We start from the raw sequence: 70,320 nt of genomic DNA on the forward strand, positions 1-70,320 counted from the left end.
AAAGATATGAGTGGTTAAGCTATGCGATATGAAATGGACGAGCGACCAATAAAACAACATGTGTTATGGGGTTGAATGCGTTTTGCTATTCACAAAATAAAACAAAAACAGTCATGCAAATATCTGTTTTAACACAGCACAGCAAAATCAGTTGCACCATTCAATCCCGCTCGTCCAGACGGGGAGAATTCAATCACATTTATTCGATGCGACGTTTCTTATGGGATTTAATGAGCGACAACATTTTGACCCCAAACCGGGAGGATTCTGGGATGTTTGTGGTTTTTTTGTAATAACTCTGGAAGGAAACGTCGCAGACCCATCAAGGTGGTACTCGTACTGCTCGCCTCATCGAGTGGAATCCAAAGATATGAGTGCTTAAGCTATGGGATATGAAATAGACGAGCGACCAATAAAACAACATGAATTATGGGGTTGAATGCTTTTTGCTATTCACAAAATAAAACCAAAGCAGTAATGCAAATATCTGATTTAACACAGCACAGCAAAATCAGTTGCACCATTCAATTCTGCTCGTCCAGACGGGGAGAATTCAATCACATTTTTTCGATGCGACGTTTCTTATGGGATTGAATGAGCGACAACATTTTGACCCCAAACCGAGAGGATTCTGGGATATTTGTGGTTTTTTGTAACAACTCTGGAAGGAAACGTCGCAGACCCATCAAGGTGGTACTCGTACTGCTCGCCTCACAGAGTGGAATCCAAAGATATGAGTGCTTAAGCTATGGGATATGAAATGGACGAGCGACCAATAAAACAACATGTATTATGGGGTTGAATGCTTTTTGCTATTCACAAAATAAAACCAAAGCAGTAATGCAAATATCTGATTTAACACAGCACAGCAAAATCAGTTGCACCATTCAATTCTGCTCGTCCAGACGGGGAGAATTCAATCACATTTTTTCGATGCGACGTTTCTTATGGGATTGAATGAGCGACAACATTTTGACCCCAAACCGAGAGGATTCTGGGATGTTTGTGTTTTTTTGGTAACAACTCTGGAAGGAAACGTCGCAGACCCATCAAGGTGGTACTCGTACTGCTCGCCTCATCGAGTGGAATCCAAAGATATGAGTGGTTAAGCTATGCGATATGAAATGGACGAGCGACCAATAAAACAACATGTATTATGGGGTTGAATGCGTTTTGCTATTCACAAAATAAAACAAAAGCAGTCATGCAAATATCTGTTTTAACACAGCACAGCAAAATCAGTTGCACCATTCAATCCCGCTCGTCCAGACGGGGAGAATTCAATCACATTTATTCGATGCGACGTTTCTTATGGGATTTAATGAGCGACAACATTTTGACCCCAAACCGGGAGGATTCTGGGATGTTTGTGGTTTTTTTGTAATAACTCTGGAAGGAAACGTCGCAGACCCATCAAGGTGGTACTCGTACTGCTCGCCTCATCGAGTGGAATCCAAAGATATGAGTGCTTAAGCTATGGGATATGAAATGGACGAGCGACCAATAAAACAACATGTATTATGGGGTTGAATGCTTTTTGCTATTCACAAAATAAAACCAAAGCAGTAATGCAAATATCTGATTTAACACAGCACAGCAAAATCAGTTGCACCATTCAATTCTGCTCGTCCAGACGGGGAGAATTCAATCACATTTTTTCGATGCGACGTTTCTTATGGGATTGAATGAGCGACAACATTTTGACCCCAAACCGAGAGGATTCTGGGATGTTTGTGGTTTTTTGGAAACAACTCTGGAAGGAAACGTCGCAGACCCATCAAGGTGGTACTCGTACTGCTCGCCTCATCGAGTGGAATCCAAAGATATGAGTGCTTAAGCTATGGGATATGAAATGGACGAGCGACCAATAAAACAACATGTATTATGGGGTTGAATGCTTTTTGCTATTCACAAAATAAAACCAAAGCAGTAATGCAAATATCTGATTTAACACAGCACAGCAAAATCAGTTGCACCATTCAATTCTGCTCGTCCAGACGGGGAGAATTCAATCACATTTTTTCGATGCGACGTTTCTTATGGGATTGAATGAGCGACAACATTTTGACCCCAAACCGAGAGGATTCTGGGATGTTTGTGGTTTTTTGGTAACAACTCTGGAAGGAAACGTCGCAGACCCATCAAGGTGGTACTCGTACTGCTCGCCTCATCGAGTGGAATCCAAAGATATGAGTGGTTAAGCTATGCGATATGAAATGGACGAGCGACCAATAAAACAACATGTATTATGGGGTTGAATGCGTTTTGCTATTCACAAAATAAAACAAAAGCAGTCATGCAAATATCTGTTTTAACACAGCACAGCAAAATCAGTTGCACCATTCAATCCCGCTCGTCCAGACGGGGATAATTTAATCACATTTATTCGATGCGACGTTTCTTATGGGATTTAATGAGCGACAACATTTTGACCCCAAACCGGGAGGATTCTGGGATGTTTGTGGTTTTTTTGTAATAACTCTGGAAGGAAACGTCGCAGACCCATCAAGGTGGTACTCGTACTGCTCGCCTCATCGAGTGGAATCCAAAGATATGAGTGCTTAAGCTATGGGATATGAAATGGACGAGCGACCAATAAAACAACATGTATTATGGGGTTGAATGCTTTTTGCTATTCACAAAATAAAACCAAAGCAGTAATGCAAATATCTGATTTAACACAGCACAGCAAAATCAGTTGCACCATTCAATTCTGCTCGTCCAGACGGGGAGAATTCAATCACATTTTTTCGATGCGACGTTTCTTATGGGATTGAATGAGCGACAACATTTTGACCCCAAACCGAGAGGATTCTGGGATGTTTGTGGTTTTTTTGTAATAACTCTGGAAGGAAACGTCGCAGACCCATCAAGGTGGTACTCGTACTGCTCGCCTCATCGAGAGGAATCCAAAGATATGAGTGGTTAAGCTATGGGATATGAAATGGACGAGCGATCAATAAAACAACTTTTATTATGGGGTTGAATGCTTTTTGCTATTCACAAAATAAAACCAAAGCAGTAATGCAAATATCTGATTTAACACAGCACAGCAAAATCAGTTGCACCATTCAATTCTGCTCGTCCAGACGGGGAGAATTCAATCACATTTTTTCGATGCGACGTTTCTTATGGGATTGAATGAGCGACAACATTTTGACCCCAAACCGAGAGGATTCTGGGATGTTTGTGGTTTTTTTGTAATAACTCTGGAAGGAAACGTCGCAGACCCATCAAGGTGGTACTCATACTGCTCGCCTCATCGAGAGGAATCCAAAGATATGAGTGGTTAAGCTATGGGATATGAAATGGACGAGCGATCAATAAAACAACTTTTATTATGGGGTTGAATGCTTTTTGCTATTCACAAAATAAAACAAATGCAGTCATGCAAATATCTGTTTTAACACAGCACAGCAAAAATCAGTTACACCATTCAATTCCGCTCGTCCAGACGGGGAGAATTCAATCACATTTATTCGATGCGATGTTTCTTATGGGATTTAATGAGCGACAACATTTTAACCCCAAACCGAGAGGATTCTGGGATGTTTGTGGTGTTTTTGTAATAACTCTGGAAGGAAACGTCGCAGACCCATCAAGGTGGTACTCGTACTGCTCGACTCATCGAGAGGAATCCAAAGATATGAGTGCTTAAGCTATGGGATATGAAATGGACGAGCGACCAATAAAACAACATGTTTTATGGGGTTGAATGCTTTTTGCTATTCACAAAATAAAACCAAAGCAGTAATGCAAATATCTGATTTAACACAGCACAGCAAAATCAGTTGCACCATTCAATTCTGCTCGTCCAGACGGGGAGAATTCAATCACATTTTTTCGATGCGACGTTTCTTATGGGATTGAATGAGCGACAACATTTTGACCCCAAACCGAGAGGATTTTGGGATGTTTGTGGTTTTTTGGTAACAACTCTGGAAGGAAACGTCGCAGAACCATCAAGGTGGTACTCATACTGCTCGCCTCATCGAGTGGAATCCAAAGATATGAGTGGTTAAGCTATGGGATATGAAATGGACGAGCGACCAATAAAACAACATGTATTATGGGGTTGAATGCGTTTTCCTATTCACAAAATAAAACAAAAGCAGTCATGCAAATATCTGTTTTAACACAGCACAGCAAAATCAGTTGCACCATTCAATCCCGCTCATCCAGACGGGGAGAATTCAATCATATTTATTCGATGCGACGTTTCTTATGGGATTTAATGAGCGACAACATTTTGACCCCAAACCGAGAGGATTCTGGGATGTTTGTGGTTTTTTTGTAATAACTCTGGAAGGAAACGTCGCAGACCCATCAAGGTGGTACTCGTACTGCTCTCCTCATCGAGAGGAATCCAAAGATATGAGTGCTTAAGCTATGGGATATGAAATGGACGAGCGACCAATAAAACAACATGTATTATGGGGTTGAATGCTTTTTGCTATTCACAAAATAAAACCAAAGCAGTAATGCAAATATCTGATTTAACACAGCACAGCAAAATCAGTTTCACCATTCAATTCTGCTCGTCCAGACGGGGAGAATTCAATCACATTTTTTCGATGCGACGTTTCTAATGGGATTGAATGAGCGACAACATTTTGACCCCAAACCGAGAGGATTCTGGGATGTTTGTGGTTTTTTGGTAACAACTCTGGAAGGAAACGTCGCAGACCCATCAAGGTGGTACTCGTACTGCTCGCCTCATCGAGTGGAATCCAAAGATATGAGTGGTTAAGCTATGCGATATGAAATGGACGAGCGACCAATAAAACAACATGTATTATGGGGTTGAATGCGTTTTGCTATTCACAAAATAAAACAAAAGCAGTCATGCAAATATCTGTTTTAACACAGCACAGCAAAATCAGTTGCACCATTCAATCCCGCTCGTCCAGACGGGGAGAATTCAATCACATTTATTCGATGCGACGTTTCTTATGGGATTTAATGAGCGACAACATTTTGACCCCAAACCGGGAGGATTCTGGGATGTTTGTGGTTTTTTTGTAATAACTCTGGAAGGAAACGTCGCAGACCCATCAAGGTGGTACTCGTACTGCTCGCCTCATCGAGTGGAATCCAAAGATATGAGTGCTTAAGCTATGGGATATGAAATGGACGAGCGACCAATAAAACAACATGTATTATGGGGTTGAGTGCTTTTTGCTATTCACAAAATAAAACCAAAGCAGTAATGCAAATATCTGATTTAACACAGCACAGCAAAATCAGTTGCACCATTCAATTCTGCTCGTCCAGACGGGGAGAATTCAATCACATTTTTTCGATGCGACGTTTCTTATGGGATTGAATGAGCGACAACATTTTGACCCCAAACCGAGAGGATTCTGGGATGTTTGTGGTTTTTTGGTAACAACTCTGGAAGGAAACGTCGCAGACCCATCAAGGTGGTACTCGTACTGCTCGCCTCATCGAGTGGAATCCAAAGATATGAGTGGTTAAGCTATGCGATATGAAATGGACGAGCGACCAATAAAACAACATGTATTATGGGGTTGAATGCGTTTTGCTATTCACAAAATAAAACAAAAGCAGTCATGCAAATATCTGTTTTAACACAGCACAGCAAAATCAGTTGCACCATTCAATCCCGCTCGTCCAGACGGGGAGAATTCAATCACATTTATTCGATGCGACGTTTCTTATGGGATTTAATGAGCGACAACATTTTGACCCCAAACCGGGAGGATTCTGGGGTGTTTGTGTTTTTTTTGTAATAACTCTGGAAGGAAACGTCGCAGACCCATCAAGGTGGTACTCGTACTGCTCGCCTCATCGAGTGGAATCCAAAGATATGAGTGCTTAAGCTATGGGATATGAAATGGACGAGCGACCAATAAAACAACATGTATTATGGGGTTGAATGCTTTTTGCTATTCACAAAATAAAACCAAAGCAGTAATGCAAATATCTGATTTAACACAGCACAGCAAAATCAGTTGCACCATTCAATTCTGCTCGTCCAGACGGGGAGAATTCAATCACATTTTTTCGATGCGACGTTTCTTATGGGATTGAATGAGCGACAACATTTTGACCCCAAACCGAGAGGATTCTGGGATGTTTGTGGTTTTTTGGTAACAACTCTGGAAGGAAACGTCGCAGACCCATCAAGGTGGTACTCGTACTGCTCGCCTCATCGAGTGGAATCCAAAGATATGAGTGGTTAAGCTATGCGATATGAAATGGACGAGCGACCAATAAAACAACATGTATTATGGGGTTGAATGCGTTTTGCTATTCACAAAATAAAACAAAAGCAGTCATGCAAATATCTGTTTTAACACAGCACAGCAAAATCAGTTGCACCATTCAATCCCGCTCGTCCAGACGGGGAGAATTCAATCACATTTATTCGATGCGACGTTTCTTATGGGATTTAATGAGCGACAACATTTTGACCCCAACCGAGAGGATTCTGGGATGTTGTGTTTTTTTTGTAATAACTCTGGAAGGAAACGTCGCAGACCCATCAAGGTGGTACTCGTACTGCTCGCCTCATCGAGTGGAATCCAAAGATATGAGTGGTTAAGCTATGCGATATGAAATGGACGAGCGACCAATAAAACAACATGTATTATGGGGTTGAATGTGTTTTGCTATTCACAAAATAAAACAAAAGCAGTCATGCAAATATCTGCTTTAACACAGCACAGCAAAATCAGTTGCACCATTCAATCCCGCTCGTCCAGACGGGGAGAATTCAATCACATTTATTCGATGCGACGTTTCTTATGGGATTTAATGAGCGACAACATTTTGACCCCAAACCGAGAGGATTCTGGGATGTTTGTGGTTTTTTTGTAATAACTCTGGAAGGAAACGTCGCAGACCCATCAAGGTGGTACTAGTACTGCTCGCCTCATCGAGAGGAATCCAAAGATATGAGTGCTTAAGCTATGGGATATGAAATGGACGAGCGACCAATAAAACAACTTTTATTATGGGGTTGAATGCTTTTTGCTATTCACAAAATAAAACCAAAGCAGTAATGCAAATATCTGATTTAACACAGCACAGCAAAATCAGTTGCACCATTCAATTCTGCTCGTCCAGCCGGGGAGAATTCAATCACATTTTTTCGATGCGACGTTTCTTATGGGATTTAATGAACGACAACATTTTGACCCCAACCGAGAGGATTCTGGGATGTTTGTGTTTTTTTTGTAATAACTCTGGAAGGAAACGTCGCAGACCCATCAAGGTGATACTCTTACTGCTCGCCTCATCGAGTGGAATCCAAAGATATGAGTGGTTAAGCTATGCGATATGAAATGGACGAGCGACCAATAAAACAACATGTATTATGGGGTTGAATGTGTTTTGCTATTCACAAAATAAAACAAAAGCAGTCATGCAAATATCTGCTTTAACACAGCACAGCAAAATCAGTTGCACCATTCAATCCCGCTCGTCCAGACGGGGAGAATTCAATCACATTTATTCGATGCGACGTTTCTTATGGGATTTAATGAGCGACAACATTTTGACCCCAAACCGAGAGGATTCTGGGATGTTTGTGGTTTTTTTGTAATAACTCTGGAAGGAAACGTCGCAGACCCATCAAGGTGGTACTCGTACTGCTCGCCTCATCGAGAGGAATCCAAAGATATGAGTGCTTAAGCTATGGGATATGAAATGGACGAGCGACCAATAAAACAACTTTTATTATGGGGTTGAATGCTTTTTGCTATTCACAAAATAAAACAAATGCAGTCATGCAAATATCTGTTTTAACACAGCACAGCAAAAATCAGTTACACCATTCAATTCCGCTCGTCCAGACGGGGAGAATTCAATCACATTTATTCGATGCGACGTTTCTTATGGGATTGAATGAGCGACAACATTTTGACCCCAAACCGAGAGGATTCTGGGATGTTTGTGGTGTTTTTGTAATAACTCTGGAAGGAAACGTCGCAGACCCATCAAGATGGTACTCGTACTGCTCGCCTCATCGAGAGGAATCCAAAGATATGAGTGGTTAAGCTATGGGATATGAAATGGACGAGCGACCAATAAAACAACTTTTATTATGGGGTTGAATGCTTTTTGCTATTCACAAAATAAAACAAATGCAGTCATGCAAATATCTGTTTTAACACAGCACAGCAAAAATCAGTTACACCATTCAATTCCGCTCGTCCAGACGGGGAGAATTCAATCACATTTATTCGATGCGACGTTTCTTATGGGATTGAATGAGCGACAACATTTTGACCCCAAACCGAGAGGATTCTGGGATGTTTGTGGTGTTTTTGTAATAACTCTGGAAGGAAACGTCGCAGACCCATCAAGGTGGTACTCGTACTGCTCGCCTCATCGAGAGGAATCCAAAGATATGAGTGGTTAAGCTATGGGATATGAAATGGACGAGCGACCAATAAAACAACTTTCATTATGGGGTTGAATGCTTTTTGCTATTCACAAAATAAAACAAATGCATTCATGCAAATATCTGTTTTAACACAGCACAGCAAAAATCAGTTACACCGTTCAATTCCGCTCGTCCAGACGGGGAGAATTCAATCACATTTTTTCGATGCGACGTTTCTTATGGGATTTAATGAACGACAACATTTTGACCCCAACCGAGAGGATTCTGGGATGTTTGTGGTGTTTTTGTAATAACTCTGGAAGGAAACGTCGCAGACCCATCAAGGTGGTACTCGTACTGCTCGCCTCATCGAGTGGAATCCAAAGATATGAGTAGTTAAGCTATGCGATATGAAATGGACGAGCGTCCAATAAAACAACATGTATTATGGGGTTGAATGTGTTTTGCTATTCACAAAATAAAACAAAAGCAGTCATGCAAATATCTGCTTTAACACAGCACAGCAAAATCAGTTGCACCATTCAATCCCGCTCGTCCAGACGGGGAGAATTCAATCACATTTATTCGATGCGACGTTTCTTATGGGATTTAATGAGCGACAACATTTTGACCCCAAACCGAGAGGATTCTGGGATGTTTGTGGTTTTTTTGTAATAACTCTGGAAGGAAACGTCGCAGACCCATCAAGGTGGTACTCGTACTGCTCGCCTCATCGAGAGGAATCCAAAGATATGAGTGCTTAAGCTATGGGATATGAAATGGACGAGCGACCAATAAAACAACTTTTATTATGGGGTTGAATGCTTTTTGCTTTTCACAAAATAAAACAAATGCAGTCATGCAAATATCTGTTTTAACACAGCACAGCAAAAATCAGTTACACCATTCAATTCCGCTCGTCCAGACGGGGAGAATTCAATCACATTTATTCGATGCGACGTTTCTTATGGGATTGAATGAGCGACAACATTTTGACCCCAAACCGAGAGGATTCTGGGATGTTTGTGGTGTTTTTGTAATAACTCTGGAAGGAAACGTCGCAGACCCATCAAGGTGGTACTCGTACTGCTCGCCTCATCGAGAGGAATCCAAAGATATGAGTGGTTAAGCTATGGGATATGAAATGGACGAGCGACCAATAAAACAACTTTTATTATGGGGTTGAATGCTTTTTGCTATTCACAAAATAAAACAAATGCATTCATGCAAATATCTGTTTTAACACAGCACAGCAAAAATCAGTTACACCGTTCAATTCCGCTCGTCCAGACGGGGAGAATTCAATCACATTTTTTCGATGCGACGTTTCTTATGGGATTTAATGAACGACAACATTTTGACCCCAACCGAGAGGATTCTGGGATGTTTGTGGTGTTTTTGTAATAACTCTGGAAGGAAACGTCGCAGACCCATCAAGGTGGTACTCGTACTGCTCGCCTCATCGAGTGGAATCCAAAGATATGAGTGGTTAAGCTATGCGATATGAAATGGACGAGCGTCCAATAAAACAACATGTTTTATGGGGTTGAATGTGTTTTGCTATTCACAAAATAAAACAAAAGCAGTCATGCAAATATCTGCTTTAACACAGCACAGCAAAATCAGTTGCACCATTCAATCCCGCTCGTCCAGACGGGGAGAATTCAATCACATTTATTCGATGCGACGTTTCTTATGGGATTTAATGAGCGACAACATTTTGACCCCAAACCGAGAGGATTCTGGGATGTTTGTGGTTTTTTTGTAATAACTCTGGAAGGAAACGTCGCAGACCCATCAAGGTGGTACTCGTACTGCTCGCCTCATCGAGAGGAATCCAAAGATATGAGTGCTTAAGCTATGGGATATGAAATGGACGAGCGACCAATAAAACAACTTTTATTATGGGGTTGAATGCTTTTTGCTATTCACAAAATAAAACAAATGCAGTCATGCAAATATCTGTTTTAACACAGCACAGCAAAAATCAGTTACACCATTCAATTCCGCTCGTCCAGACGGGGAGAATTCAATCACATTTATTCGATGCGACGTTTCTTATGGGATTGAATGAGCGACAACATTTTGACCCCAAACCGAGAGGATTCTGGGATGTTTGTGGTGTTTTTGTAATAACTCTGGAAGGAAACGTCGCAGACCCATCAAGGTGGTACTCGTACTGCTCGCCTCATCGAGAGGAATCCAAAGATATGAGTGGTTAAGCTATGGGATATGAAATGGACGAGCGACCAATAAAACAACTTTTATTATGGGGTTGAATGCTTTTTGCTATTCACAAAATAAAACAAATGCATTCATGCAAATATCTGTTTTAACACAGCACAGCAAAAATCAGTTACACCGTTCAATTCCGCTCGTCCAGACGGGGAGAATTCAATCACATTTATTCGATGCGACGTTTCTTATGGGATTTAATGAGCGACAACATTTTGACCCCAAACCAAGAGGATTCTGGGATGTTTGTGGTGTTTTTGTAATAACTCTGGAAGGAAACGTCGCAGACCCATCAAGGTGGTACTCGTACTGCTCGCCTCATCGAGCGGAATCCAAAGATATGAGTGCATAAGCTATGGGATATGAAATGGACGAGCGACCAATAAAACAACATGTTTTATGGGGTTGAATGCTTTTTGCTATTCACAAAATAAAACCAAAGCAGTAATGCAAATATCTGATTTAACACAGCACAGCAAAATCAGTTGCACCATTCAATTCTGCTCGTCCAGACGGGGAGAATTCAATCACATTTTTCCGATGCGACGTTTCTTATGGGATTGAATGAGCGACAACATTTTGACCCCAAACCGAGAGGATTCTGGGATGTTTGTGGTTTTTTGGTAACAACTCTGGAAGGAAACGTCGCAGACCCATCAAGGTGGTACTCGTACTGCTCGCCTCATCGAGTGGAATCCAAAGATATGAGTGGTTAAGCTATGCGATATGAAATGGACGAGCGACCAATAAAACAACATGTATTATGGGGTTGAATGCGTTTTGCTATTCACAAAATAAAACAAAAGCAGTCATGCAAATATCTGTTTTAACACAGCACAGCAAAATCAGTTGCACCATTCAATCCCGCTCGTCCAGACGGGGAGAATTCAATCACATTTATTCGATGCGACGTTTCTTATGGGATTTAATGAGCGACAACATTTTGACCCCAAACCGGGAGGATTCTGGGATGTTTGTGGTTTTTTTGTAATAACTCTGGAAGGAAACGTCGCAGACCCATCAAGGTGGTACTCGTACTGCTCGCCTCATCGAGTGGAATCCAAAGATATGAGTGCTTAAGCTATGGGATATGAAATGGACGAGCGACCAATAAAACAACATGTATTATGGGGTTGAATGCTTTTTGCTATTCACAAAATAAAACCAAAGCAGTAATGCAAATATCTGATTTAACACAGCACAGCAAAATCAGTTGCACCATTCAATTCTGCTCGTCCAGACGGGGAGAATTCAATCACATTTTTTCGATGCGACGTTTCTTATGGGATTGAATGAGCGACAACATTTTGACCCCAAACCGAGAGGATTCTGGGATGTTTGTGGTTTTTTGGTAACAACTCTGGAAGGAAACGTCGCAGACCCATCAAGGTGGTACTCGTACTGCTCGCCTCATCGAGTGGAATCCAAAGATATGAGTGGTTAAGCTATGCGATATGAAATGGACGAGCGACCAATAAAACAACATGTATTATGGGGTTGAATGCGTTTTGCTATTCACAAAATAAAACAAAAGCAGTCATGCAAATATCTGTTTTAACACAGCACAGCAAAATCAGTTGCACCATTCAATCCCGCTCGTCCAGACGGGGAGAATTCAATCACATTTATTCGATGCGACGTTTCTTATGGGATTTAATGAGCGACAACATTTTGACCCCAAACCGGGAGGATTCTGGGGTGTTTGTGTTTTTTTTGTAATAACTCTGGAAGGAAACGTCGCAGACCCATCAAGGTGGTACTCGTACTGCTCGCCTCATCGAGTGGAATCCAAAGATATGAGTGCTTAAGCTATGGGATATGAAATGGACGAGCGACCAATAAAACAACATGTATTATGGGGTTGAATGCTTTTTGCTATTCACAAAATAAAACCAAAGCAGTAATGCAAATATCTGATTTAACACAGCACAGCAAAATCAGTTGCACCATTCAATTGTGCTCGTCCAGACGGGGAGAATTCAATCACATTTTTTCGATGCGACGTTTCTTATGGGATTGAATGAGCGACAACATTTTGACCCCAAACCGAGAGGATTCTGGGATGTTTGTGGTTTTTTGGTAACAACTCTGGAAGGAAACGTCGCAGACCCATCAAGGTGGTACTCGTACTGCTCGCCTCATCGAGTGGAATCCAAAGATATGAGTGGTTAAGCTATGCGATATGAAATGGACGAGCGACCAATAAAACAACATGTATTATGGGGTTGAATGCGTTTTGCTATTCACAAAATAAAACAAAAGCAGTCATGCAAATATCTGTTTTAACACAGCACAGCAAAATCAGTTGCACCATTCAATCCCGCTCGTCCAGACGGGGAGAATTCAATCACATTTATTCGATGCGACGTTTCTTATGGGATTAAATGAGCGACAACATTTTGACCCCAAACCGGGAGGATTCTGGGATGTTTGTGGTTTTTTTGTAATAACTCTGGAAGGAAACGTCGCAGACCCATCAAGGTGGTACTCGTACTGCTCGCCTCATCGAGTGGAATCCAAAGATATGAGTGCTTAAGCTATGGGTTATGAAATGGACGAGCGACCAATAAAACAACATGTATTATGGGGTTGAATGCTTTTTGCTATTCACAAAATAAAACCAAAGCAGTAATGCAAATATCTGATTTAACACAGCACAGCAAAATCAGTTGCACCATTCAATTCTGCTCGTCCAGACGGGGAGAATTCAATCACATTTTTTCGATGCGACGTTTCTTATGGGATTTAATGAACGACAACATTTTGACCCCAACCGAGAGGATTCTGGGATGTTTGTGTTTTTTTTGTAATAACTCTGGAAGGAAACGTCGCAGACCCATCAAGGTGGTACTCGTACTGCTCGCCTCATCGAGTGGAATCCAAAGATATGAGTGGTTAAGCTATGCGATATGAAATGGACGAGCGACCAATAAAACAACATGTATTATGGGGTTGAATGTGTTTTGCTATTCACAAAATAAAACAAAAGCAGTCATGCAAATATCTGCTTTAACACAGCACAGCAAAATCAGTTGCACCATTCAATCCCGCTCGTCCAGACGGGGAGAATTCAATCACATTTATTCGATGCGACGTTTCTTATGGGATTTAATGAGCGACAACATTTTGACCCCAAACCGAGAGGATTCTGGGATGTTTGTGGTTTTTTTGTAATAACTCTGGAAGGAAACGTCGCAGACCCATCAAGGTGGTACTCGTACTGCTCGCCTCATCGAGAGGAATCCAAAGATATGAGTGCTTAAGCTATGGGATATGAAATGGACGAGCGACCAATAAAACAACTTTTATTATGGGGTTGAATGCTTTTTGCTATTCACAAAATAAAACAAATGCAGTCATGCAAATATCTGTTTTAACACAGCACAGCAAAAATCAGTTACACCATTCAATTCCGCTCGTCCAGACGGGGAGAATTCAATCACATTTATTCGATGCGACGTTTCTTATGGGATTTAATGAGCGACAACATTTTGACCCCAAACCGAGAGGATTCTGGGATGTTTGTGGTATTTTTGTAATAACTCTGGAAGGAAACGTCGCAGACCCATCAAGGTGGTACTCGTACTGCTTGCCTCATCGAGAGGAATCCAAAGATATGAGTGCTTAAGCTATGGGATATGAAATGGACGAGCGACCAATAAAACAACATGTATTATGGTGTTGAATGCTTTTTGCTATTCACAAAATAAAACCAAAGCAGTAATGCAAATATCTGATTTAACACAGCACAGCAAAATCAGTTGCACCATTCAATTCTGCTCGTCCAGACGGGGAGAATTCAATCACGTTTTTTCGATGCGACGTTTCTTATGGGATTGAATGAGCGACAACATTTTGACCCCAAACCGAGAGGATTTTGGGATGTTTGTGGTTTTTTGGTAACAACTCTGGAAGGAAACGTCGCAGACCCATCAAGGTGGTACTCATACTGCTCGCCTCATCGAGTGGAATCTAAAGATATGAGTAGTTAAGCTATGGGATATGAAATGGACGAGCGACCAATAAAACAACATGTATTATGGGGTTGAATGCATTTTGCTATTCACAAAATAAAACAAAAGCAGTCATGCAAATATCTGTTTTAACACAGCACAGCAAAATCAGTTGCACCATTCAATCCCGCTCGTCCAGACGGGGAGAATTCAATCATATTTATTCGATGCGACGTTTCTTATGGGATTTAATGAGCGACAACATTTTGACCCCAAACCGAGAGGATTCTGGGATGTTTGTGGTTTTTTTGTAATAACTCTGGAAGGAAACGTCGCAGACCCATCAAGGTGGTACTCGTACTGCTCGCCTCATCGAGAGGAATCCAAAGATATGAGTGCTTAAGCTATGGGATATGAAATGGACGAGCGACCAATAAAACAACATGTATTATGGGGTTGAATGCTTTTTGCTATTCACAAAATAAAACCAAAGCAGTAATGCAAATATCTGATTTAACACAGCACAGCAAAATCAGTTGCACCATTCAATTCTGCTCGTCCAGACGGGGAGAATTCAATCACATTTTTTCGATGCGACGTTTCTTATGGGATTGAATGAGCGACAACATTTTGACCCCAAACCGAGAGGATTCTGGGATGTTTGTGGTTTTTTGGTAACAACTCTGGAAGGAAACGTCGCAGACCCATCAAGGTGGTACTCGTACTGCTCGCCTCATCGAGTGGAATCCAAAGATATGAGTGGTTAAGCTATGCGATATGAAATGGACGAGCGACCAATAAAACAACATGTAATATGGGGTTGAATGCTTTTTGCTATTCACAAAATAAAACAAAAGCAGTCATGCAAATATCTGTTTTAACACAGCACAGCAAAATCAGTTGCACCATTCAATCCCGCTCGTCCAGACGGGGAGAATTCAATCACATTTATTCGATGCGACGTTTCTTATGGGATTTAATGAGCGGCAACATTTTGACCTCAAACCGGGAGGATTCTGGGAAGTTTGTGGTTTTTTGGTAATAACTCTGGAAGGAAACGTCGCAGACCCATCAAGGTGGTACTCGTACTGCTCGCCTCATCGAGAGGAATCCAAAGATATGAGTGGTTAAGCTATGGGATATAAAATGGACGAGCAACCAATCAAACAACATGTTGTTGTATATGTGGGTGTGTGAAAATTGATGAAAAATAATTAAAATTAAATGAAATTCGAAATTTGCATTATTAATCCAAAATTATGTTAATTCGTGTAATTATGCGTATAACTATGCTAATTAGAGAGGTAATAGTATTAATTTATACGAGTGGGTGTAGTTGTGTTCATGATAGCCTTTATGATAATCAGGCCCCGCCTCGTTGACGAGGTGGGGTTATCAATCAGGATAACGCAATCAATCGTGTGCAGTTACGCTAGTGTCAATTCGGCCTCGTTGTCTAACTTCGTATTATTGATCAGCATAATACAATGATTCTCGCTTTAACACTCTCCGAGTGTTCATATTTTAGGTCCCAAGTTCATATCATTCGCTTTAAAGTTTAATGAGTGTGGATTGGTGTCTTTATAGTTTAGGTTCCCATGTTCATATCGTTCGCTTTAGTTTAATGAGTGTGTATTGGTGTGTTTATAGTTTAGGTTCCCGAGTTCCTATCTCGTCGCAGGATACAGATCTTATGCAAAAATTTCAGGAAAGAATCACACGACCACTTCTGTATTAATCAATTTATTTTCTAATTAAACCTTAACTATAATATGTATGTGAACTCTCAATCTCGGAACTTCAACACAGTATCCACACGGTATCAAGACAGTATCATCAACGACTGTACGATTTCACTTTGATAACACATGGACCCCGCATAAAGCGATTGCTGTTAGTGAGAGAGAGAGTCAGGACATACAAATACTATGCTACACAAAAGCTTATACATTATAATATGAACGATCATTATGCTTGAAATGGTCAGCACATTATCACAGGCGATTGATTAACATGCAACGGTATTCATATAAAAAGACAATCAAACAGTTATTATTTCCAAAGGCATAAATGTAACAACAGATCCACCGGACAGACTATAAGATTACCGAAATGGCTTAGTGTGAGGGTATGCGGCGGAACATGTTATCTCACGGGAGATTAATTAATTACTTAATTCGTGAATAAGATTGTATGATCAGAAAATCGGTTTAGCACGATTCCTCCCCGGGAGCGTAGCTCCGTGGCGAAGGTGCCAAGGGTTAATTAGTATTGATGGATCGGTTGGTAACTTATGCGATTAGAAGCACAGTCCAAAACAAAATATTAAAGAGGGAAATTATGAATATACTTATAAACGACGGACTGTTGTCACATGGTTGATGCTTCCACAGTCAGATGGTTCACGGACTTGAGTGTTCGCTTCTGGTTAAGGACCCGTGTAGGTTTGAGTGATATGAATTGTTTTGAATAGTCAGTGTTTGGAATTAATTATTTGTGTTGCCATACGCTGAAGTTGGCATCGCTTGTAGGAGAAGTAGCCTCGCTCCCTTTAGAGCGGTGAGGTGTGTGGGAGTGCATCATACGTATCGCCGCCCTCCTCCACGCAGCAGCTAGCCTCTGTCCACGGGGGAGAGTTGCTTGATCGCTCTCAGTTCTACTCAGTGGACACCTCTCTCCACTGCTGGATGAGCTGCGCGATCACGCTCGTGCTGGTTCGCTGACAGCAGTTTCTCTCCGCTGTTGGATGATCTGCATCGACACGCTCCCTCTCTCTCTCTGTGTGGAGAACTCGAACGTACTCGCTGCTGGTTTGCTGAAAGCAGGTTTCTCTCCGCTGCTGGATGACGCAGGTCGCACGCGCTCGTACTGGTTCTCTAACAGCAGGTTTTTCTCCACTGCTGGATGACTCCAGTCGCACGTACTCTTGCTCTGGTTTGCAGAAGCTCTTGCTTGGTGCATCGGTCGATCTGCAGCTGGACTCAATGTAAATTAAACTTTCAGCAATGCTCTGTCTTTCAGCTCTTGGAAATCGCACTAGGTGACGCCTCACTGCCCTGCGAGTCTTGCCAACGTCAGTGGGTAGCGACGGGGCCACTTTGGCTTCTGCTCGCCGCCCCCTGCTCTGCAGCTCGCCGGCTGGCGACCTGTTGCTCTCGTTCCCGATTGGAACTGCTCCTGAACCGACTCGCTGGTCGAACTCCCCGCGTTCCGACCTCCTCCGAGTCGAAGTCCCCGAGTTCCGACCCCCCTGGTCGAACTCTTCCGAGTTGCTCCTCCGAGTCGAACTGTCTCCCGAGAGTCGACCCCCCGGTCGAACTCTGGTGAGCCGACCCCCCCCCCCCCCCCCCCCCCGGTCTAACTCTGGTAAGTTGCTCCTCCGAGTTCCTCTTTTTATGCCCAAAAATCCCTTCACTCGGATCCTGCCCACAAGGCGGGGTTTCTTTCGATTTTTGCTGTGTCAGGATTTGTCCGTATGTATCTGCGTCCGTGTGTGTGTCCGTACGTGTGTCAGTGTGTGTCCTTGTGCATCACCCACGGTATATTCCGTTGTCATACTCCTACCATAAAACCCACAAGTAAAACAATCAAATGTTATCAATTGTCTTGAAGGCGCTTCTCTGTCTGGGTGCACAACCTGGAGGGAGGGCTGATATTCCCTCCGACTTTCACCGACGCACAGAGAAATGGTTAAAAAGTTTTAAGTTAACATTTCACTTCATCAGAGTTCCACAGTTATGATTCTGTATTAGTCCAAGGTCTGGGTCAGCTTCCCGTTGTGGTGTTTGACTCGTGTTTCCCCGAGCGTATACACACTCCTACCCCGCGCTGCGGGGATACAAAGACGGCCGGGATCTTCCTTTCTCTCCGACCCTGGGTTTAACATCGCCCTTTGCTTACGTTGCAGTTTTGCTGTGCGCTTGCATTTCTTTTCCTCTCTACTCTTACTTTAACCCGGCTTATTATTTGCGTATGGGTGGATTAGAGCATTCATGTTGACTTAGGAAAACCTGAGTGTTAGGCTTCGGGTCAAGTCGTATAGAAATTATTAAAATATGTATATACATTTCATATTAAATTAATAGACGGGTGATGGTTACATTGACGTAGCTTGTGGCAGGGTTCAATTGAAGTGGGTATGAAGATCAATAACTTTAGCCTACCCTGTCGTTAAATTCCGACTTTAAGTTACTTTAATAGTAATGCAGAACCAATTAGCTTTTTTGACTTAACTAGATCTAGGCTAACGCAACCTCCCAGTGACCCTGGCTTTGTGTTTACGTCAGCCCCTTGCAATCCGCTGCGCTCGGCTCTCTATCTGCTCCCTCTGACCCTGGGAGGGCTCTGAACGTCAAAATCGTGTTAGTGGGTCAAGGTAAATATGACCTCCACATGCCATGCTGAGGCCTGGTTTGGTGTTTTTATTCATTATTAAAATTAAAAGAAACAATAGAAATATGTATCTATATGTATTGAAAAATTACTTGTTAATATTAAGATGGAAAGGGGGGCATATACAACAGGTGTGGCGGGGGGTGGAGGGTGGTGTGGTGGGGTGGAGGGTGGTGAGGCGGGGTGGGGTGGAGGGTGGTGTGGCAGGGTCGGGTGGAGGGTGGTGTGGCGAAGTGGGGTGGAGGGTGGTGTGGCGGGGTGGAGGGTGGTGTGGTGGAGGGTGGTGGGGTGGAGGGTGGAGGGGTGGAGGGTGGTGGGGTGGAGGGGTGGAGGGTGGTGGGGTGGAGGGTGGTGTGGTGGTGGGTGGTGGGGTGGTGGGTGGTGGGGTGGAGGGTGGTGGGGTGGAGGGTGGTGGGGTGGTGGGGTGGTGGGGTGGAGGGTGGTGGGGAGTGGGGCACATCGTAATGGTGTGGGGTGAGGAGGATCGTGTTGGTTGAGGATGAGGAGTATAGTGATGGTGGAGAGTTATGCGGATAGTGATGGTGTTTCAAGTTTCAAGTTTCATTTATTTAGGTATAGCCCTGTGAGCCATGCGGCTCTTAAGTCGGGTGCAACCGCAACCAACAAAATATGAATACAGAACATCCCAAAGCGACGACGCGCAACAGAAACATCCTGGAATAAACCAGGACATATTCCACACACACAAAAAACGTATTAAAACGCTGTGTGCAAAAATCACAATGTGGTGCAAGCCAACAACAACAACTATAAGACAAATTTTGATTTTGATTGTTTATATATATTTTATTATTTTGTTGTTTCCCTTCAACGTGACTTTACCGAAAGAGCTAAGAATATGAACTATAAGACAATTTAGATTAACCATATGTTTTTAAATCACCAAAAAAAGCTATAAAAAACAATGTAACAACAGTAATCTTAGGAACTGTAATTTTAAATTTAACAATAAACGATATACATAACACTGACGACAAAAACCTGCAGCCATAACTGGCAGCACGACACTCCCAGTGTATGATGTGTGAGTGAGTCAGCAGCAGCGTGAGTGAGTGTATGATGTGCGAGTCACTGTATGATGGTTGAGTCCGTATTAGGTTGAGTGAGTGTATGATGTGTGAGTCAGCGTACGATGTGTTAGTCAGCACATGATGAGTGAGTCAGTGTATGATGTGCGAGTCAGTGTATGATGTGTGAGTGAGTCAGCAGCAGCGTGAGTGTATGATGTGTGAGTCAGCGCACAATGTGTTAGTCAGCGCATGATGAGTGAGTCAGTGTATGATGTGTGAGTGAGTCAGTGGCAGTGTGAGTGAGTGAATAATGTGCTAGTGAGCCAGCACACGATGAGTGAACCTGTGTATGATGAGTGAATGGGTCAGTGGTTGTGCGAGTGTATGATGTGTGAGTGAGTAAGCGCATGATGAGCGAGTCAGTGCATGATGTGTGAGGGAGTCAGTGTATGATGTATGAGAAAGTCAGTGTCGGCTCCCTCTGCTCGCGCGTTGCCCCCCCCCTCCGGCTCCGTCGCCCCCCTCCCCCAGCTCCATCGGCCCTCCCTTGGCTCCGTCGCCCCCCCCTGGCTCCGTCGCCCCCCCCCGGCTCCGTCGCCCCCCCCGGCTCTGTCGCCCCCCCCCCCGGCTCCTTCGCCCCCCCCCCGGCTCCGTCGCCCCCCCCCGGCTCCGTCGCCCCCCCCGGCTCCGTCGCCCCCCCCCCGGCTCCGTCGCCCCCCCCCCCGGCTCCGTCGCCCCCCCCCCGGCTCCGTCGCCCCCCCCCGGCTCCGTCGCCCCCCCCCCGGCTCCGTCGCCCCCCCCCCGCCCCCGTCGCCCCCCCCCCCGGCCCCCTCGGCTCCATCGGATCCTTCTGTCGGCTCCCTCGGCCCCTCACAAACGGCCCCACCAGCCCCTGCTCGGAGTGCGGCCCGGGAACGCCCCGGGAGCGCACGCGCGCCTCAGGCGGCCATCTTGGATTCGTTTTCTTGGTCTTTGTCGAGGATGGGTTGGATAGTGATGGTAAGGGGTGGGGCGAAAAGCGATTGTTGTGGGTGGGGAAGATAGTGATGGTGGGGGGGATGGGCATATAGTAATATTTGGGCGTGTGGCGGATCGTGATGGTGCAGGTTCAGGTGGATAGTGATGGTGAGGGGTGGGTGGATTGTGATGGGGGAGATTGAGGAGGGTAGTGATGGTGAAGGGTGAGGCGGATAGGAATGGTAAGGGGTGGGGTTAATAGTGATTGTGGTGGGTGGGGCAGATCGTGATGGCGGTGGGATGGGCGTATAGTAATGACGGTGGGTGGGGCAGATTGTGATGTTGGGGGGTTGGGTGGATCGTGATGTTGCGGCGTTTGTTGGATAGTGATTGTGGGGTTTGGGGCGGATAGTGATGGTAGGGGGTCGGGCGGATTGTGATGGTAGTGGCTGGGTTGGATAGTGATGGTGAGGGGTGGTGAATAGTGATGTTAGGGGGGGGGGGCGGATAGTGATGGTGAGGAGTGAGGCGGATCGTGATGGGGAAGGGTGAGGCGGATTGTATTGGTAAGGGGTGGGGCTAATAGTGATTGTAGTTGGTCGGGCAGATCGTGATGGTGGGGGGATGGGTGTATAGTAATGGTGGTGGGGGGGGATAGTGGGGATGAGGCGTTCGTTGATGGTGGTGGATGGGGCAGATTGTGATGGTGGGGGATGGGTGGATAGTGATGTTGCGGGGCTGGTTGGATGGTGATTGTGGGGTTTGGGGCGGATAGTGATGGTGGAGGGCACACCGAATAGTGATGATGGGGGTTGGGGCTTACTGTGAAGGTGGGGGGTGAGTGGATGGTGATGGTGGAGGGTGGTTTGGAGAGTGATGGTGGGGGGTGAGATGGTCGGGCAGGATGGAGGGGAGGCGGGGAGAAGATTTTCAGACGAAAATCTTCTCCCCGTGGCAGCGCCTCTTCTTGCTGAGTGAAGGCCTCCCGCAAAAGTCATTATAATATGAGAGGTTGACTCTCAGGTGGCCTCCCACTTCGTAGCCCTGCTCCTCGGCCACGAAGGAGGGGCAAGTCCTCTGGGCCCGCGTCATCACCCCCACCGGAGCTCGGGGACGCTTTGTGGGACGAGCCAAGCAGCTGCTGCTGTTGGGTCCAGCTGCTTTTTTCTGCCGGCGTCGTTGAGGTGACTTCTTGGCTGCTTCCATCTCGAGCCAGATGTCCTTAACAGCCGCCGCCTCCCAGAACCCGACTGTAGGAACTGGCGCAGGGTCGACCTGAGATAACTGAGGCCCGCACAGGCCCAGGCAGCAACAGCAGCTGCACAGCTGTTCATATCCCAGCAGGGGATTCTCGGCTGTCAGGAGGCAGGCGTCGTGGAGGAGGTGGTGGTACTCTGTTGACTCCGCTCCTTCACAGGATTCTGGGGGATGAGTGAGACCTAGGGCACAGTAGGGGGATGTCATCAGCACTGGGCAGTACCTGGACCGTACCCTTAATTATCATCATGCAAGTACTCACATTCGTCATTCAGTCATCCACGTCAACATTCTATGATCATTGTACTTAAACGTCGGCTGCACCCTTAGAATTGCATGGAAAGCTTGTGGGAGGAGCACACGGACCTTGGAATATGTACGTCCCAAATACATCATTGCGAGGGTGACCTTGGCTAGGCAACGCATCTAGACGGCCATGTCATCAATGTTTTTATTGTAATTATATACTAATTATATTTTATATCAAAGTAATTGTAGTGTAAATTTTGATTTAAAGCTTTCGTGACTGCAGTAATTCATATTCTTAGCACTTTCGGTAAAGTCACATTGAAGGGAACATAACACAAACGGTCGAAACGTCGTGAGAATTTTTATTGTTTTATATATATTTTATTATTTTATTGTTTCCCTTCAACGTGACTTTACCGAAAGAGCTAAGATTATAATTGTAGTGTTCTACGATGGGGGCGGAGCCTGCAGAAGACGGGGGCGGGGCCACATAGGCCGTGGCAGTGACGTCACCAGAGGGCGGGGCTCGAGGCCTGGACCGTTGGCGACAGTTGGAGCGGGGAGGCCGTTGCCATGGCTACCCGGGTTTGTTGTTGCCCACCGACATCGCTATAATAAAGACTTTACTTGTTTACTTAGCGCTCGTTTATCATTGATTTACTTATTTATCGTTACCGAGACTATCCTTATGACTTAATTACTTGTTAAATAGATAGCAACTCGTCACGTTCTTTAGAAGGAAAACCAAAGAGGCAAATTTACACATAAGTGCTTCTGGCAGATGTGGCCACAGGCCAAAGAGACACGCACATTGATGTACTCATCGTCGGTATTAAATTATTGTTTACTATCGATCAAGGACGGGCACGTCAAAGCTATTTGAGGAAAGTGAGTGGTGGTGCTGATTGGTACTTGCTATGAGCACCTGCCCCTAGTCAGAATCAGAATCTCAATCTATATTCATACTGGAGGAATACGATGAACTATACAGCTCGTTTTCAAAGATGTTCAGTACCTTGGTTCGCCTCGTAGTCTGCGACCACTTCGGCCCAAGCGGCTGTGGAGGGGGACTTCGCAGGCTTCTCAGAATCCGGAGTCGAAAGGGAGGGAACGGGGGGGAGGCGGAGGAAGAAAATCGTGAAGCGTGCCGCTAAGCATGCTCCTCATATACAGCTACAGAGACGAAGATCCCCCTGGCAGCCTTGGACCAGTGCTGTGCTGAAGAGCAGCACGGCACACCACGCCTGGCCACCTTTGTCTCCCCTATGCTGATGTTTTCAACGGGGGCTCTTTACATAGGTGATGTTTTAACACGTTGAATCAGATACTGTAATCGTTTTGAGTCTGAGTAGACAAAGAGGAGGCCCATGACTTTTTCACTAAATACCAACCACCGTGGAATATAAATTCGCGCTACTCCTCTAGCGACACAACAGCCCTGCCTACTCCCCACACAGGAATCTACACACACACACAGCAACACTCGCTCCACTCACCATGTCAATATCTTTTCGTGCAATATTCTCGTATGAGGTCATCATTTGGAAATCTTGAGCAACGCAAGAACGCAGCTCTCTGCTCAACGCCTCTGCTCAATATGGCAGTTAGGACCACGTGACATCGGTTAGGGCCTCGTGACGGCGCGTCGGACAACTCGTTGCGAGGCAACTGGCGATTTGGGTGACGCCACGGCGAGTCACGTGCTCCTTGGTACACGAATCAGAGAGGAACCCAGCACACGAACCACTCACACGCGCCTCGCGCACCCTTCTGAACAGACTGTTGGTAGAAGGTGCACACACACACCCCAACAAATACACTTCGTATAACAACGCGTGAATACGAATGTAAATAGATGTTCCATTGTCCGAATATTTATTTAAGATACCTACGTACAAATTAATTAGAATATGTATTTATACTGGAGAAATCCAATCAATAACTCACAAACCACCCACCCACCCTCTCAAGTTCTCAAGCATACAATAACCCATTCGCCAAGCCGTGCTGGCCTTCACAGGTGCTTGCTCACAGCACCTGCCCTAATAATCTGTTAGGGCTGTTGGGGGGTAGGTGCTGCGGGATCTGTGTCTTTGTGTGAGCTGGTGAATGTGGGGAGCGGTAGTGTTGTGATTAACGCACTTCGCCACGAAGCCGGCCAATCAGTTCGATTCCCGCTCACGGCAAAGACAAGTGACGATTGTCTGAATCGGTTATTGGCCTCGCTAATTCAGCCTGAAATCAACACGTTGTGTAAACATCACGACTAGGGAGACAAATGCGGCCGGGGATGGTGTTGGTCACTTATGCCCTCGTGTACCGTGCCGTTCTTCATAGGTAGTCGCTAACAGTACCTGCCCCAACATTCTGTTAAGGCTACACGGGGGATCTTTGTCTTTGTTTGTGAAAGTGTGGGGAGCGGTGGTGCAACGGTTAGCGCGCTGCGAACCTGGAGATCAGAGATCTCTGGCGCAGAGCGCGCTCTCATTGGTCCGTGGAGTCGTGACGTGATGCTAAGGGAGCGTGTTGATTGGGGTCGTCAGCTTGCAAAGGACTCGATGGGGAAGCCGTTTTCATAACAAACTCGACGCTCGTGGTTTGTATCATTGCAGAATGCCGCATCAAAGTCAAGTGGCTATGAGCTGCTTTGGTGTCCTTAAGTGCTGCTCCTTTCTCAAGAAAATACCCTTCCAAAAAAAGATACTCGATTAAAACCACGAGAGACCGTGCAGTGGTTGTTTTGGCACCATTCAGTATACATCATCTAAATAAGATGTTAATCTTTGAAACTGCACATTTTTTAAGTGTCAGATGTAAAACCTCTTTCCATTGTTTGGATTTCACTTCCCCATAATTCGGGTGAAAATTATCGCAACATTCAAATATCGTGTATAGAATATGCTCTTTGTTGAGACCACCACGAATGAAATAGATTTTACTGCATGGTTGTTCAAAACCATGACTCTGAAATCGTTTTGGTACACAACTATGCACTGCGAAAACCTACCGACAGAAAATGTTTTTGTAACCAAACGCTCAATGCTGAGAGCGTTTGGTTATGAAAATATTCGTGCGAGTGTGCTGCACGGGACTTTGCCTTGGCTCGAGATTAACCACCGGTCTTGCCACGTCCAGACATGGTGAGGACGACGAGGACACATTGAAAAGGAGACTCGGGCTGGTGTACTTCAACTTATTTATTTCGTTGTCACCGCTCGTACATTACAGCAACACTCATCATCAAACCAACCCAGTCCCACGTTTTTCAGTCACTTTTAAACCTCTTCTCCACCAATTACCTTTCTCCCACTTCTCGCTCTTTCCCGATCCGCTCTCCGCACCAATCCGATCCGAGTGTCAACCACTCACTCATCGGATTGCGTTTCGTGCACGTCGTGCTCACACCCCGATCTCTCTTCCCCGCCCGAGCGTGCCGCGTGCGTGACGTGGTGATCCCTGACCTCCGACCCTTGATGCGTTAGGCATGCGTGATGTCGAGTGCGGAAGGTATGCGTGCTGTTTGTGTTGTGCGAGTGTGTGAGGATGGGTGACACATCCTCTATATCACCGCTTTCTCGGTTGAGACAGAGCCCTCCTCGGCTACTGCAGCTGCTGCAGTAGCAGCAGACAGCGCCTCACGCAACCGCGCGTCGCTCGCGACTCCCGAGCAGAGCGCGTGGCTGCGATTCTACGAGAATAAGGAACCCGGTCCACTCTCACGAGGAACTGGCGCGCAACATCAAAACACGTTTCGGGCAATTACCCTTCCCAAAGCACTCTATAATCAGATCGGCACAGCCGCAGAGAACGCAGGAGGGACGCGATATTGTGAGAGACGTGGGCCCCTGGCTCCCCCTCCGGGGGAGGGTTGATCTCGGGAGAGCTGCAGGTTCCGGACTCCTCGCTCATGTGAGAGCCACCGCTATCCAACTGCTCACTCGTGGGGAGAGGGCTACTGCTCCCCAGCTCCTCTCCTCGCGCCGGAGCCCCTCGGGTCCGCAGGTTCTGTTTGGGGGGCATAGCTCGGGGCTGGCGCATGGCTGCCTGGAATCAATCTGTCGCTTCTCAGCCACTCAAACGCGACGTATCCGTTCACACAACCCCACGCACCACTCTCACGCGCTGAACCGGGGGTCAGAGGGCAATTACGTCCTTCGCACACGCGTTGCCACCGAGGGCGGGCAATGGAGATTGTTTAAAGGGCTGTAGGGATAATCCCACGTGTACCCAGGCGAGTCCACCGTCGCTCACCGCGGGCACAGGCTAAACAAAGGCAGTATGGATAATTTTGCGTGTACGCCGCCTGTCTACCTGACGCACACGTTAAACACAAGGGCGGATGAGTAACCTCACGTGCCCCTGTACGAGTCCGCCGCCGCTCGCCACACACACACGCTAATCACGAGCTACGCGCAGGGGCGAGCGCAAACACGTGGGTAAATACACACTCGCGCACAAACACAGGGTACGACGCAGGAACCCCAGTCGGGCCCGCACACAATGGCCGCCTCAACAGAGTTACCCACGTGCAAATCCCCGTACCACGACGAGCGGACTCACACCACCATGTGCCCGTTCCACACTCGCAGAAACCACACAAGGTTTGTTGATCACTGACGATTTATTCCTGGCGTGTCTGTGGGCTACTATTACCCAAGTCAGTCCGGGTCAGCAGGGCAGGTTTAACCTATCTCTCGATGGTCTAAACCTGATCTACCTCGTCCCCTTGGAGTGAAACTCCCCACTCTCGCTTTCGTACTCACATTTCGCCTCCGATGCGTGGGCCGTCGCGGAGAGACGAGGCTGCACGAGGTTCTTGCGGGGAGCGGGGCCTGGCTTCGCTGATACTCGTCCCACGGACGACCCAGTGGCCGGCAAGCTGACTGCTCCGATCGCTCATTTGAGGAGAACGCGAACCCCCATCGTCGCTCTCCTCTCCCATTTTATCCCTCTCTACATCAAAGGTCTGCCCGGCTAACCCGCGATACCCCACCGCCATTGGTGCGCCCACCTCGGTGCCTTCACAGACGTCCGCTTCCCTCTCTACCCATCAACAGGGGCCGCCGTTGGGCCGTTGCCATTGGCCACGGCGTGCAAGCGTACTTTGCCGGCCAATCGGATGCTTCCCCTGGTGCTCGTGTGGACCTAACCGCGGTGACTGAGTAGCCTTGTCGTGAGCATGCAATTGCACGTCAATTCACGGCTCTGTGGTGTAATTCAACCTGGGGGAAGTCGGACAATTCCCTGGCCCCAGGAAACCGTGAGGGATGTCCCTACGAAGAAGGCCCCTGGGTGAAAACCTGGAGGCCAGGTGACTTCCCCACGAGGTCCTACGTGGGGGGTGTGTGTGTTGTGTGTGCTCATTTTGGGGATGGTGAGGGAGAAGCAGCTTCGGCCTGCACGCTCTCCCGTGGTGGCGTTGCAGGCATGGCTCCGACGGAGTGGCTTCGCTGCTATGGCACCACATAGCCCGCCGAGGTGCCAGTCTCCGTCCCGGGTTGACTGGAGCATCTCGCCTGGGTTGCCCCCACGAGGTAGCGCCGCGGGGTCCGCGGGACTCGCCCGGCCCTCGTGGCTGGCCTCGGGGGTGGTGGCTCCGTCTTTTGGGCTTTTAGCGGCGGTCTCTTCCTCCATTCCAATGGCTCCTCTCGTCCCTCGGCACCTGTGGGCTGGGGAACAAACTCAGAGGCAGCAGGGTTTAGGTGCCATCGTCCCCGCCCCCCCCGGCCTGGGCCGTGACCCCTCGGGGCCGAGCATGGAGGGTGTTGGGACCCCGGGATTTCGGGGTACCCAAACTGCGGGGTTCTCCCTTGCTGGGGCTGCCTTCCATGGTTTTAATTGGCGGACGTTGACCACCATCTCTCGGCCCCTGTCTCCGCCCTGAATCAGCACCGTCCAGGGGGAGATCTGCCGCCCCACGGTCCAGGGTCCGCGCCAGTAGGTGGTCAGTTTCCCCAGCTGTCCAGCCCCGACACGAGGGGTGTATAGCCACACGTTAGAGCCCGCCGAGTAGAAGGGGGGCTCCATAAGGGGCCGGGCGCCCTGCTCTTGGTGCCGATGCGCGGCCTCTCCTTGTGGGTAGGCCCGGCCCCGGGCCCCTCGCAGAGTCTCCATCAGGTGCTCCACGGGGCGGCTCCCCTCATCCCGTTGCAGTGGGGGAACGCCGAACAGCAGATCTGCAGGTAGACGAGACTCACGGCCACACATCATTAGGAACAGGGTCTGTCCCGTAGACGTGTGTACTGTGGTGGCGTAGGAGAACAGGGCATAGGGGAGGTGTTCGTCCCAGTCCTGCTGAGTTGCGGCCACCATGCATTTGAGCTTCCCAGCTAAGGTCTGGTTCATACGCTCCACCATACCGTTCACCTGGGGGTGGTACGCCGTGGTTCGGTCCTTCTGGATTCCGAACTCGCGGCACAGCACCTGAAACAGCTCTGCCTCGAACTCACTACCTTGCTCGGTAATGACCCATTCGGAGATCCCGTGCTTAAGTACGTAGTGCTCCACGAATGCCCAGGCCACCACAAGGGCCGTCTTATCGGGGATGGCCACCGCCACGGGATAGCGTGCGAAATACTCCACCGGTGGGATCGCGGAAATGGCCCCTGTAGGTCGATCCCAACCAGCTGGTTTGTCCGACTGACGCGGAACGGCCTCAGGGGTACCTGATATTGCGCCGCTTTCGGCCCACATTGCTGACACGCGCGGCAGCCCTGTACCCAGGCGGCCACGTCTTGCGCCAATTTGGGCCAGAGATATTGGCGACGCAGGGTCTCCCTAGTGCGCCGTTCCCCATCATGGCCCCCGAGCAGGTGGTCGTGCACCAGCCATAGCAGCTGGGGTCGCACCTGGGCGGGAACACAGATGCACCCTCTTACCACCCCGTTCTGCACACACAACCGGGCATACAAACCACTCCAGGGTCCTGGTAGGGTGCTCTTCTTTTCCCGCAGGGCCGCTTCCACTGCCGCCAGATCCGGGTCCCGTTGCTGGGTCTGTCTCAACTGCTCGTCGTCCAGGCCCGGGAAGGCGCAGCTGACGTCCTCTTGGATCCGCCCGGTCAGGGTGGGGCAGTCCGTCGGCTCCTTCTGTAGGGGTCTCCGCGGCGCATACTGCACTCTCTCTCGTGAGAGGGGGGTCTCAGTGCGCTCCCGGGGGGGCGTTGCCTGTTGGCAGCGTCCCCCATGAAGCATGGGCAGGCCTCCTCCGCCCTCGTCTCGGCGCACACCATGGGCTGCCTCGACAAGGTGTCCACATTTTCGTGCATCCGCCCAGCCCGGTACTCGATCTGCAGGTTGTATTCCTGCAGCTGCGCCAGCCATCGGGTCATCTGCCCCCGCGGTTTCTTGAATGTGAGATGGAGCTGCAGAGCATAATGGTCACTCCGCACCCGACATTTTCTGCCATACAAATACGGCCAGAACTGTTTACATGTGAAGATCACGGCATACAGTTCCTGACGGGTCACGCAATAGTTCAGCTCGGCCCTGCTCAGGGTCCAGCTGGCGTATGCGATGGCCCGCTCCATCCCATCCTGCACCTGTGACAACACCGCGCCCAGCTCATAGCTGCAGGCGTCGGTGTCCAAAATCAAATCGGTGGAAAAATCCGGGAAAGCCAGGGTGGGGGTATGGGTGAGGTGGTCTTTGAGGGTGGTGAAGGCCGTCAGGCGGCCTCCGTCCACTGATAAGGGTTCTTAGGGGAAGTGAGTTGGGTGAGGGGGCGTGCAATCTCGCTGAATCCCTTTACAAATCGATGATAATAGGTGGCGAGCCCCAAGAATGACCTGATCTCCGTCAGGTTCCTTGGCCATGGCCATTCCACTATGGCGCGTACCTTCTCCGGATCGGTGCGCAACCCTGCCTCGCTGATTCGGTGTCCAAGGTACCCCACCTTGTGCTGCGCAACATAACACTTACGTGGCTTGAGTTTGAGATGGGCGGCTCGCAGTCGCTGGAACACCTCTCATAACCTGGACCAGTCCTCAGACAGAGATATACTGAACACTATCACGTCATCCAGGTAAATTAGGCACTGTTCCCACTGCAAGCCCCGCATCACCAGCTCCATCAACCACTGGAACGTCGCAGGCACATTAGTGAGTCCGAACGGGAGTATCCGAAACTCAAACAGTCCCATCGGTTTGGTAAATGCAGTCATTGGCCGATCCTCCTCCGCCATATCCACCTGCCAGTACCCGGATGCTAGATCGAGGGTGGAAAAATACCGCGCCACCGCGAGGCTGTCAAAGGTGTCATCGATGCGGGGGATGGGGAAGGCATCGCCGAGGGTGACTGCGTTCAACTTTCGGTAATCAACACAAAACCGGGTCGACCCATCCTTTTTCATCACCAGTACCACCGGGGCAGACCAGGGGCTAGCTGAGGGCTGGATTATGTTATCTCGGAGCATTTCCACGATGGCATCTTTAATCTGGGCCCGTTCAGGCGCGCCCACTCGGTATGTGGGGAGTTTAATTGGTTGGGCGGCACCGGTGCCAATTTGGTGCTTAACAAGGTCAGTCCGGCCCACATCCGAATCGTGCTCACTGAACACGTCGGCGTCATCGCTCATGAAAACGTTTATTCTGAGCTCCTGGTTTAGCCCCGAATGAGTAGCATCAAACAGTATTTTACAATAAAATATTGATCCCAATGCAGTACACCATATCGACGTGAAATTGGCAGGTGCACTCACTGGATGAGTCGAAGTGTAAAAAGCGACCCATCCAGATACAACAATGCAAAAGCCTACAACACCTGGTATTCCCAGGCAGTCTCCCATCCAAGTACTAACCAGGCTCGACTCTGCTTAGCTTCCGAGATTAGACGAGATCGGGCGCATTCAGGGTGATATGGTCGTAGGCCATGCTTGGAAAGACCTGTCGCACATTCAGATGTATAAAACAATCAACATTCAACTATACTTCTGGAGGTCATCGCTCATAAAACCTTTATTCTGAGCTCCTGGTTGAGCCCCGAAAGAGTGGCATCAAACATTATTTTACGATAAAATATTGATCCCAATGCAGTACACCATATCGACGTGAAATTGGCACGTGCACTCACTGGATGAGTCGAAGTGTAAAAAGCGACCCATCCAGATCCAAAAATACAAAATCCTACAACACCTGGTGTTCCTAGGCAGTCTGCCATCCAAGTACTCACCATGCTCGACCCTGCTTAGCTTCCGAGATCAGACAAGATTGGGCGCATTCAGGGTGATATGGTCGTAGGCCATGCTTGCACACACCTGTCGCACATTCAGATGTATGAAACAATTAAAGTTCAACTATATTTCTGGAAATCATCGTTCATGAATACTTATATTCTGAGCTCCTGGTTGAGCCCCGAAAGAGTGGCATCAAACAGTCTGGATGAGTCGAAGTGTAAAAAGCGACCCATCCAGATATAACAATGCAAAAGCCTACAACACCAGGTATTCCCAGGCAGTCTCGCATCCAAGTACTAACCAGGCTCGACCCTGCTTAGCTTCCGAGATCAGACGAGTTCGGGCGCATTCAGGGTGATATGGACGTAGGCCGTGCTTGCAGAGACCTGTCGAACACTCATATGTATAAAACAATCAACATTCAACTATACTACTGGAGGTTATCGCTCATGAAAACGTTTATTCTGAGCTCCTGGTTTAGCCTCGAAAGAGTGGTATCAAACAGTATTTTACGAGAAAATATTGATCCCAATGCAGTACACCATATCGATGTGAAATTGGCAGGTGCACTCACTGGATGAGTGGAAGTGTAAAAAGCGACCCATCCAGATCCAAATATACAAAAGCCTACAACACCTGGTATTCCCAGGCAGTCTCCCATCCAAGTACTAACCAGACTCGACCGTGCTTAGCTTCCGAGATCAGACGAGATCGGGCGCATTCAGGGTGATATGGTCGTAGGCCATGCTTGGAAAGACCTGTCGCACATTCAGATGTATAAAACAATCAACATTCAACTTTACTTCTGGAGGTCATCGCTCAAAAAACCTTTATACTGGTAGGAACGAAGTTGTAAACTGAGTGTACCAGCCTGCAATAGATTAATGTGTCAGTACGTCCGTCCGTCCCCTTTCAATACTTTAACGAAGTGAAATCTCGTGCTGTTGGGTGTATAAAATCAGTAATAGACAGCGCAGAGACTTGTCCTACCAGCCCACCCTGCAGGGACCTGTTTCTGAGCTCCTGGTTGAGCCCCAAAAGAGTGGCATCAAACATTATTTTACAAGAAAATATTGATCCCAATGCAGTACACCATATCGACGTGAAATTGGCAGGTGCACTCACTGGATGAGTCGAAGTGTAAAAAGCGAGCCATCCAGATCCAAGTAAACAAAAGCATACAACACCTGCTATTCCCAGGCAGTCTCCCATCCAAGTACTAACCAGACTCGACCCTGCTTAGTTTCCGAGATCAGACGAGATCGGGCGCATTCAGGGTGATATGGTCGTAGGCCATGCTTGGAAAGACCTGTCGCACATTCAGATGTATAAAACAATCAACATTCAACTATACTTTTGGAGGTCATCGCTCATAAAACCTTTATTCTGTGCTCCTGGTTGATCCCCAAAAGAGTGGCATCAAACAGTCTGGATGACTTGATTCGAAGCTTTCGTGACTGCAAGAATTACTCTGTTTTTTTCGGTAAAGTCACGTATAAATAAAAAATAATAAAATAACAATAGCGTACGACGTTTCGGTTGCAACACAAGCAGTCATCATCAGGTACAGAAGAGCTAAATTTACGAGAGAGAGGAAACACATAACCCCAGATGTATATACAGACACCCAAGAAGGGGGCGTGGATGGAGTGGGGTGTGAGAGTGGATGGTGTCGCGGTGAGAGTGGATGGTGTCGGGGTGAGTATGGATGTTGGAGAGGTGAGAGTGGCTGGTGTAGGAGTGAGCGTGGATGGTGTAGGGGTGAGCGTGGCTGGTGTAGGGGTGAGCGTGGATATTGTAGGGGCGAGAGTGGATGTTGCAGGAGTGAGCGAAGATGGTGTAGGGGGTGAGCGTGGAGGTTGTAAAGGCGAGCGTGGATGGTGTAGGAGTGAGCGTGGATGGTGTCGCGGTGAGAGTGGATGGTGTCGGGGTGAGTATGGATGTTGGAGAGGTGAGCATGGATGGTGTAGGAGTGAGCGTGGATGTTGCAGGAGTGAGCGTGGATGTTGTAGGGGTGAGTGTGGATGGTGTAGGGTTGAGAGTGGATGTTGTAAAGGTGAGCGTGGATGGTGTAGGGGTGAGAGTGGATGTTGTATGAGTGAGCATGGACAGTGTAGATGTGAGTGTGGATGGTATAGGGGAAAGCGTGGATGGCGTAGTGGTGAGCGTGGATGGTGTAGGGGTGAGCGTGGATGTTGTAGAGGTGAGCGTGGATGGTGTAAGGGTGAGCGTGGCTATTGTAGGGGTGAGCGTGGATGTTGTAGGGGTGAGTGTGGATGGTGTAGGGGTGAGCGTGGATGTTGCCGGAGTGAGCGTGGGTGTTGTAGGAGTAAACGTGGATGGTGTAGGAGTGAGCGTGGATGGTGTAGGGATGAGCGTGGATGGTGTAGGGATGAGCGTGGATGGTGTAGGGGTGAGCGTGGATGTTGTAGGGATGAGAATGGATGGGGTTGGGTGTGGCGTGGATGGTGTTGGGGTGAGAGTGGATGGTGTCGGGGTGAGAGTGGATGATGTCGGGGTGAGAGTGGATGGTGTCGGGGTGAGTATGGATGTTGGAGAAGTGATCGTGGATGGTGTAGGGGTGAGCGTGGATGTTGCAGGAGTGAGCTTGGATGTTGTGGGGTGAGGGTGGATGGTGTAGGGGTGAGCGTGGATGTTGTAGAAGTGAGAGTAGATGGTGTAGGAGTGAGGTTGGATGTTGTAGCGGTGAGCGTGGATGGTGTTGGGGTGATGGTGGATGTGGTAGGGGTGAGCGTGGATGTTGTAGGGGTGAGAGTTGATGGGGTTGGGGTGGGCGTGGATGGTGTTGGGGTGAGAATGGATGGTGTCGGGGTGAGAATGGATGTTGGAGAGGTGAGCGTGGATGTTGCAGGAGTGAGCGTGGATGTTGTAGGGGTGAGAGTGGATGGTGTAGGGGTGAGAGTGGATGTTGTAAAGGTGAGCGTGGATGGTGTAGGGGTGAGAGTGGATGTTGTATGAGTGAGCATGGACGGTGTAGATGTGTGGATGGTATAGAGGAAAGCGTGGATGGTGTAGAGGTGAGCGTGAATGGTGTAGGGGTGAGCGTGGCTATTGTAGGGGTGAGCGTGGATGGTGTTGGGGTGAGCGTGGAAGTTGCAGGAGTGAGCGTGGATTTTGTATGAGAGAGCGTGGATGTTGAAGGGGTGAGGTAGGATGGTGTAGGGGTGAGCGTGGATGTTGCAGGAGTGAGCGTGGGTGTTGTAGGAGAAAACGTGGATGGTGTAGGGGTGAGCGTGGATGGTGTAGGGGTGAGCATGGACGTTGTAAAAGTGAGCATGGATGATGTAGGAGTGAGTGTAGATGGTGTAGGGGGTGAGCGTGGAGGTTGTAAAGGTGAGCATGGATGGTGTAGGAGTGAGCGTGGATGTTGTAGGGGTGAGAGTGAATGGGGTTGGGGTGGGCGTGGATGGTGTTAGGGTGAGTGTGGATGTTGGCGAGGTGAGCGTTGATGTTGCAGGGGTGAGCGTGAATGTTGCAGGAGTGAGCGTGAATGTTGTAGGGGTGAGCGTGGATGGTGTAGGGGTGAGAGTGGATGTTGTAAAGGTGAGCGTGGATGGTGTAGTGGTGAGAGTGGATGTTGTATGAGTGAGCATGCACGGTGTAGAGGTGAGTGTGCATGGTATAGGGGAAAGCATGGATGGTGTAGTGGTGAGCGTGGATGGTGTAGGGGTGAGAGTGGATGTGGTGGGGGTGAGCGTGGATGTGGTAGGGGTGAGCGTGGATGGTGTAGGGGTGAGCGTGGATGGTGTAGGAGTGAGCGTGGATGGTGTAGGGGTGAGCGTGGATGGTGTAGGGATGAGCGTGGATGGTGTAGGGATGAGCGTGGATGGTGTAGGGGTGAGAGTGGATGTTGTAGGGATGAGAATGGATGGGGTTGGGTGTGGCGTGGATGGTGTTGGGGTGAGAGTGGATGGTGTCGGGGTGAGAGTGGATGATGTCGGGGTGAGAGTGGATGGTGTCGGGGTGAGTATGGATGTTGGAGAAGTGATCGTGGATGGTGTAGGGGTGAGCGTGGATGTTGCAGGAGTGAGCTTGGATGTTGTAGGGGTGAGCGTGGATGGTGTAGGGGTGAGAGTGGAAGTTGTCAAGGTGAGCGTGGATGGTGTAGGGGTGAGAGTGGATGTTGTGGGGTGAGGGTGGATGGTGTAGGGGTGAGCGTGGATGTTGTAGAAGTGAGAGTAGATGGTGTAGGAGTGAGGTTGGATGTTGTAGCGGTGAGCGTGGATGGTGTTGGGGTGATGGTGGATGTGGTAGGGGTGAGCGTGGATGTTGTAGGGGTGAGAGTTGATGGGGTTGGGGTGGGCGTGGATGGTGTTGGGGTGAGAATGGATGGTGTCGGGGTGAGAATGGATGTTGGAGAGGTGAGCGTGGATGTTGCAGGAGTGAGCGTGGATGTTGTAGGGGTGAGAGTGGATGGTGTAGGGGTGAGAGTGGATGTTGTAAAGGTGAGCGTGGATGGTGTAGGGGTGAGAGTGGATGTTGTATGAGTGAGCATGGACGGTGTAGATGTGTGGATGGTATAGAGGAAAGCGTGGATGGTGTAGAGGTGAGCGTGAATGGTGTAGGGGTGAGCGTGGCTATTGTAGGGGTGAGCGTGGATGGTGTTGGGGTGAGCGTGGAAGTTGCAGGAGTGAGCGTGGATTTTGTATGAGAGAGCGTGGATGTTGAAGGGGTGAGGTAGGATGGTGTAGGGGTGAGCGTGGATGTTGCAGGAGTGAGCGTGGGTGTTGTAGGAGAAAACGTGGATGGCGTAGGGGTGAGCGTGGATGGTGTAGGGGTGAGCATGGACGTTGTAAAAGTGAGCATGGATGATGTAGGAGTGAGTGTAGATGGTGTAGGGGGTGAGCGTGGAGGTTGTAAAGGTGAGCATGGATGGTGTAGGAGTGAGCGTGGATGTTGTAGGGGTGAGAGTGAATGGGGTTGGGGTGGGCGTGGATGGTGTTAGGGTGAGTGTGGATGTTGGCGAGGTGAGCGTTGATGTTGCAGGGGTGAGCGTGAATGTTGCAGGAGTGAGCGTGAATGTTGTAGGGGTGAGCGTGGATGGTGTAGGGGTGAGAGTGGATGTTGTAAAGGTGAGCGTGGATGGTGTAGTGGTGAGAGTGGATGTTGTATGAGTGAGCATGCACGGTGTAGAGGTGAGTGTGCATGGTATAGGGGAAAGCATGGATGGTGTAGTGGTGAGCGTGGATGGTGTAGGGGTGAGAGTGGATGTGGTGGGGGTGAGCGTGGATGTGGTAGGGGTGAGCGTGGATGGTGTAGGGGTGAGCGTGGATGGTGTAGGAGTGAGCGTGGATGGTGTAGGGGTGAGCGTGGATGGTGTAGGCGTGAGCGTGGATGGTATAGGAGTGAGCGTGGACATTGTAAAGGTGAGCGTGGATGGTGTTGGGGTGAGCGTGGATGTTGCAGGAGTGAGCGTGGATGTTGTAGGGGTGAGCGTGGATGGTGTAGGGGTGAGAGTGGATGTTATAAAGGTGAGCGTGGATGGTGTAGGGGTGAGAGTGGATGTTGTGGGGTGAGGGTGGATGGTGTAGGAGTGAGCGTGGATGTTGTAGAAGTGAGAGTAGATGGTGTAGGAGTGAGGTTGGATGTTGCAGCGGTGAGCGTGGATGGTGTTGGGGTGATGGTGGATGTGGTAGGGGTGAGCGTGGATGTTGTAGGGGTGAGAGTTGATGGGGTTGGGGTGGGCGTGGATGGTGTTGGGGTGAGAATGGATGGTGTCGGGGTGAGAATGGATGTTGGAGAGGTGAGCGTGGATGTTGCAGGAGTGAGCGTGGATGTTGTAGGGGTGAGAGTGGATGGTGTAGGGGTGAGAGTGGATGTTGTAAAGGTGAGCGTGGATGGTGTAGGGGTGAGAGTGGATGTTGTATGAGTGAGCATGGACGGTGTAGATGTGTGGATGGTATAGGGGAAAGCGTGGATGGTGTAGAGGTGAGCGTGAATGGTGTAGGGGTGAGCGTGGCTATTGTAGGGGTGAGCGTGGATGGTGTTGGGGTGAGCGTGGAAGTTGCAGGAGTGAGCGTGGATTTTGTATGAGAGAGCGTGGATGTTGAAGGGGTGAGGTAGGATGGTGTAGGGGTGAGCGTGGATGTTGCAGGAGTGAGCGTGGGTGTTGTAGGAGAAAACGTGGATGGTGTAGGGGTGAGTGTGGATGGTGTAGGGGTGAGCATGGACGTTGTAAAAGTGAGCATGGATGATGTAGGAGTGAGTGTAGATGGTGTAGGGGGTGAGCGTGGAGGTTGTAAAGGTGAGCATGGATGGTGTAGGAGTGAGCGTGGATGTTGTAGGGGTGAGAGTGAATGGGGTTGGGGTGGGCGTGGATGGTGTTAGGGTGAGTGTGGATGTTGGCGAGGTGAGCGTTGATGTTGCAGGGGTGAGCGTGAATGTTGCAGGAGTGAGCGTGAATGTTGTAGGGGTGAGCGTGGATGGTGTAGGGGTGAGAGTGGATGTTGTAAAGGTGAGCGTGGATGGTGTAGTGGTGAGAGTGGATGTTGTATGAGTGAGCATGCACGGTGTAGAGGTGAGTGTGCATGGTATAGGGGAAAGCATGGATGGTGTAGTGGTGAGCGTGGATGGTGTAGGGGTGAGAGTGGATGTGGTGGGGGTGAGCGTGGATGTGGTAGGGGTGAGCGTGAATGGTGTAGGGGTGAGCGTGGATGGTGTAGGAGTGAGCGTGGATGGTGTAGGGGTGAGCGTGGATGGTGTAGGCGTGAGCTTGGATGGTATAGGAGTGAGAGTGGACATTGTAAAGGTGAGCGTGGATGGTGTTGGGGTGAGCGTGGATGTTGCAGGAGTGAGCGTGGATGTTGTAGGGGTGAGCGTGGATGGTGTAGGGGTGAGAGTGGATGTTATAAAGGTGAGCGTGGATGGTGTAGGGGTGAGAGTGGATGTTGTGGGGTGAGGGTGGATGGTGTAGGGGTGAGCGTGCATGTTGTAGAAGTGAGAGTAGATGGTGTAGGAGTGAGGTTGGATGTTGTAGCGGTGAGCGTGGATGGTGTTGGGGTGATGGTGGATGTGGTAGGGGTGAGCGTGGATGTTGTAGGGGTGAGAGTGGATGGGGTTGGGGTGGGCGTGGATGGTGTTGGGTTGAGAGTGGATGGTGTCGGGGTGAGAATGGATGTTGGAGAGGTGAGCGTGGATGTTGCAGGAGTGAGCGTGGATGTTGTAGGGGTGAGAGTGGATGGTGTAGGGGTGAGAGTGGATGTTGTAAAGGTGAGCGTGGATGGTGTAGGGGTGAGAGTGGATGTGGTATGAGTGAGCATGGACGGTGTAGATGTGTGGATGGTATAGGGGAAAGCGTGGATGGTGTAGTGGTGAGCGTGGATTGTGTAGGGGTGAGCGTGGATGTTGTAGAGGTGAGCGTGAATGGTGTAGGGGTGAGCGTGGCTATTGTAGGGGTGAGCGTGGATGGTGTAGGGGTGAGCGTGGCTATTGTAGGGGTGAGCGTGGATGGTGTAGGGGTGAGCTTGGATGGTGTAGGAGTGAGCGTGGATGGTGTAGGGGTGAGCGTGGATGGTGTAGGGGTGAGCGTAAATGGTGTAGGGGGTGAGCGTGGAGGTTGTAAAGGTGAGCGTGGATGTTGTAGGGGTGAGAGTGGATGGGGTTGGGGTGGTCGTGGATGGTGTGGGGGGTGAGAGTGGATGGTGTCGGGGTGAGAGTGGATGGTGCCGGGGTGAGTATGGATGTTGGAGAGGTGAGCGTGGATGGTGTAGGGGTGAGCGTGGATGGTGTAGGGGTGAGCGTGGATGTTGCAGGAGTGAGCGTGGATGTTGTAGGGGTGAGCGTGGATGGTGTAGGGGTGAGAGTGGCTATTGTAGGGGTGAGCGTGGATGGTGTAGTGGTGAGAGTGGATGTTGTATGAGTGAGCATGCACGGTGTAGAGGTGAGTGTGCATGGTATAGGGGAAAGCATGGATGGTGTAGTGGTGAGCGTGGATGGTGTAGGGGTGAGAGTGGATGTGGTGGGGGTGAGCGTGGATGTGGTAGGGGTGAGCGTGAATGGTGTAGGGGTGAGCGTGGATGGTGTAGGAGTGAGCGTGGATGGTGTAGGGGTGAGCGTGGATGGTGTAGGCGTGAGCTTGGATGGTATAGGAGTGAGAGTGGACATTGTAAAGGTGAGCGTGGATGGTGTTGGGGTGAGCGTGGATGTTGCAGGAGTGAGCGTGGATGTTGTAGGGGTGAGCGTGGATGGTGTAGGGGTGAGAGTGGATGTTATAAAGGTGAGCGTGGATGGTGTAGGGGTGAGAGTGGATGTTGTGGGGTGAGGGTGGATGGTGTAGGGGTGAGCGTGGATGTTGTAGAAGTGAGAGTAGATGGTGTAGGAGTGAGGTTGGATGTTGTAGCGGTGAGCGTGGATGGTGTTGGGGTGATGGTGGATGTGGTAGGGGTGAGCGTGGATGTTGTAGGGGTGAGAGTGGATGGGGTTGGGGTGGGCGTGGATGGTGTTGGGTTGAGAGTGGATGGTGTCGGGGTGAGAATGGATGTTGGAGAGGTGAGCGTGGATGTTGCAGGAGTGAGCGTGGATGTTGTAGGGGTGAGAGTGGATGGTGTAGGGGTGAGAGTGGATGTTGTAAAGGTGAGCGTGGATGGTGTAGGGGTGAGAGTGGATGTTGTATGAGTGAGCATGGACGGTGTAGATGTGTGGATGGTATAGGGGAAAGCGTGGATGGTGTAGTGGTGAGCGTGGATTGTCTAGGGGTGAGCGTGGATGTTGTAGAGGTGAGCGTGAATGGTGTAGGGGTGAGCGTGGCTATTGTAGGGGTGAGCGTGGATGGTGTAGGGGTGAGCGTGGCTATTGTAGGGGTGAGCGTGGATGGTGTAGGGGTGAGCTTGGATGGTGTAGGAGTGAGCGTGGATGGTGTAGGGGTGAGCGTGGATGGTGTAGGGGTGAGCGTAAATGGTGTAGGGGGTGAGCGTGGAGGTTGTAAAGGTGAGCGTGGATGTTGTAGGGGTGAGAGTGGATGGGGTTGGGGTGGTCGTGGATGGTGTGGGGGGTGAGAGTGGATGGTGTCGGGGTGAGAGTGGATGGTGCCGGGGTGAGTATGGATGTTGGAGAGGTGAGCGTGGATGGTGTAGGGGTGAGCGTGGATGGTGTAGGGGTGAGCGTGGATGTTGCAGGAGTGAGCGTGGATGTTGTAGGGGTGAGCGTGGATGGTGTAGGGGTGAGAGTGGCTATTGGAGGGGTGAGCGTGGATGGTGTAGGGGTGAGTGTGGATGTTGCAGGAGTGAGCGTGTATTTTGTATGAGAGAGCGTGGATGTTGCAGGAGTGAGCGTGGGTGTTGTAGGAGTAAACGTGGATGGTGTAGGGGTGAGTGTGGATGGTGTAGGGGTGAGCGTGGACATTGTAAAGGTGAGCATGGATGATGTAGGAGTGAGCGTAGATGGTTAGGGGGTGAGCGTGGATGTTGCAGGGGTGAGCGTGGATATTGCAGGAGTGAGCGTGAATGTTGTAGGGGTGAGCGTGGATGGTGTAGGGGTGAGCGTGGCTATTGTAGGGGTGAGCGTGGATGGTGTAGGGGTGAGCTTGGATGGTGTAGGAGTGAGCGTGGACGTTGTAAAGGTGAGCATGGATGATGTAGGAGTGAGCATAGATGGTGTAGGGCGTGAGAGTGGGGGTTGTAAAGGTGAGCATGGATGGTGGAGTGAGCGTGGATGTTGTAGGGGTGAGAGTGAATGGGGTTGGGGTGAGTGTGGATGGTGTTGGGGTGAGTGTGGATGTTGGCGAGGTGAGCGTGGATGTTGCAGGAGTGAGCGTGGGTGTTGTAGGAGTAAACGTGGATGGTGTAGGGGTGAGCGTGGATGGTGTAGGGGTGAGCGTGGATGGTGTAGGCGTGAGCGTGGATGGTATAGGAGTGAGCGTGGACATTGTAAAGGTGAGCGTGGATGGTGTTGGGGTGAGCGTGGATGTTGCAGGAGTGAGCGTGGATGTTGTAGGGGTGAGCGTGGATGGTGTAGGGGTGAGAGTGGATGTTATAAAGGTGAGCGTGGAAGGTGTAGGGGTGAGAGTGGATGTTGTGGGGTGAGGGTGGATGGTGTAGGGGTGAGCGTGGATGTTGTAGAAGTGAGAGTAGATGGTGTAGGAGTGAGGTTGGATGTTGTAGCGGTGAGCGTGGATGGTGTTGGGGTGATGGTGGATGTGGTAGGGGTGAGCGTGGATGTTGTAGGGGTGAGAGTGGATGGGGTTGGGGTGGGCGTGGATGGTGTTGGGTTGAGAGTGGATGGTGTCGGGGTGAGAATGGATGTTGGAGAGGTGAGCGTGGATGTTGAAGGAGTGAGCGTGGATGTTGTAGGGGTGAGAGTGGATGGTGTAGGGGTGAGAGTGGATGTTGTAAAGGTGAGCGTGGATGGTGTAGGGGTGAGAGTGGATGTTGTATGAGTGAGCATGGACGGTGTAGATGTGTGGATGGTATAGGGGAAAGCGTGGATGGTGTAGTGGTGAGCGTGGATTGTGTAGGGGTGAGCGTGGATGTTGTAGAGGTGAGCGTGAATGGTGTAGGGGTGAGCGTGGCTATTGTAGGGGTGAGCGTGGATGGTGTAGGGGTGAGCGTGGCTATTGTAGGGGTGAGCGTGGATGGTGTAGGGGTGAGCTTGGATGGTGTAGGAGTGAGCGTGGATGGTGTAGGGGTGAGCGTGGATGGTGTAGAGGTGAGCGTAGATGGTGTAGGGGGTGAGCGTGGAGGTTGTAAAGGTGAGCGTGGATGTTGTAGGGGTGAGAGTGGATGGGGTTGGGGTGGTCGTGGATGGTGTGGGGGGTGAGAGTGGATGGTGTCGGGGTGAGAGTGGATGGTGTCGGGGTGAGTATGGATGTTGGAGAGGTGAGCGTGGATGGTGTAGGGGTGAGCGTGGATGGTGTAGGGGTGAGCGTGGATGTTGCAGGAGTGAGCGTGGATGTTGTAGGGGTGAGCGTGGATGGTGTAGGGGTGAGAGTGGATGTTGTAAAGGTGAGAGTGGAAGGTGTAGGGGTGAGAGTGGATGTTGTATGAGTGAGCATGGACGGTGTAGATGTGAGTGTGCATGGTATAGGGGAAAGCGTGGATGGTGTAGTGGTGAGCGTGGATGGTGTAGGGGTGAGCGTGGATGTTGTAGAGGCGAGCGTGGATGGTGTAAAGGTCAGCGTGGCTATTGTAGGGGTGAGCGTGGATGGTGTAGGGGTGAGTGTGGATGTTGCAGGAGTGAGCGTGTATTTTGTATGAGAGAGCGTGGATGTTGAAGGAGTGAGCGTGGGTGTTGTAGGAGTAAACGTGGATGGTGTAGGGGTGAGTGTGGATGGTGTAGGGGTGAGCGTGGACATTGTAAAGGTGAGCATGGATGATGTAGGAGTGAGCGTAGATGGTTAGGGGGTGAGCGTGGATGTTGCAGGGGTGAGCGTGGATATTGCAGGAGTGAGCGTGAATGTTGTAGGGGTGAGCGTGGATGGTGTAGGGGTGAGCGCGGCTATTGTAGGGGTGAGCGTGGATGGTGTAGGGGTGAGCTTGGATGGTGTAGGAGTGAGCGTGGACGTTGTAAAGGTGAGCATGGATGATGTAGGAGTGAGCATAGATGGTGTAGGGCGTGAGAGTGGGGGTTGTAAAGGTGAGCATGGATGGTGGAGTGAGCGTGGATGTTGTAGGGGTGAGAGTGAATGGGGTTGGGGTGAGCGTGGATGGTGTTGGGGTGAGTGTGGATGTTGGCGAGGTGAGCGTGGATGTTGCAGGAGTGAGCGTGGGTGTTGTAGGAGTAAACGTGGATGGTGTAGGGGTGAGCGTGGATGGTGTAGGGGTGAGCATGGACTTTGTAAAGGTGAGCATGGATGGTGTAGGAGTGAGCGTGGATGTTGTAGGGGTTAGAGTGGATGGGGTTGGGGTGGGCGTGGATGGTGTTGGGGTGAGAGTGGATGGTGTCGGGGTGAGTATGGATGTTGGAGAGGTGAGCGTGGATTGTGTAGGGGTGAGCATTGATGATGTAGGAGTGAGCGTAGATGGTGTAGGGGGTGAGCGTGGATGTTGCAGGGGTGAGTGTGGATATTGCAGGAGTGAGCGTGAATGTTGTAGGCGTGAGTGTGGATGGTGTAGGGGTGAGCGTGGCTATTGTAGGGGGTGAGCGTGGATGGTGTAGGGGTGAGCTTGGATGGTGTAGGATTAGGCGTGGATGGTGTAGGGGTGAGCGTGGATGGTGTAGGGGTGAGCGTAGATGGTGTAGGGGGTGAGCGTGGAGGTTGTAAAGGTGAGCGTGGAGGTTGTAAAGGTGAGCGTGGATGGTGTACGAGTGAGCGTGGATGTTGTAGGGGTGAGAGTGGATGGGGTTGGGGTGGGCGTGGATGGTGTGGGGGGTGAGAGTGGATGGTGTCGGGGTGAGAGTGGATGGTGTCGGGGTGAGTATGGATGTTGGAGAGGTGAGCGTGGATGGTGTAGGGGTGAGCGTGGATGGTGTAGGGGTGAGCGTGGATGTTGCAGGAGTGAGCGTGGATGTTGTAGGGGTGAGCGTGGATGGTGTAGGGGTGAGAGTGGATGTTGTAAAGGTGAGCGTGGATGGTGTAGGGGTGAGAGTGGATGTTGTATGAGTGAGCATGGACGGTGTAGATGTGAGTGTGGATGGTATAGGGGAAAGCGTGGACGGTGTAGGGGAAAGCGTGGATGGTGTAGGGGTGAGCGTGGATGTTGTAGAAGTGAGAGCAGATGGTGTAGGAGTGAGGTTGGATGTTGTAGCGGTGAGCGTGGATGGTGTTGGGGTGATGGTGGATGTGGTAGGGGTGAGCGTGGATGTTGTAGAGGTGAGAGTGGATGGGGTTGGGGTGGGCATGGATGGTGTTGGGGTGAGAGTGGATGGTGTCGGGGTGAGAATGGATGTTGGAGAGGTGAGCGTGGATGTTGCAGGAGTGAGTGTGAATGTTGTATGGGTGAGCGTGGATGGTATAGGGGTGAGAGTGGATGTTGTAAAGGTGAGCGTGGATGGTGTAGCGGTGAGAGTGGATGTTGTATGAGTGAGGATGCACGGTGTAGAGGTGAGTGTGGATGGTATAGGGGAAAGCGTGGATGGTGTAGTGGTGAGCGTGGATGGTGTAGGGGTGAGCGTGGATGTTGTAGAGGCGAGCGTGGATGGTGTAAGGGTGAGCGTGGCTATTGTAGGGGTGAGCGTGGATGGTGTAGGGGTGAGCGTGGATGTTGCAGGAGTGAGCGTGGATTTTGTATGAGAGAGCGTGGACGTTGCAGGAGTGAGCGTGGGTGTTGTAGGAGTAAACGTGGATGGTGTAGGGGTGAGTGTGGATGGTGTAGGGGTGAGCGTGGCTATTGTAGGGGTGAGCGTGGATGGTGTAGGGGTGAGCTTGGATGGTGTAGGAGTGAGCGTGGACGTTGTAAAGGTGAGCATGGATGATGTAGGAGTGAGCATAGATGGTGTAGGGCGTGAGAGTGGGGGTTGTAAAGGTGAGCATGGATGGTGGAGTGAGCGTGGATGTTGTAGGGGTGAGAGTGAATGGGGTTGGGGTGAGCGTGGATGGTGTTGGGGTGAGTGTGGATGTTGGCGAGGTGAGCGTGGATGTTGCAGGAGTGAGCGTGGGTGTTGTAGGAGTAAACGTGGATGGTGTAGGGGTGAGCGTGGATGGTGTAGGGGTGAGCATGGACTTTGTAAAGGTGAGCATGGATGGTGTAGGAGTGAGCGTGGATGTTGTAGGGGTTAGAGTGGATGGGGTTGGGGTGGGCGTGGATGGTGTTGGGGTGAGAGTGGATGGTGTCGGGGTGAGTATGGATGTTGGAGAGGTGAGCGTGGATTGTGTAGGGGTGAGCGTGGATGTTGTAGGAGTGAGCGTGGATGTTGTAGGGGTGGGCGTGGATGGTGTAGGGGTGAGAGTGGATGTTGTAAAGGTGAGGGTGGATGGTGTAGGGGTGAGCGTGGATGTTGTAGAAGTGAGCGTAGATGGTGTAGGAGTGAGGGTGGATGTTGTAGCGGTGAGCGTGGATGGTGTTGGGGTGTGGGTGGATGTTGTAGGGGTGAGCGTGGATGTTGTCGGGGTGAGGGTGGATGGTGTAGAGGTGAGTGTGGATGTTGTAGAGGTGAGCGTGGATGGTGTAGGGGTGAGCGTGGCTATTGTAGGGGTGAGCGTGGATGGTGTAGGGGTGAGCGTGGATGTTGCAGGAGTGAACGTGGGTGTTGTAGGAGTAAACGTGGATGGTGTAGGGGTGAGCGTGGATGGTGTAGGGGTGAGCGTGGACGTTGTAAAGGTGAGCATTGATGATGTAGGAGTGAGCGTAGATGGTGTAGGGGGTGAGCGTGGATGTTGCAGGGGTGAGTGTGGATATTGCAGGAGTGAGCGTGAATGTTGTAGGCGTGAGCGTGGATGGTGTAGGGGTGAGCGTGGCTATTGTAGGGGGTGAGCGTGGATGGTGTAGGGGTGAGCTTGGATGGTGTAGGATTGAGCGTGGATGGTGTAGGGGTGAGCGTGGATGGTGTAGGGGTGAGCGTAGATGGTGTAGGGGGTGAGCGTGGAGGTTGTAAAGGTGAGCGTGGAGGTTGTAAAGGTGAGCGTGGATGGTGTACGAGTGAGCGTGGATGTTGTAGGGGTGAGAGTGGATGGGGTTGGGGTGGGCGTGGATGGTGTGGGGGGTGAGAGTGGATGGTGTCGGGGTGAGAGTGGATGGTGTCGGGGTGAGTATGGATGTTGGAGAGGTGAGCGTGGATGGTGTAGGGGTGAGCGTGGATGGTGTAGGGGTGAGCGTGGATGTTGCAGGAGTGAGCGTGGATGTTGTAGGGGTGAGCGTGGATGGTGTAGGGGTGAGAGTGGATGTTGTAAAGGTGAGCGTGGATGGTGTAGGGGTGAGAGTGGATGTTGTATGAGTGAGCATGGACGGTGTAGATGTGAGTGTGGATGGTATAGGGGAAAGCGTGGACGGTGTAGGGGAAAGCGTGGATGGTGTAGGGGTGAGCGTGGATGTTGTAGAAGTGAGAGCAGATGGTGTAGGAGTGAGGTTGGATGTTGTAGCGGTGAGCGTGGATGGTGTTGGGGTGATGGTGGATGTGGTAGGGGTGAGCGTGGATGTTGTAGAGGTGAGAGTGGATGGGGTTGGGGTGGGCATGGATGGTGTTGGGGTGAGAGTGGATGGTGTCGGGGTGAGAATGGATGTTGGAGAGGTGAGCGTGGATGTTGCAGGAGTGAGTGTGAATGTTGTATGGGTGAGCGTGGATGGTATAGGGGTGAGAGTGGATGTTGTAAAGGTGAGCGTGGATGGTGTAGCGGTGAGAGTGGATGTTGTATGAGTGAGGATGCACGGTGTAGAGGTGAGTGTGGATGGTATAGGGGAAAGCGTGGATGGTGTAGTGGTGAGCGTGGATGGTGTAGGGGTGAGCGTGGATGTTGTAGAGGCGAGCGTGGATGGTGTAAGGGTGAGCGTGGCTATTGTAGGGGTGAGCGTGGATGGTGTAGGGGTGAGCGTGGATGTTGCAGGAGTGAGCGTGGATTTTGTATGAGAGAGCGTGGACGTTGCAGGAGTGAGCGTGGGTGTTGTAGGAGTAAACGTGGATGGTGTAGGGGTGAGTGTGGATGGTGTAGGGGTGAGCGTGGACGTTGTAAAGGTGAGCATGGATGATGTAGGAGTGAGCGTAGATGGTTAGGGGGTGAGCGTGGATGTTGCAGGGGTGAGCGTGGATATTGCAGGAGTGAGCGTGAATGTTGTAGGGGTGAGCGTGGATGGTGTAGGGGTGAGCGTGGCTATTGTAGGGGTGAGCGTGGATGGTGTAGGGGTGAGCTTGGATGGTGTAGGAGTGAGCGTGGACGTTGTAAAGGTGAGCATGAATGATGTAGGAGTGAGCGTAGATGGTGTAGGGGGTGAGCGTGGGGGTTGTAAAGGTGAGCATGGATGGTGTAGGAGTGAGCGTGGATGTTGTAGGGGTGAGAGTGAATGGGGTTGGGGTGAGCGTGGATGGTGTTGGGGTGAGTGTGGATGTTGGCGAGGTGAGCGTGGATGTTGCAGGAGTGAGCGTGGGTGTTGTAGGAGTAAACGTGGATGGTGTAGGGGTGAGCGTGGATGGTGTAGGGGTGAGCATGGACTTTGTAAAGGTGAGCATGGATGGTGTAGGAGTGAGCGTGGATGTTGTAGGGGTTAGAGTGGATGGGGTTGGGGTGGGCGTGGATGGTGTTGGGGTGAGAGTGGATGGTGTCGGGGTGAGTATGGATGTTGGAGAGGTGAGCATGGATGGTGTAGGGGTGAGCGTGGATGTTGTAGGAGTGAGCGTGGATGTTGTAGGGGTGGGCGTGGATGGTGTAGGGGTGAGAGTGGATGTTGTAAAGGTGAGGGTGGATGGTGTAGGGGTGAGCGTGGATGTTGTAGAAGTGAGCGTAGATGGTGTAGGAGTGAGGGTGGATGTTGTAGCGGTGAGCGTGGATGGTGTTGGGGTGTGGGTGGATGTTGTAGGGGTGAGCGTGGATGTTGTCGGGGTGAGGGTGGATGGTGTAGAGGTGAGTGTGGATGTTGTAGAGGTGAGCGTGGATGGTGTAGGGGTGAGCGTGGCTATTGTAGGGGTGAGCGTGGATGGTGTAGGGGTGAGCGTGGATGTTGTAAAGGTGAGCATTGATGATGTAGGAGTGAGCGTAGATGGTGTAGGGGGTGAGCGTGGATGTTGCAGGGGTGAGTGTGGATATTGCAGGAGTGAGCGTGAATGTTGTAGGCGTGAGCGTGGATGGTGTAGGGGTGAGCGTGGCTATTGTAGGGGGTGAGCGTGGATGGTGTAGGGGTGAGCTTGGATGGTGTAGGATTGAGCGTGGATGGTGTAGGGGTGAGCATGGATGGTGTAGGGGTGAGAGTAGATGGTGTAGGGGGTGAGCGTGGAGGTTGTAAAGGTGAGCGTGGAGGTTGTAAAGGTGAGCGTGGATGGTGTACGAGTGAGCGTGGATGTTGTAGGGGTGAGAGTGGATGGGGTTGGGGTGGGCGTGGATGGTGTGGGGGGTGAGAGTGGATGGTGTCGGGGTGAGAGTGGATGGTGTCGGGGTGAGTATGGAAGTTGGAGAGGTGAGCGTGGATGGTGTAGGGGTGAGCGTGGATGGTGTAGGGGTGAGCGTGGATGTTGCAGTAGTGAGCGTGGATGTTGTAGGGGTGAGCGTGGATGGTGTAGGGGTGAGAGTGGATGTTGTAAAGGTGAGCGTGGATGGTGTAGGGGTGAGAGTGGATGTTGTATGAGTGAGCATGGACGGTGTAGATTTGAGTGTGGATGGTATACGGGAAAGCGTGGATGGTGTAGTGGTGAGCGTGGATGTTGTAGAAATGAGAGTAGATGGTGTAGGAGTGAGGTTGGATGTTGTAGCGGTGAGCGTGGATGGTGTTGGGGTGATGGTGGATGTGGTAGGGGTGAGTGTGGATGTTGTAGAGGTGAGAGTGGATGGGGTTGGGGTGGGCGTGGATGGTGTTGGGGTGAGAGTGGATGGTGTCGGGGTGAGTATGGATGTTGGAGAGGTGAGCATGGATGGTGTAGGGGTGAGCGTGGATGTTGTAGGAGTGAGCGTGGATGTTGTAGGGGTGGGCGTGGATGGTGTAGGGGTGAGAGTGGATGTTGTAAAGGTGAGGGTGGATGGTGTAGGGGTGAGCGTGGATGTTGTAGAAGTGAGCGTAGATGGTGTAGGAGTGAGGGTGGATGTTGTAGCGGTGAGCGTGGATGGTGTTGGGGTGTGGGTGGATGTTGTAGGGGTGAGCGTGGATGTTGTCGGGGTGAGGGTGGATGGTGTAGAGGTGAGTGTGGATGTTGTAGAGGTGAGCGTGGATGGTGTAGGGGTGAGCGTGGCTATTGTAGGGGTGAGCGTGGATGGTGTAGGGGTGAGCGTGGATGTTGCAGGAGTGAACGTGGGTGTTGTAGGAGTAAACGTGGATGGTGTAGGGGTGAGCGTGGATGGTGTAGGGGTGAGCGTGGACGTTGTAAAGGTGAGCATTGATGATGTAGGAGTGAGCGTAGATGGTGTAGGGGGTGAGCGTGGATGTTGTAGGGGTGAGAGTGGATGGGGTTGGGGTGGGCGTGGATGGTGTGGGGGGTGAGAGTGGATGGTGTAGGGGTGAGCGTGGATTTTGTATGAGAGAGCGTGGATGTTGCAGGAGTGAGCGTGGATTTTGTATGAGAGAGCGTGGATGTTGCAGGAGTGAGCGTGGGTGTTGTAGGAGTAAACGTGGATGGTGTAGGGGTGAGTGTGGATGGTGTAGGGGGTGATCGTGGAGGTTGTGAAGGTGAGCATGGATGGTGTAGGAGTGAGCGTGGATGTTGTAGGGGTGAGAGTGAATGGGGTTGGTGTGGGCGTGGATGGTGTTGGGGTGAGTGTGGATGTTGGCGAGGTGAGCGTGGATGTTGCAGGGGTGAGCGTGGATGTTGCAGGAGTGAGCGTGAATGTTGTAAGGGTGAGGGTGGGTGTTGCAGGAGTGAGCGTGGGTGTTTGTAGGCGTAAACGTGGATGGTGTAGGGGTGAGCGTGGATGGTGTAGGGGTGAGAGTGGATGTTGTAAAGGTGAGCGTGGATGGTGTAGGGGTGAGAGTGGATGTTGTATGAGTGAGCATGGACGGTGTAGATGTGAGTGTGGATGGTATAGGGGAAAGCGTGGATGGTCTAGTGGTGAGCGTAGATGGTCTAGCGGTGAGCGTGGATGGTGTAGGGGTGAGCGTGGATGTTGTAGAGGTGAGCGTGGATGGTGTAGGGGTGAGTGTGGATGTTGTATGAGTGAGCATGGACGTTGTAGATGTGAGTGTAGATGGTATAGGGGAAAGCGTGGATGGTGTAGTGGTGAGTGTGGATGGTGTAGGGGTGAGCGTGGATGTTGTAGGGGTGAGCGTGGCTATTGTAGGGGTGAGCGTGGATGGTGTAGGGGTGAGCGTGGATGTTGCAGGAGTGAGGGTGGGTGTTGTAGGAGTAAACGTGGATGGTGTAGGGGTGAGCGTGGATGGTGTAGGGGTGAGCGTGGACGTTGTAAAGGTGAGCATGGATGATGTAGGAGTGAGTGTAGATGGTGTAGGGCGTGAGCGTGGAGGTTGTAAAGGTGAGCATGGATGGTGTATGAGTGTGCGTGGATGTTGTAGGGGTGAGAGTGAATGGGGTTGGGGTGGGCGTGGATGGTGTTGGGGTGAGTATGGATGTTGGCGAGGTGAGCATTGATGTTACAGGGGTGAGCGTGGATGTTGCAGGAGTGATCGTGAATGTTGTAGGGATGAGAGTGGATGTTGTAAAGGTGAGCGTGGATGGTGTAGGGGTGAGAGTGGATGTTGTATGAGTGAGCATGGAAGGTGTAGAGGTGAGTGTGGATGGTATAGGGGAAAGCATGGATGGTGTAGTGGTGAGCGTGGATGGTGTAGGGGTGAGAGTGGATTTGGTGGGTGTGAGCGTGGATGTGGTAGGGGTGAGCGTTGAAGGTGTAGGGGTGAGCGTGGATGGTGTAGGAGTGAGCGTGGATGGTGTAGGCGTGAGCGTGGGTGGTGTAGGGGTGAGCGTGGATGGTGTAGGGGTGAGCGTGGATGGTGTAGGAGTGAGCGTGGACATTGTAAAGGTGAGCGTGGACGGTGTAGGGGTGAGCGTGGACGTTGTAGGGGTGAACGTAGATGTTGTAGGGGTGAGCGGGGATGTTGTAGGGGTGAGGGTGGATGTTGTAGCGGTGAGCGTGGATGGTGTTGGGGTGAGGGTGGATGTTGTAGGGGTGAGCGTGGATGTTGTAGGGGTGAGCGTGGATGGTGCAGGGGTGAGCGTGGATGTTGCAGGAGTGAGCATGGATTTTGTATGAGAGAGCGTGGATGTTGTAGGGGTGAGTGTGGATGGTGAAGGGGTGAGCGTGGATGTTGCAGGAGTGAGCGTGGGTGTTGTAGGCGTAAACGTGGATGGTGTAGGGGTGAGCGTGGAAGTTGTAAAGGTGAGCATGGATGATGTAGGAGTGAGCGTAGATGGTGTAGGGGGTGAGCGTGGAGGTTGTAAATGTGAGCGTGGAGGTTGTAAAGGTGAGCGTGGATGGTGTAGGAGTGAGCGTGGATGTTGTAGGGGTGAGAGTGGATGGGGTTGCAGTGGGAGTGGATGTTGTCGGGGTGAGTATGGATGTTGGAGAGGTGAGCGTGGATGGTGTAGGGGTGAGAGTGGATGTTGTATGAGTGAGCATGGACGGTGTAGATGTGAGTGTGGATGGTATAGGGGAAAGCGTGGATGGTGTAGGGGTGAGCGTGGCTATTGTAGGGGTGAGCGTGGATGGCGTAGGTGTGAGCGTGGATGTTGCAGGAGTGAGCGTGGATTTTGTATGAGAGAGCGTGGATGTTTAAGGAGCGAGTGTGGATGGTGTAGGGGTGAGCGTGGATGGTGTAGGGGTGAGCGTGGATGTTGCAGGAGTGAACGTGGGTGTTGTAGGAGTAAACGTGGATGGTGTAGGGGTGAGCGTGGATGGTGTAGGGGTGAGTGTGGACGTTGTAAAGGTGAGCATTGATGATGTAGGAGTGAGCGTAGATGGTGTAGGGGGTGAGCGTGGATGTTGCAGGGGTGAGCGTGGAAATTGCAGGAGTGAGCGTGAATGTTGTAGGCGTGAGCGTGGATGGTGTAGGGGTGAGCGTGGCTATTGTAGGGGTGAGCGTGGAAGGTGTAGGGGTGAGCTTGGATGGTGTAGGAGTGAGCGTGGATGGTGTAGGGGTGAGCGTGGATGGTGTAGGGGTGAGCGTAGATGGTGTAGGGGGTGAGCGTGGAGGTTGTAAAGGTGAGCGTGGATGTTGTAGGGGTGAGAGTGGATGGGGTTGGGGTGGGCGTGGATGGTGTGGGGGGTGAGAGTGGATGGTGTCGGGGTGAGAGTGGATGGTGTCGGGGTGAGTATGGATGTTGGAGAGGTGAGCGTGGATGGTGTAGGGGTGAGCGTGGATGGTATAGGGGTGAGCGTGGATGTTGCAGGAGTGAGCGTGGATGTTGTAGGGGTGAGCGTGGATGGTGTAGGGGTGAGAGTGGATGTTGTAAAGGTGAGCGTGGATGGTGTAGGGGTGAGAGTGGATGTTGTATGAGTGAGCATGGACGGTGTAGATGTGAGTGTGGATGGTATAGGGGAAAGCGTGGATGGTGTAGTGGTGAGCGTGGATGGTGTAGGGGTGAGCGTGGATGTTGTAGAGGCGAGCGTGGATGGTGTAAGGGTGAGCGTGGCTATTGTAGGGGTGAGCGTGGATGGTGTAGGGGTGAGCGTGGATGGTGTAGGGGTGAGAGTGGATGTTGTAAAGGTGAGCGTGGATGGTGTAGGGGTGAGAGTGGATGTTGTATGAGTGAGCATGGACGGTGTAGATGTGAGTGTGGATGGTATAGGGGAAAGCGTGGATGGTGTAGTGGTGAGCGTGGATGGTGTAGGGGTGAGCGTGGATGTTGTAGAGGCGAGCGTGGATGGTGTAAGGGTGAGCGTGGCTATTGTAGGGGTGAGCGTGGATAGTGTAGGGGTGAGCGTGGATGGTGTAGGGGTGAGAGTGGATGTTGTAAAGGTGAGCGTGGATGGTGTAGGGGTGAGAGTGGATGTTGTATGAGTGAGCATGGACGGTGTAGATGTGAGTGTGGATGGTATAGGGGAAAGCGTGGATGGTGTAGTGGTGAGCGTGGATGGTGTAGGGGTGAGCGTGGATGTTGTAGAGGCGAGCGTGGATGGTGTAAGGGTGAGCGTGGCTATTGTAGGGGTGAGCGTGGATGGTGTAGGGGTGAGCGTGGATGTTGCAGGAGTGAGCGTGGATTTTGTATGAGAGAGCGTGGATGTTGCAGGAGTGAGCGTGGGTGTTGTAGGAGTAAACGTGGATGGTGTAGGGGTGAGTGTGGATGGTGTAGGGGTGAGCGTGGACGTTGTAAAGGTGAGCATGGATGATGTAGGAGTGAGCGTAGATGGTTAGGGGGTGAGCATGGATGTTGCAGGGGTGAGCGTGGATATTGCAGGAGTGAGCGTGAATGTTGTAGGGGTGAGCGTGGATGGTGTAGGGGTGAGCGTGGCTATTGTAGGGGTGAGCGTGGATGGTGTAGGGGTGAGCTTGGATGGTGTAGGAGTGAGCGTGGATGTTGTAAAGGTGAGCATGGATGATGTAGGAGTGAGCGTAGATGGTGTAGGGGGTGAGCGTGGGGGTTGTAAAGGTGAGCATGGATGGTGTAGGAGTGAGCGTGGATGTTGTATAGGTGAGCATGGATGGTGTAGGAGTGAGCGTGGATGTTGTAGGGGTGAGAGTGAATGGGGTTGGGGTGAGCTTGGATGGTGTTGGGGTGAGTGTGGATGTTGGCGAGGTGAGCGTGGATGTTGCAGGGGTGAGCGTGGATGTTGCAGGAGTGAGCGTGAATGTTGTAAGGGTGAGGGTGGGTGTTTGTACGCGTAAACGTGGATGGTGTAGGGGTGAGCGTGGATGGTGTAGGGGTGAGAGTGGATGTTGTAAAGGTGAGCATGGATGGTGTAGGGGTGAGAGTGGATGTTGTATGAGTGAGCATGGACGGTGTAGATATGAGTGTGGATGGCATAGGGGAAAGCGTGGATGGTCTAGTGGTGAGCGTGGATGGTCTAGTGGTGAGAGTGGATGGTGTAGGGGTGAGCGTGGATGTTGTAGAGGTGAGCGTGGATGGTGTAGGGGTGAGTGTGGATGTTGTATGAGTGAGCATGGACGTTGTAGATGTGAGTGTAGATGGTATAGGGGAAAGCGTGGATGGTGTAGTGGTGAGTGTGGATGGTGTAGGGGTGAGCGTGGATGTTGCAGGAGTGAGCGTGGGTGTTGTAGGAGAAAACGTGGATGGTGTAGGGGTGAGCGTGGATGGTGTAGGGGTGAGCGTGGATGTTGCAGGAGTGAACGTGGGTGTTGTAGGAGTAAACGTGGATGGTGTAGGGGTGAGCGTGGATGGTGTAGGGGTGAGTGTGGACGTTGTAAAGGTGAGCATTGATGATGTAGGAGTGAGCGTAGATGGTGTAGGGGGTGAGCGTGGATGTTGCAGGGATGAGCGTAGATATTGCAGGAGTGAGCGTGAATGTTGTAGGCGTGAGCGTGGATGGTGTAGGGGTGAGCGTGGCTATTGTAGGGGTGAGCGTGGATGGTGTAGGGGTGAGCTTGGATGGTGTAGGAGTGAGCGTGGATGGTGTAGGGGTGAGCGTGGATGGTGTAGGGGTGAGCGTAGATGGTGTAGGGGGTGAGCGTGGAGGTTGTAAAGGTGATCGTGGATGTTGTAGGGGTGAGAGTGGATGGGGTTGGGGTGGGCGTGGATGGTGTGGGGGGTGAGAGTGGATGGTGTCGGGGTGAGAGTGGATGGTGTCGGGGAGAGTATGGATGTTAGAGAGGTGAGCGTGGATGGTGTAGGGGTGAGCGTGGATGGTATAGGGGTGAGCGTGGATGTTGCAGGAGTGAGCGTGGATGTTGTAGGGGTGAGCGTGGATGGTGTAGGGGTGAAAGTGGATGTTGTAAAGGTGAGCGTGGATGGTGTAGGGGTGAGCGTGGCTATTGTAGGGGTGAGCGTGGATGGCGTAGGTGTGAGCGTGGATGTTGCAGGAGTGAGCGTGGATTTTGTATGAGAGAGCGTGGATGTTTAAGGAGCGAGTGTGGATGGTGTAGGGGTGAGCGTGGATGGTGTAGGGGTGAGCGTGGATGTTGCAGGAGTGAACGTGGGTGTTGTAGGAGTAAACGTGGATGGTGTAGGGGTGAGCGTGGATGGTGTAGGGGTGAGTGTGGACGTTGTAAAGGTGAGCATTGATGATGTAGGAGTGAGCGTAGATGGTGTAGGGGGTGAGCGTGGATGTTGCAGGGGTGAGCGTGGATATTGCAGGAGTGAGCGTGAATGTTGTAGGCGTGAGCGTGGATGGTGTAGGGGTGAGCGTGGCTATTGTAGGGGTGAGCGTGGAAGGTGTAGGGGTGAGCTTGGATGGTGTAGGAGTGAGCGTGGATGGTGTAGGGGTGAGCGTGGATGGTGTAGGGGTGAGCGTAGATGGTGTAGGGGGTGAGCGTGGAGGTTGTAAAGGTGAGCGTGGATGTTGTAGGGGTGAGAGTGGATGGGGTTGGGGTGGGCGTGGATGGTGTGGGGGGTGAGAGTGGATGGTGTCGGGGTGAGAGTGGATGGTGTCGGGGTGAGTATGGATGTTGGAGAGGTGAGCGTGGATGGTGTAGGGGTGAGCGTGGATGGTATAGGGGTGAGCATGGATGTTGCAGGAGTGAGCGTGGATGTTGTAGGGGTGAGCGTGGATGGTGTAGGGGTGAGAGGGGATGTTGTAAAGGTGAGCGTGGATGGTGTAGGGGTGACAGTGGATGTTGTATGAGTGAGCATGGACGGTGTAGATGTGAGTGTGGATGGTATAGGGGAAAGCGTGGATGGTGTAGTGGTGAGCGTGGATGGTGTAGGGGTGAGCGTGGATGTTGTAGAGGCGAGCGTGGATGGTGTAAGGGTGAGCGTGGCTATTGTAGGGGTGAGCGTGGATGGTGTAGGGGTGAGCGTGGATGGTGTAGGGGTGAGAGTGGATGTTGTAAAGGTGAGCGTGGATGGTGTAGGGGTGAGAGTGGATGTTGTATGAGTGAGCATGGACGGTGTAGATGTGAGTGTGGATGGTATAGGGGAAAGCGTGGATGGTGTAGTGGTGAGCGTGGATGGTGTAGGGGTGAGCGTGGATGTTGTAGAGGCGAGCGTGGATGGTGTAAGGGTGAGCGTGGCTATTGTAGGGGTGAGCGTGGATGGTGTAGGGGTGAGCGTGGATGGTGTAGGGGTGAGAGTGGATGTTGTAAAGGTGAGCGTGGATGGTGTAGGGGTGAGAGTGGATGTTGTATGAGTGAGCATGGACGGTGTAGATGTGAGTGTGGATGGTATAGGGGAAAGCGTGGATGGTGTAGTGGTGAGCGTGGATGGTGTAGGGGTGAGCGTGGATGTTGTAGAGGCGAGCGTGGATGGTGTAAGGGTGAGCGTGGCTATTGTAGGGGTGAGCGTGGATGGTGTAGGGGTGAGCGTGGATGTTGCAGGAGTGAGCGTGGATTTTGTATGAGAGAGCGTGGATGTTGCAGGAGTGAGCGTGGGTGTTGTAGGAGTAAACGTGGATGGTGTAGGGGTGAGTGTGGATGGTGTAGGGGTGAGCGTGGACGTTGTAAAGGTGAGCATGGATGATGTAGGAGTGAGCGTAGATGGTTAGGGGGTGAGCGTGGATGTTGCAGGGGTGAGCGTGGATATTGCAGGAGTGAGCGTGAATGTTGTAGGGGTGAGCGTGGATGGTGTAGGGGTGAGCGTGGCTATTGTAGGGGTGAGCGTGGATGGTGTAGGGGTGAGCTTGGATGGTGTAGGAGTGAGCGTGGATGTTGTAAAGGTGAGCATGGATGATGTAGGAGTGAGCGTAGATGGTGTAGGGGGTGAGCGTGGGGGTTGTAAAGGTGAGCATGGATGGTGTAGGAGTGAGCGTGGATGTTGTATAGGTGAGCATGGATGGTGTAGGAGTGAGCGTGGATGTTGTAGGGGTGAGAGTGAATGGGGTTGGGGTGAGCTTGGATGGTGTTGGGGTGAGTGTGGATGTTGGCGAGGTGAGCGTGGATGTTGCAGGGGTGAGCGTGGATGTTGCAGGAGTGAGCGTGAATGTTGTAAGGGTGAGGGTGGGTGTTTGTACGCGTAAACGTGGATGGTGTAGGGGTGAGCGTGGATGGTGTAGGGGTGAGAGTGGATGTTGTAAAGGTGAGCATGGATGGTGTAGGGGTGAGAGTGGATGTTGTATGAGTGAGCATGGACGGTGTAGATATGAGTGTGGATGGCATAGGGGAAAGCGTGGATGGTCTAGTGGTGAGCGTGGATGGTCTAGTGGTGAGAGTGGATGGTGTAGGGGTGAGCGTGGATGTTGTAGAGGTGAGCGTGGATGGTGTAGGGGTGAGTGTGGATGTTGTATGAGTGAGCATGGACGTTGTAGATGTGAGTGTAGATGGTATAGGGGAAAGCGTGGATGGTGTAGTGGTGAGTGTGGATGGTGTAGGGGTGAGCGTGGATGTTGCAGGAGTGAGCGTGGGTGTTGTAGGAGAAAACGTGGATGGTGTAGGGGTGAGCGTGGATGGTGTAGGGGTGAGCGTGGATGTTGCAGGAGTGAACGTGGGTGTTGTAGGAGTAAACGTGGATGGTGTAGGGGTGAGCGTGGATGGTGTAGGGGTGAGTGTGGACGTTGTAAAGGTGAGCATTGATGATGTAGGAGTGAGCGTAGATGGTGTAGGGGGTGAGCGTGGATGTTGCAGGGATGAGCGTAGATATTGCAGGAGTGAGCGTGAATGTTGTAGGCGTGAGCGTGGATGGTGTAGGGGTGAGCGTGGCTATTGTAGGGGTGAGCGTGGATGGTGTAGGGGTGAGCTTGGATGGTGTAGGAGTGAGCGTGGATGGTGTAGGGGTGAGCGTGGATGGTGTAGGGGTGAGCGTAGATGGTGTAGGGGGTGAGCGTGGAGGTTGTAAAGGTGATCGTGGATGTTGTAGGGGTGAGAGTGGATGGGGTTGGGGTGGGCGTGGATGGTGTGGGGGGTGAGAGTGGATGGTGTCGGGGTGAGAGTGGATGGTGTCGGGGAGAGTATGGATGTTAGAGAGGTGAGCGTGGATGGTGTAGGGGTGAGCGTGGATGGTATAGGGGTGAGCGTGGATGTTGCAGGAGTGAGCGTGGATGTTGTAGGGGTGAGCGTGGATGGTGTAGGGGTGAAAGTGGATGTTGTAAAGGTGAGCGTGGATGGTGTAGGGGTGAGCGTGGCTATTGTAGGGGTGAGCGTGGATGGCGTAGGTGTGAGCGTGGATGTTGCAGGAGTGAGCGTGGATTTTGTATGAGAGAGCGTGGATGTTTAAGGAGCGAGTGTGGATGGTGTAGGGGTGAGCGTGGATGGTGTAGGGGTGAGCGTGGATGTTGCAGGAGTGAACGTGGGTGTTGTAGGAGTAAACGTGGATGGTGTAGGGGTGAGCGTGGATGGTGTAGGGGTGAGTGTGGACGTTGTAAAGGTGAGCATTGATGATGTAGGAGTGAGCGTAGATGGTGTAGGGGGTGAGCGTGGATGTTGCAGGGGTGAGCGTGGATATTGCAGGAGTGAGCGTGAATGTTGTAGGCGTGAGCGTGGATGGTGTAGGGGTGAGCGTGGCTATTGTAGGGGTGAGCGTGGAAGGTGTAGGGGTGAGCTTGGATGGTGTAGGAGTGAGCGTGGATGGTGTAGGGGTGAGCGTGGATGGTGTAGGGGTGAGCGTAGATGGTGTAGGGGGTGAGCGTGGAGGTTGTAAAGGTGAGCGTGGATGTTGTAGGGGTGAGAGTGGATGGGGTTGGGGTGGGCGTGGATGGTGTGGGGGGTGAGAGTGGATGGTGTCGGGGTGAGAGTGGATGGTGTCGGGGTGAGTATGGATGTTGGAGAGGTGAGCGTGGATGGTGTAGGGGTGAGCGTGGATGGTATAGGGGTGAGCATGGATGTTGCAGGAGTGAGCGTGGATGTTGTAGGGGTGAGCGTGGATGGTGTAGGGGTGAGAGGGGATGTTGTAAAGGTGAGCGTGGATGGTGTAGGGGTGACAGTGGATGTTGTATGAGTGAGCATGGACGGTGTAGATGTGAGTGTGGATGGTATAGGGGAAAGCGTGGATGGTGTAGTGGTGAGCGTGGATGGTGTAGGGGTGAGCGTGGATGTTGTAGAGGCGAGCGTGGATGGTGTAAGGGTGAGCGTGGCTATTGTAGGGGTGAGCGTGGATGGTGTAGGGGTGAGCGTGGATGGTGTAGGGGTGAGAGTGGATGTTGTAAAGGTGAGCGTGGATGGTGTAGGGGTGAGAGTGGATGTTGTATGAGTGAGCATGGACGGTGTAGATGTGAGTGTGGATGGTATAGGGGAAAGCGTGGATGGTGTAGTGGTGAGCGTGGATGGTGTAGGGGTGAGCGTGGATGTTGTAGAGGCGAGCGTGGATGGTGTAAGGGTGAGCGTGGCTATTGTAGGGGTGAGCGTGGATGGTGTAGGGGTGAGCGTGGATGGTGTAGGGGTGAGAGTGGATGTTGTAAAGGTGAGCGTGGATGGTGTAGGGGTGAGAGTGGATGTTGTATGAGTGAGCATGGACGGTGTAGATGTGAGTGTGGATGGTATAGGGGAAAGCGTGGATGGTGTAGTGGTGAGCGTGGATGGTGTAGGGGTGAGCGTGGATGTTGTAGAGGCGAGCGTGGATGGTGTAAGGGTGAGCGTGGCTATTGTAGGGGTGAGCGTGGATGGTGTAGGGGTGAGCGTGGATGTTGCAGGAGTGAGCGTGGATTTTGTATGAGAGAGCGTGGATGTTGCAGGAGTGAGCGTGGGTGTTGTAGGAGTAAACGTGGATGGTGTAGGGGTGAGTGTGGATGGTGTAGGGGTGAGCGTGGACGTTGTAAAGGTGAGCATGGATGATGTAGGAGTGAGCGTAGATGGTTAGGGGGTGAGCGTGGATGTTGCAGGGGTGAGCGTGGATATTGCAGGAGTGAGCGTGAATGTTGTAGGGGTGAGCGTGGATGGTGTAGGGGTGAGCGTGGCTATTGTAGGGGTGAGCGTGGATGGTGTAGGGGTGAGCTTGGATGGTGTAGGAGTGAGCGTGGATGTTGTAAAGGTGAGCATGGATGATGTAGGAGTGAGCGTAGATGGTGTAGGGGGTGAGCGTGGGGGTTGTAAAGGTGAGCATGGATGGTGTAGGAGTGAGCGTGGATGTTGTATAGGTGAGCATGGATGGTGTAGGAGTGAGCGTGGATGTTGTAGGGGTGAGAGTGAATGGGGTTGGGGTGAGCGTGGATGGTGTTGGGGTGAGTGTGGATGTTGGCGAGGTGAGCGTGGATGTTGCAGGGGTGAGCGTGGATGTTGCAGGAGTGAGCGTGAATGTTGTAAGGGTGAGGGTGGGTGTTGCAGGAGTGAGCGTGGGTGTTTGTAGGCGTAAACGTGGATGGTGTAGGGGTGAGCGTGGATGGTGTAGGGGTGAGAGTGGATGTTGTAAAGGTGAGCGTGGATGGTGTAGGGGTGAGAGTGGATGTTGTATGAGTGAGCATGGACGGTGTAGATGTGAGTGTGGATGGTATAGGGGAAAGCGTGGATGGTCTAGTGGTGAGCGTGGATGGTCTAGTGGTGAGAGTGGATGGTGTAGGGGTGAGCGTGGATTTTGTATGAGAGAGCGTGGATGTTTAAGGAGCGAGTGTGGATGGTGTAGGGGTGAGCGTGGATGGTGTAGGGGTGAGCGTGGATGTTGTAGAGGTGAGCGTGGATGGTGTAGGGGTGAGTGTGGATGTTGTATGAGTGAGCATGGACGTTGTAGATGTGAGTGTAGATGGTATAGGGGAAAGCGTGGATGGTGTAGTGGTGAGTGTGGATGGTGTAGGGGTGAGCGTGGATGTTGCAGGAGTGAGCGTGGGTGTTGTAGGAGAAAACGAGGATGGTGTAGGGGTGAGCGTGGATGGTGTAGGGGTGAGCTTGGATGGTGTAGGAGTGAGCGTGGATGGTGTAGGGGTGAGCGTGGATGGTGTAGGGGTGAGCGTAGATGGTGTAGGGGGTGAGCGTGGAGGTTGTAAAGGTGATCGTGGATGTTGTAGGGGTGAGAGTGGATGGGGTTGGGGTGGGCGTGGATGGTGTGGGGGGTGAGAGTGGATGGTGTCGGGGTGAGAGTGGATGGTGTCGGGGAGAGTATGGATGTTAGAGAGGTGAGCGTGGATGGTGTAGGGGTGAGCGTGGATGGTATAGGGGTGAGCGTGGATGTTGCAGGAGTGAGCGTGGATGTTGTAGGGGTGAGCGTGGATGGTGTAGGGGTGAAAGTGGATGTTGTAAAGGTGAGCGTGGATGGTGTAGGGGTGAGCGTGGCTATTGTAGGGGTGAGCGTGGATGGCGTAGGTGTGAGCGTGGATGTTGCAGGAGTGAGCGTGGATTTTGTATGAGAGAGCGTGGATGTTTAAGGAGCGAGTGTGGATGGTGTAGGGGTGAGCGTGGATGGTGTAGGGGTGAGCGTGGATGTTGCAGGAGTGAACGTGGGTGTTGTAGGAGTAAACGTGGATGGTGTAGGGGTGAGCGTGGATGGTGTAGGGGTGAGTGTGGACGTTGTAAAGGTGAGCATTGATGATGTAGGAGTGAGCGTAGATGGTGTAGGGGGTGAGCGTGGATGTTGCAGGGGTGAGCGTGGATATTGCAGGAGTGAGCGTGAATGTTGTAGGCGTGAGCGTGGATGGTGTAGGGGTGAGCGTGGCTATTGTAGGGGTGAGCGTGGAAGGTGTAGGGGTGAGCTTGGATGGTGTAGGAGTGAGCGTGGATGGTGTAGGGGTGAGCGTGGATGGTGTAGGGGTGAGCGTAGATGGTGTAGGGGGTGAGCGTGGAGGTTGTAAAGGTGAGCGTGGATGTTGTAGGGGTGAGAGTGGATGGGGTTGGGGTGGGCGTGGATGGTGTGGGGGGTGAGAGTGGATGGTGTCGGGGTGAGAGTGGATGGTGTCGGGGTGAGTATGGATGTTGGAGAGGTGAGCGTGGATGGTGTAGGGGTGAGCGTGGATGGTATAGGGGTGAGCATGGATGTTGCAGGAGTGAGCGTGGATGTTGTAGGGGTGAGCGTGGATGGTGTAGGGGTGAGAGGGGATGTTGTAAAGGTGAGCGTGGATGGTGTAGGGGTGACAGTGGATGTTGTATGAGTGAGCATGGACGGTGTAGATGTGAGTGTGGATGGTATAGGGGAAAGCGTGGATGGTGTAGTGGTGAGCGTGGATGGTGTAGGGGTGAGCGTGGATGTTGTAGAGGCGAGCGTGGATGGTGTAAGGGTGAGCGTGGCTATTGTAGGGGTGAGCGTGGATGGTGTAGGGGTGAGCGTGGATGGTGTAGGGGTGAGAGTGGATGTTGTAAAGGTGAGCGTGGATGGTGTAGGGGTGAGAGTGGATGTTGTATGAGTGAGCATGGACGGTGTAGATGTGAGTGTGGATGGTATAGGGGAAAGCGTGGATGGTGTAGTGGTGAGCGTGGATGGTGTAGGGGTGAGCGTGGATGTTGTAGAGGCGAGCGTGGATGGTGTAAGGGTGAGCGTGGCTATTGTAGGGGTGAGCGTGGATGGTGTAGGGGTGAGCGTGGATGGTGTAGGGGTGAGAGTGGATGTTGTAAAGGTGAGCGTGGATGGTGTAGGGGTGAGAGTGGATGTTGTATGAGTGAGCATGGACGGTGTAGATGTGAGTGTGGATGGTATAGGGGAAAGCGTGGATGGTGTAGTGGTGAGCGTGGATGGTGTAGGGGTGAGCGTGGATGTTGTAGAGGCGAGCGTGGATGGTGTAAGGGTGAGCGTGGCTATTGTAGGGGTGAGCGTGGATGGTGTAGGGGTGAGCGTGGATGTTGCAGGAGTGAGCGTGGATTTTGTATGAGAGAGCGTGGATGTTGCAGGAGTGAGCGTGGGTGTTGTAGGAGTAAACGTGGATGGTGTAGGGGTGAGTGTGGATGGTGTAGGGGTGAGCGTGGACGTTGTAAAGGTGAGCATGGATGATGTAGGAGTGAGCGTAGATGGTTAGGGGGTGAGCGTGGATGTTGCAGGGGTGAGCGTGGATATTGCAGGAGTGAGCGTGAATGTTGTAGGGGTGAGCGTGGATGGTGTAGGGGTGAGCGTGGCTATTGTAGGGGTGAGCGTGGATGGTGTAGGGGTGAGCTTGGATGGTGTAGGAGTGAGCGTGGATGTTGTAAAGGTGAGCATGGATGATGTAGGAGTGAGCGTAGATGGTGTAGGGGGTGAGCGTGGGGGTTGTAAAGGTGAGCATGGATGGTGTAGGAGTGAGCGTGGATGTTGTATAGGTGAGCATGGATGGTGTAGGAGTGAGCGTGGATGTTGTAGGGGTGAGAGTGAATGGGGTTGGGGTGAGCGTGGATGGTGTTGGGGTGAGTGTGGATGTTGGCGAGGTGAGCGTGGATGTTGCAGGGGTGAGCGTGGATGTTGCAGGAGTGAGCGTGAATGTTGTAAGGGTGAGGGTGGGTGTTGCAGGAGTGAGCGTGGGTGTTTGTAGGCGTAAACGTGGATGGTGTAGGGGTGAGCGTGGATGGTGTAGGGGTGAGAGTGGATGTTGTAAAGGTGAGCGTGGATGGTGTAGGGGTGAGAGTGGATGTTGTATGAGTGAGCATGGACGGTGTAGATGTGAGTGTGGATGGTATAGGGGAAAGCGTGGATGGTCTAGTGGTGAGCGTGGATGGTCTAGTGGTGAGAGTGGATGGTGTAGGGGTGAGCGTGGATGTTGTAGAGGTGAGCGTGGATGGTGTAGGGGTGAGTGTGGATGTTGTATGAGTGAGCATGGACGTTGTAGATGTGAGTGTAGATGTTATAGGGGAAAGCGTGGATGGTGTAGTGGTGAGTGTGGATGGTGTAGGGGTGAGCGTGGATGTTGCAGGAGTGAGCGTGGGTGTTGTAGGAGAAAACGTGGATGGTGTAGGGGTGAGCGTGGATGGTGTAGGGCTGAGCGTGGACGTTGTAAAGGTGAGCATGGATGATGTAGGAGTGAGTGTAGATGGTGTAGGGGGTGAGCGTGGAGGTTGTAAAGGTGAGCATGGATGGTGTATGAGTGAGCGTGGATGTTGTAGGGGTGAGAGTGAATGGGGTTGGGGTGGGCGTGGATGGTGTTGGGGTGAGTATGGATGTTGGCGTGGTGAGCATTGATGTTACAGGGGTGAGCGTGGATGTTGCAGGAGTGAGCGTGAATGTTGTAGGGGTGAGAGTGGATGTTGGAAAGGTGAGCGTGGATGGTGGAGGGGTGAGAGTGGATGTTGTATGAGTGAGCATGGAAGGTGTAGAGGTGAGTGTCGATGGTATAGGGGAAAGCATGGATGGTGTAGTGGTGAGCGTGGATGGTGTAGGGGTGAGAGTGGATTTGGTGGGGGTGAGCGTGGATGTGGTAGGGGTGAGCGTGGAAGGTGTAGGGGTGAGCGTGGATGGTGTAGGAGTGAGCATGGATGGTGTAGGGGTGAGCGTGGGTGGTGGAGTGGTGAGCGTGGATGGTGTAGGGGTGAGCGTGGATGGTGTAGGAGTGAGCGTGGACATTGTAAAGGTGAGCGTGGACGGTGTAGGGGTGAGCGTGGACGTTGTAGGGGTGAACGTAGATGTTGTAGGGGTGAGCGGGGATGTTGTAGGGGTGAGGGTGGATGTTGTAGCGATGAGCGTGGATGGTGTTGGGGTGAGGGTGGATGTTGTAGGGGTGAGCGTGGATGTTGTAGGGGTGAGCGTGGATGGTGCAGGGGTGAGCGTGGATGGTGCAGGGGTGAGCGTGGATGTTGCAGGAGTGAGCATGGATTTTGTATGAGAGAGCGTGGATGTTGTAGGGGTGAGTGTGGGTGTTGTATGCGTAAACGTGGATGGTGTAGGGGTGAGCGTGGACGTTGTAAAGGTGAGCATGGATGATGTAGGAGTGAGCGTAGATGGTGTAGGGGGTGAGCGTGGAGGTTGTAAATGTGAGCGTGGAGGTTGTAAAGGTGAGCGTGGATGGTGTAGGAGTGAGCGTGGATGTTGTAGGGGTGAGAGTGGATGGTGTCGGGGTGAGAGTGGATGGTGTCGGGGTGAGTATGGATGTTGGAGAGGTGAGCGTGGATGGTGTAGGGGTGAGCGTGGATGGTATAGGGGTGAGCGTGGATGTTGCAGGAGTGAGCGTGGATGTTGTAGGGGTGAGCGTGGATGGTGTAGGGGTGAAAGTGGATGTTGTAAAGGTGAGCGTGGATGGTGTAGGGGTGAGCGTGGCTATTGTAGGGGTGAGCGTGGATGGCGTAGGTGTGAGCGTGGATGTTGCAGGAGTGAGCGTGGATTTTGTATGAGAGAGCGTGGATGTTTAAGGAGCGAGTGTGGATGGTGTAGGGGTGAGCGTGGATGGTGTAGGGGTGAGCGTGGATGTTGCAGGAGTGAACGTGGGTGTTGTAGGAGTAAACGTGGATGGTGTAGGGGTGAGCGTGGATGGTGTAGGGGTGAGTGTGGACGTTGTAAAGGTGAGCATTGATGATGTAGGAGTGAGCGTAGATGGTGTAGGGGGTGAGCGTGGATGTTGCAGGGGTGAGCGTGGATATTGCAGGAGTGAGCGTGAATGTTGTAGGCGTGAGCGTGGATGGTGTAGGGGTGAGCGTGGCTATTGTAGGGGTGAGCGTGGATGGTGTAGGGGTGAGCGTGGATGGTGTAGGGGTGAGCGTAGATGGTGTAGGGGGTGAGCGTGGAGGTTGTAAAGGTGAGCGTGGATGTTGTAGGGGTGAGAGTGGATGGGGTTGGGGTGGGCGTGGATGGTGTGGGGGGTGAGAGTGGATGGTGTCGGGGTGAGAGTGGATGGTGTCGGGGTGAGTATGGATGTTGGAGAGGTGAGCGTGGATGGTGTAGGGGTGAGCGTGGATGGTATAGGGGTGAGCGTGGATGTTGCAGGAGTGAGCGTGGATGTTGTAGGGGTGAGCGTGGATGGTGTAGGGGTGAGAGTGGATGTTGTAAAGGTGAGCGTGGATGGTGTAGGGGTGAGAGTGGATCTTGTATGAGTGAGCATGGACGGTGTAGATGTGAGTGTGGATGGTATAGGGGAAAGCGTGGATGGTGTAGTGGTGAGCGTGGATGGTGTAGGGGTGAGCGTGGATGTTGTAGAGGCGAGCGTGGATGGTGTAAGGGTGAGCGTGGCTATTGTAGGGGTGAGCGTGGATGGTGTAGGGGTGAGCGTGGATGGTGTAGGGGTGAGAGTGGATGTTGTAAAGGTGAGCGTGGATGGTGTAGGGGTGAGAGTGGATGTTGTATGAGTGAGCATGGACGGTGTAGATGTGAGTGTGGATGGTATAGGGGAAAGCATGGATGGTGTAGTGGTGAGCGTGGATGGTGTAGGGGTGAGCGTGGATGTTGTAGAGGCGAGCGTGGATGGTGTAAGGGTGAGCGTGGCTATTGTAGGGGTGAGCGTGGATGTTGTAGGGGTGAGCGTGGATGGTGTAGGGGTGAGAGTGGATGTTGTAAAGGTGAGCGTGGATGGTGTAGGGGTGAGAGTGGATGTTGTATGAGTGAGCATGGACAGTGTAGATGTGAGTGTGGATGGTATAGGGGAAAGCGTGGATGGTGTAGTGGTGAGCGTGGATGGTGTAGGGGTGAGCGTGGATGTTGTAGAGGCGAGCGTGGATGGTGTAAGTGTGAGCGTGGCTATTGTAGGGGTGAGCGTGGATGGTGTAGGGGTGAGCGTGGATGTTGCAGGAGTGAGCGTGGATTTTGTATGAGAGAGCGTGGATGTTGCAGGAGTGAGCGTGGGTGTTGTAGGAGTAAACGTGGATGGTGTAGGGGTGAGTGTGGATGGTGTAGGGGTGAGCGTGGACGTTGTAAAGGTGAGCATGGATGATGTAGGAGTGAGCGTAGATGGTTAGGGGGTGAGCGTGGATGTTGCAGGGGTGAGCGTGGATATTGCAGGAGTGAGCGTGAATGTTGTAGGGGTGAGCGTGGATGGTGTAGGGGTGAGCGTGGCTATTGTAGGGGTGAGCGTGGATGTTGTAAAGGTGAGCATGGATGATGTAGGAGTGAGCGTAGATGGTGTAGGGGGTGAGCGTGGGGGTTGTAAAGGTGAGCATGGATGGTGTAGGAGTGAGCGTGGATGTTGTATAGGTGAGCATGGATGGTGTAGGAGTGAGCGTGGATGTTGTAGGGGTGAGAGTGAATGGGGTTGGGGTGAGCGTGGATGGTGTTGGGGTGAGTGTGGATGTTGGCGAGGTGAGCGTGGATGTTGCAGGGGTGAGCGTGGATGTTGCAGGAGTGAGCGTGAATGTTGTAAGGGTGAGGGTGGGTGTTGCAGGAGTTAGCGTGGGTGTTTGTAGGCGTAAACGTGGATGGTGTAGGGGTGAGCGTGGATGGTGTAGGGGTGAGAGTGGATGTTGTAAAGGTGAGCGCGGCTGGTGTAGGGGTGAGAGTGGATGTTGTATGAGTGAGCATGGACGGTGTAGATGTGAGTGTGGATGGTATAGGGGAAAGCGTGGATGGTCTAGTGGTGAGGGTGGATGGTCTAGTGGTGAGAGTGGATGGTGTAGGGGTGAGCGTGGATGTTGTAGAGGTGAGCGTGGATGGTGTAGGGGTGAGTGTGGATGTTGTATGAGTGAGCATGGACGTTGTAGATGTGAGTGTAGATGGTATAGGGGAAAGCGTGGATGGTGTAGTGGTGAGTGTGGATGGTGTAGGGGTGAGCGTGGATGTTGCAGGAGTGAGCGTGGGTGTTGTAGGAGAAAACGAGGATGGTGTAGGGGTGAGCGTGGATGGTGTAGGGGTGAGCGTGGACGTTGTAAAGGTGAGCATGGATGATGTAGGAGTGAGTGTAGATGGTGTAGGGGGTGAGCGTGGAGGTTGTAAAGGTGAGCATGGATGGTGTATGAGTGAGCGTGGATGTTGTAGGGGTGAGAGTGAATGGGGTTGGGGTGGGCGTGGATGGTGTTGGGGTGAGTATGGATGTTGGCGTGGTGAGCATTGATGTTACAGGGGTGAGCGTGGATGTTGCAGGAGTGAGCGTGAATGTTGTAGGGGTGAGAGTGGATGTTGGAAAGGTGAGCGTGGATGGTGTAGGGGTGAGAGTGGATGTTGTATGAGTGAGCATGGAAGGTGTAGAGGTGAGTGTGGATGGTATAGGGGAAAGCATGGATGGTGTAGTGGTGAGCGTGGATGGTGTAGGGGTGAGAGTGGATTTGGTGGGGGTGAGCGTGGATGTGGTAGGGGTGAGCGTGGAAGGTGTAGGGGTGAACGTGGATGGTGTAGGAGTGAGCGTGGATGGTGTAGGGGTGAGCGTGGGTGGTGGAGGGGTGAGCGTGGATGGTGTAGGGGTGAGCGTGGATGGTGTAGGAGTGAGCGTGGACATTGTAAAGGTGAGCGTGGACGGTGTAGGGGTGAGCGTGGACTTTGTAGGGGTGAACGTAGATGTTGTAGGGGTGAGCGGGGATGTTGTAGGGGTGAGGGTGGATGTTGTAGCGGTGAGCGTGGATGGTGTTGGGGTGAGGGTGGATGTTGTAGGGGTGAGCGTGGATGTTGTAGGGGTGAGCGTGGATGGTGCAGGGGTGAGCGTGGATGGTGCAGGGGTGAGCGTGGATGTTGCAGGAATGAGCATGGATTTTGTATGAGAGAGCGTGGATGTTGTAGGGGTGAGTGTGGATGGTGAAGGGGTGAGCGTGGATGTTGCAGGAGTGAGCGTGGGTGTTGTATGCGTAAACGTGGATGGTGTAAGGGTGAGCGTGGACGTTGTAAAGGTGAGCATGGATGATGTAGGAGTGAGCGTAGATGGTGTAGGGGGTGAGCGTGGAGGTTGTAAATGTGAGCGTGGAGGTTGTAAAGGTGAGCGTGGATGGTGTAGGAGTGAGCGTGGATGTTGTAGGGGTGAGAGTGGATGGGGTTGGAGTGGGCGTGGATGTTGTCGGGGTGAGTATGGATGTTGGAGAGGTGAGCGTGGATGGTGAAGGGGTGAGAGTGGATGTTGTATGAGTGAGCATGGACGGTGTAGATGTGAGTGTGGATGGTATAGGGGAAAGCGTGGATGGTGTAGGGGTGAACGTGGCTATTGTAGGGGTGAGCGTGGATGGTGTAGGGGTGAGCGTGGATGGTGTAGGGGTGAGCGTGGATGTTGCAGGAGTGAACATGGGTGTTGTAGGAGTAAACGTGGATGGTGTAGGGGTGAGCGTGGATGGTGTAGGGGTGAGTGTGGACGTTGTAAAGGAGAGCATTGATGATGTAGGAGTGAGCGTAGATGGTGTAGGGGGTGAGCGTGGATGTTGCAGGGGTGAGCGTGGATATTGCAGGAGTGAGCGTGAATGTTGTAGGCGTGAGCGTGGATGGTGTAGGGGTGAGCGTGGCTATTGTAGGGGTGAGCGTGGATGGTGTAGGGGTGAGCTTGGATGGTGTAGGAGTGAGCGTGGATGGTGTAGGGGTGAGCGTGGATGGTGTAGGGGTGAGCGTAGATGGTGTAGGGGGTGAGCGTGGAGGTTGTAAAGGTGAGCGTGGATGTTGTAGGGGTGAGAGTGGATGGGGTTGGGGTGGGCGTGGATGGTGTGGGGGGTGAGAGTGGATGGTGTCGGGGTGAGAGTGGATGGTGTCGGGGTGAGTATGGATGTTGGAGAGGTGAGCGTGGATGGTGTAGGGGTGAGCGTGGATGGTATAGGGGTGAGCGTGGATGGTGTAGGGGTGAGAGTGGATGTTGTAAAGGTGAGCGTGGATGGTGTAGGGGTGAGAGTGGATGTTGTATGAGTGAGCATGGACGGTGTAGATGTGAGTGTGGATGGTATAGGGGAAAGCGTGGATGTTGCAGTGGTGAGCGTGGATGGTGTAGGGGTGAGCGTGGATGTTGTAGAGGCGAGCGTGGATGGTGTAAGGGTGAGCGTGGCTATTGTAGGGGTGAGCGTGGATGGTGTAAGGGTGAGCATGGATGTTGCAGGAGTGAGCGTGGATTTTGTATGAGAGAGCGTGGATGTTGCAGGATTGAGCGTGGGTGTTGTAGGAGTAAACGTGGATGGTGTAGGGGTGAGTGTGGATGGTGTAGGGGTGAGCGTGGACGTTGTAAAGGTGAGCATGGATGATGTAGGAGTGAGCGTAGATGGTTAGGGGGTGAGCGTGGATGTTGCAGGGGTGAGCGTGGATATTGCAGGAGTGAGCGTGAATGTTGTAGGGGTGAGCGTGGATGGTGTAGGGGTGAGCGTGGCTATTGTAGGGGTGAGCGTGGATGGTGTAGGGGTGAGCTTGGATGGTGTAGGAGTGAGCGTGGATGTTGTAAAGGTGAGCATGGATGATGTAGGAGTGGGCGTAGATGGTGTAGGGGGTGAGCGTGGGGGTTGTAGGGGTGAGAGTGAATGGGGTTGGGGTGAGCGTGGATGGTGTTGGGGTGAGTGTGGATGTTGGCGAGGTGAGCGTG

The 70,320-nt window shown here is 51.6% G+C and overlaps 4 non-coding genes and 1 pseudogene across 4 annotated transcripts; all 5 read right to left on the reverse strand.

The window, feature by feature from the left end:
- Positions 1-31,174: 31,174 nt before the first annotated feature.
- Positions 31,175-31,293, reverse strand: LOC142926712 (5S ribosomal RNA). The gene has a single exon (XR_012943636.1). It is a non-coding gene; the product is annotated as a 5S ribosomal RNA (ribosomal RNA).
- A 252-nt stretch (positions 31,294-31,545) lies between these two features.
- LOC142928574 (5S ribosomal RNA) lies at positions 31,546-31,664 on the reverse strand (annotated as a pseudogene).
- Positions 31,665-31,850: 186 nt separating this feature from the next.
- LOC142927391 (5S ribosomal RNA) lies at positions 31,851-31,969 on the reverse strand. Its single transcript, XR_012944316.1, has one exon. It is a non-coding gene; the product is annotated as a 5S ribosomal RNA (ribosomal RNA).
- Positions 31,970-32,222: 253 nt separating this feature from the next.
- Positions 32,223-32,341, reverse strand: LOC142926076 (5S ribosomal RNA). Its single transcript, XR_012943001.1, has one exon. It is a non-coding gene; the product is annotated as a 5S ribosomal RNA (ribosomal RNA).
- A 432-nt stretch (positions 32,342-32,773) lies between these two features.
- LOC142927776 (5S ribosomal RNA) lies at positions 32,774-32,892 on the reverse strand. The gene has a single exon (XR_012944700.1). It is a non-coding gene; the product is annotated as a 5S ribosomal RNA (ribosomal RNA).
- Positions 32,893-70,320: the final 37,428 nt, after the last annotated feature.

This window comes from Petromyzon marinus, chromosome 23 (genome assembly GCF_048934315.1).
Source record: "Petromyzon marinus isolate PM22_M1 ecotype Great Lakes invasive population chromosome 23, UKy_Petmar_22M1.pri1.0, whole genome shotgun sequence".
NCBI classification, from domain to species: Eukaryota; Metazoa; Chordata; class Hyperoartia; order Petromyzontiformes; family Petromyzontidae; genus Petromyzon; species Petromyzon marinus.